Raw genomic sequence first — 72,089 nt, 5'->3', positions numbered from 1 at the left:
GACAGAAGAGTCATATGAAAGTATATATATGATATAAATAAATGTTTTGAATGTATAATGTGTAATATTTTCTACACATGCTCCAGAGCAGAATTAGGGTGCACTCACACTAGCAAAGCTGTCCAGTACCATGCTGATGCATGGTTGTCCCCCCCCCAGCAGGCCTGCACTCACACTGCTTCAGCACTAACCGGGGCCTGAGCACGGTTACCTCTTGTACAAAACGTCGTAATACAACACATGGCTTCATCTGATCATGAAGCATGCTTCATTTACAAGACAGGCAGACTTGAAATTTTTTTTTTAAATAAAATAAAAGACGCGCGGTCTAGTCCGTGTCCACACATCGGTGAACATCACAGAGAACATGACATATACTTTACTGACTTTGTGGCTTATTTTGAGTCCTTTTAGTCAGATACAGCCAGAACACTCTGGGATTTCTCTGTAGTGAAGGCTGTCCACGTTGTGTTTCCCGTGCATGAACTGTACTGTGCCAAAGCACACCTCTTCCAAGCGTGTCAGGGCCAAGGAAGTGTATCGTGCTTGAGCACGTATTGAAGCACTCACACTCGTCAAACGAGCTGGACTTTGGAGGTGAAGGGTGCTTAGGCATGGTACGGATTGCCTAGTGTGGGTGCGCCCTCATTCTCTGCTTCATTACCAAGTTTAACCGACACAATGATACCTTCCTACTTTTAGATTTATTCTGTTTGCTTTCTTTATGAAATATATCTGTGCTTAATGCAAAGTGATTAAGAATATAAGACTACCTACAGTGAATATAAGTGAGGGCAGAGGTGTCAGCAGGGTGGGATGGATCATTGACAGCAGGCTTGGCAGGTGACCCTCCCGAGAACCTACGAAGAATAATCTGAAAGGGAAGGAAAGCCATCAAATCACAAATCAGTTGAATGACATGCCATTTTTGATGTAATGCAATTGTTTTAAGATTTACAGTTTCTCACAAGTAGTTAGAAGGTCTACATATACTTTAATATGTCAATGTGTTTACATTTGTCATTTGGGATCTGTTTTTTTTTTTACCTTGATGATGTGAACAGAGAGCCATTAACTGATCCAAAACAGGACAGTCCTACAAACACAGGGATGATCCATGCCATTGGACCCAGGTGGTAGTTACCAAAATCCTGCAGAACAGTTACAGATGGAGTACAGGTGTGATCAGTCAAGATCAATGAAGCCCCTCTGCTGAACAACCAGTGCAAGAGTCTGAGGGACAAAGGGAGTACTCTGGAGCTAGTAAGAACACCTGAATAAGAACACCTGAATTGTGAAGCAATTGATCAAATAATGACCAGACAGGGGTCACACTGCCTTGCTATACTCGTTTCATCAACATAACAAAATGAGCCGAACTTTGAACAGGTCACAACAAGTTGAACTGTTTCTAGGTAAATTGGCGGTTTCAGTTTAAAACTTTTTAAGAATTTGATAAACAGTATGTAGCAGAAAAGTGTACGTGATGAGTTTAGAGATGTGGTTCAGTTCAAATCATGAGGACTACAATTTCTAAAACACTTTGTTGGGAAACCCCAACACTTGTTTATTTGTCATTTTAAATGTGCATCTTTTGTTGCGGTTACACCTAGCCTCCATACGACTTTCTTGTTTAAGGGTTTGGTGAAGTAGAAACAAAAAGTAGACTGTTGAAAACACAGACATTAACATTGGCTTGCCGGTTTGGTCTGATTAGTCAAGATTCTTCTTTCCTGTTTTTGCCAAACTCCTTCCATTTCTTCTTCTCAATAAAGATGTAACCTCTAGTCCCTACATTTTTAACCTTTTTCTTTTTAGTTTCATAACATATTAAAAGTTGTTCTTGTTTCTCACATACTTGCTCATCAGACCTTCAAAATGTACTCTGTGAGCTTTGAAGAGACAAATCCCCCGACAGCTCCACTATGAAAATATCTAAGAATACATTTCTCTTTTTCTTTGACGTCCTTAAGCCTGATTTATACTTCTGCGCTGGAGCCGCGTCGTAGCATACGCCACAGGTTTGTTTGGATTATCAAATTACATAAGAGACCTATAAAAGTCACGTAATACATTTACTTTTAAGTGGCACATTACATTTCCGTTTTAAGAAGTATTCTCTATTGTTTATTCTTGTTTTAGTTCATGTTCCAAGTTAATTAATCCTGGTTCACTTTCTTTTTCTTGGCTTCACTTTGAGCAGTGATTATATACCAGTGTTTGACTACCCGACCAGCCAATGCTGTTGCTTAGGGTGCTTGGGATGCACCCCTGGAATCAAAGGAGCACTACTGAATCCATCTCTAGCTGCTCAGACCACTTGGCCTTTATCCTATATCAATGTGGAAATTTGATTTTAAAGATTTTACTCCAAAAACATTCGTGTGCCCTCCTCTGTCTCATGTTGCCAGAAATATATTGCTTTTCTGCAGGGCAATGGGATAATGTAGAAAGCTTTAGTAGCTTCCTGCGCTATGAATCCTGTCTTTCAATATTCTTAAGGGCTGCTCTTCAAACATGGCCTGTGTTTTTCAGCAACATCAATGTATCTTTATTTCACCCAACTGACTGAAATCACAAGTAGATCCATTCCTCTGTAATATATTTACTGTTTCTGTAATGGTCTTGTTTAAAATACTGGACATTTGTATTATATTTCTATAGTATTATTTATGAATGGGATCAATGAATAAGTGATGATGAGTTAGTTTGTGTTGATCATGGAAAAGATGAGGAAATAGCACTTTTATGTATTAACTGTAACTGGAAGCCTTCATACAAAGTGTCAGCACTCACCACAGCCACAGCCTCAGAGCCAAGCATCTGCTCAGGTGAGAGGGTGGTGAAATATGCCAGATTGGTCAGGACGTAAACTGCTGTCACTATGGGCAGAGAAATGATGATGGCCCGGGGTAGATTTCTGAGGAAGACAAACACCCAGTCTCGTTTGTAACTAAGAAAACAACTAAATACTATCAATCTTTTTTTTTAAACAATTCAGATTGTTTAACATTAATCCATACATGTAACGTATTAATACTCACTTATATGGATCGATCATCTCCTCAGTGACAAAATTCAAGTAGTTCCTGTAAGTGGAAAGGAACAAATCAGTCATAAAGTTATAGTAACGTAGCATAATTATGTTATTGATGAATTCATTGTGTTGATTCATGGCCTCAGACATGTGATGTATAAATGTATATACTGCCTAAACATGAAAAATCTATAAATAAATTGATCACAAAAAAAGTAACTTAGCTAAATTTACTCTAAAAAGTATGAAAATAAACTTTTACTTTTCCAAACTGCATCAAAATATACGGTAGGAGCAATTGATTTATAAAAATAAATAGATCTGTAGCTTGGTTCACAACATGGTTTCTTTTAACACAGAGTAAAGAAACAATACTAGAAAGAAAGCTGGTTGATTATTCAATATTATTGTGAATGAAGATACAGTTAGGTCATATTTTAAAAAGGAAAAAAAATTGTTTCATTTATTTCAATATTTTGACCATGAGTGGTCACTAACTCATTTTACCTCAAGAGGGCAACAATTTCAATATTTCTGATCCTCACAGGTGTAGGTCAATGTTTTAACTCACCAGCCACCATACGCAAACAGGCCGCTATACAGTGCTAAGCCTAAGCTGCCAAACTCATATTTGGAACCTTTGAATGAATTCTCTGGAAGAAGACGGTCTGTGTCACCTGGAGATTACAAGTGAGAATGAATTGGGGTTAAGACAAAACAGACAAAAAAAAACAACAAATCTGACTGCCTGCACTATCCACTGCACTGAAGTTTACCAGGCAGTCTGGAAAACCTGTAATGCTGAGCAAAATGAAACAATGATCTGGCACACAATGACATGCACCAAAGAAGCCTTTGGAGGGGAGAAAGACAAACATTCATCTAAAATATGTCCAAGTGTGCAAGCCAGAAAGCTTGCAGAATAAGTGGAGTTAAGACAGGCTGAGACAGACAATAAGTGACCCAGACAGTGGCTCAGCTCCGTAGATTGACCTGAGGGATGGACGGATCAGGGAACTGATGAAAATAAGGAGCAACCAGATGAGGTTTTTTTAAGGGCATGGCAACAGTAGTTGTTGGGTGGAGAGTTTATTTTTTTCACTTCATTTGATCAGTCATTGTTAGGATTTATCACATGTTGGTCATATCCTCTCTCCTCTGATCCCCAGACTGCTGCTGGTTTGAGGGGATCTGTGCCACATTCCTGATGGAGCTGCTCCCCACAACATGCACACACATTCTCAGACATGGGGACGGTTACTAAACCAACAGCCTGGGGCAGTGTTGGTACTAGAAGGGTTAGACCTTTGTGCAGCATGGGAGCCTAATTACTGCACTGGGTGTGATTAACAGATCTATGCTCTGACTTTCAAAATATGTAGCACCCTAAGACCTCATTATCAAAACAGGAGTTGGGTCTCTTGGTCCCTTGATCTTGGCATGCACCATTTCATAGTTAAAGTCTGCCCATAGGTGCAATTCCTTATCCTTCAACCTGTTCATAGAGGCACCAAAAAGGTTCCTTCAAAGAAAGAAGAGGCAGCAATCCATTTACATTTTTCATTATTCTGCAGATTATTCCAGGCTGGGCTGAGCTAGATAAACATTATATATAACAATGAGGAACTTGATGTGTAAATCCACAAATTTTCTTTAAATTTCTCTTTGCCAAAAAAGCTTTAAAACTCAGCAATTTGCAGCTCTCCTCTCTATTCTATGACTTTGCTGTGTAAATGGTATAATGTATGAACTCACTAATCTATTGACATCACTAAAGACATATAAATACACTGATAGACGATAGGCAGATGGACATGAAGACAGACATATAGGTTTTAATGTTTTATATTAATATGGGTCAGTATGACATAGATTAAATACAATTGTTGACAGTGTGTGGACAGGATAGAAGTTAAGTGTTTCACAACCCAATAGTGTGGGCAGGTGTTCGAGTGAGCACCTAATCAGATTACACTGATCTCTAAATTTAGACACCAGCAGACTGTGTCATCATAGAGCTTGAAGGGTCAAGACGCTCACATAAACACAGAGATATACAGCAAGTGCAGCACTGACAAAGAGCACTCAAACTACACCAAACTCCCATCGCCATGGTTGCAGACACTGCTGCACTTACATTTTACTTTTCGTTATGGGAAAACTTTAACTATTGCAAAATTAAATTGTCATTATGGAATACAGCGGTGTATAGGTGTATATTTTCTAATTTTTCTAAAGTGGCTGATTAACCAACATGCGTCATAATCTCCGCCCCAATCGTAAAACAGAACCAGTTGAAATAGCAAAGAAGACCAGTCAGGTGAGATAGTTTAAACACTCAGCATCACACACAGTCTCTGCCTCAATCTGGATTACCTGAGGTGTCTCAGATACACAGAAGAGCAAAACAAGAAAATACTGTTGTGAAAGATTTAGAGATTAAACATAATGATGGAAGAGATCTCACTTTAGAAACAGCACTAATTAAAGGACTAAGATCAAAAGAGAGAAGCATTACTGTTCCTGCTGCAGCCATACCCCTAAACAGTTGTTACACTGGCAAGATTTTCATTTATTTTCTGTGGATTAAATTACTCAAAAAAAGAAAAGTAAGAAAGGCCAACACAGTTCCTGCCTCTACTGAAGTGGCAGGAACTTTCAAGGACTGGATTATTTCGAGCTCGTGCTTGTTATTATGTCTAGGAGAATAGCTACAGCTTGATCCACTGGGGTTTAGGGAGGATTGATGTTAGAACATTTTTTACAGATAAAGTTTGTAGCAATTTATCATTGGAAATTTTGTGATGTCAGGTTTTAAACATACAAGAAACTGTACTGTAACATCATCTAGATTTGGGGACAGAAATGAGTGTGTATTTAAGAAAACTCTTTTGAAAAATGAACACCAATCAACAAATTATAACAGCAGACAATTGTAGGCGCCTATAAACAATCTAAAATAAGGTTACAAGGAATCATGAATCATTTTGACAATCCCTAACAGGTAGCACATTATCCTTTAAAGTCCATTGTAAATAAATCAAATGCTAAGAAGCCTAAGCCTAAACCTTGTAATTTTTTTGTTTACTAAACTCAAAACAGACTTTGTCACTTCTTAAAAAATCCCTTCTTAAAACCAGCTTGTATAGACTTCCTCTATGTGATGGTGTCTTCTTAGTGTTATGTTATGTCTTATTATTATTTTAATAATAATAATAATAATAATAATAATAATAATAACTAATTTATTTTCTTGTTTTTCAAGCTCTTATTTCATTTTTTTGTTGTTGTTTTCTGTTTTCACATTTTCAATGCTTTTATCTCTTTTTAATTGCTCTTTATATTGTTTCTTTTTTTGGTTCATAAGCCCGGCGTACAGAGGTAGTAGACTCGTAGCGAGCAGCCCGAGTACAATCCGGCCTGTGGCTCCTTTTTCATGTCGTTCCCCACTCTCTCTCTCTCTCTCTCTCTCTCTCTCCCCCCGTTACTAACTCTATCCACTGCCCTGTCCCTCCAATAAAGCCATAAAACCCCAAAAACAACTATCTTTGAAAAAATGCCATCTTAGCCTGCAGGAGTTAAGCAAAATAAAAAAAACTATTTTTATGAATTAAAAGCTTGTTTTCTTTCTTGATTTCATTTAATCTCAAGTGAAGTCAATTTCATTTAAATTATGCCAAATCACAGAAAGTGTCTCTGCTGTGATACGACCCCTTGAGTTAAAAGAGAAAGACGGGGCGTGAGGAAGATGGAAATTCTACCAGAGATTGCACAGCATCAATGATAAAAACTACAACAAAAGAAAATACATTCTAATAATGATAGAAGTACTAACAGGATTATTTTATTTAAACATGTTGCCAGACAACTGTTTGTTTAGCCTGCAGGAGTTGTATCGTATTAAACTTGCCTGTGTGAAAAACAAAGTGATTTGTAAAGAGCATCAACCGTTAATGGTCTGCATCTGTGTCTTCAGATATCCTTACTTGACCCCATCATGTTTCATCAGGAGCTCATTATATTCAGAAATGAATGCAACATGAATCTGTTGTTGTATGGGAAGGGTCCATTAAATATGTACATACAACTAAAACACATGCATGAACATGGACTTAACGAATGTACTTTAAGTATTTGTGCTTGCTAAGGGTACCTTGGCCAATTTTGATGAAGCCGATGATGATGATGAGTCCAAGTGCCAGAAGCTTGGCTACTGCAAAGAAGTCCTGCACTCTGGTGGCTGCCTTCACACTGTAGCAGTTGATAAAGGTCAACAACACTGCAGAGAAGGAGAGGGAGAGAAAACGTCACCTCATTAGTATCAGTCTTAAATTAGTTGGTTTGATTCTGTGCAACAAAAGGATTTTACTGAAGAGTGTAGCTTTCTGCAGCTGATTGTTAGGTTGAAAGTGTGTGGCATGCTTCAAGCTTGCAAAAATCGCCAAAAAACACATTCTTGAGAAAATAAAAAATCCTTTTCAGCACATGCCTCTTTTTTTTTCAATTACACGTACAGTGACGTTAACCACCCCCTGCTGCACACAAACACACAAATACACACCCCTAGAGTTGTTGAAGAGGCCCCTCACCCTGGACGGCACTAAAAGTGATTAACTAAAGCAGCAGGTTCTCTTCAAAGCTCCTAAATCAGGTCAGGGCCACAACAGAAAGACGAGACAGAGCACAATGAGGCTCTGTGTTAAAAAGTCCAAGACAAAGAGAGAGAGCCTGAGTACAGTGGAGGGACTGGTCACACATTCACTTGTGCACGGACACACAGAGAGGCTCGTATCCAAACTTACCCAGGAATGGGTACACTCATTAAAAAATTAAACTTAAAATCTAGAATATTCGGATTTCAACAAAGAAAGGATCAAATGATGCAGAACTCAAACAAAATATACCCATGGAGTAATTGTGTTGTGTGTGTGTGTGTGTGTGTGTGTGTGTGTGTGTGTGTGTGTGTGTGTGTGTGTGTGCGTGTGCGTGTGCGTGTGTGTGTGTGTGCGCAAGTGGAGATTTGTTTCTCAGTCCCACAGTAACCCTGACGACCCCACCTTCTAAACTGCAGGCATGCACCCCACACACACACACTCTTAAGTGAGCAATCCGCGTTAAACACACACACACACACACACACACACATACATTCAAACACACACTAACAGCCCGGCCACTCGGTCCATGGCTCTGTCATGTGGTCCTAAGAATTTAGCCTTCAGTCCATTTAAAGATTAGATACTAGGGGTTGTTAGCTGCCTCCTCAAACATTCACAGGACACAAATGCAGACCCAAATACAATATCCAAGCATAATCATTAATGCAGACGGAAAAAGATTATGTGAGGTGAAAGGGAGATTTGCTCAATGTGGCCGTCAAAGTAATAATAATAATAATCCAGAGTTAATCTTGGTCAAACTCAATTCTTAGCGGCCAGAAAACAGACGGCGTGTCTGTGAAATGCACTCAAAGTTAGGACTAGGTGACGCTGAACTGCACATCAAAAAACACTTGATTATCATGAACATGGCATTAACGTTTGGATTAAGCCGAGTGCTGAGAGGAGGAGTAAATTATTAACGTGTGTTCCTCACTTTCAGTTCATTTCTCAATATTTTGGAACGACTGAATCTTTAAAGCAAATCCTAAATAATAAATGACCATCTAAATGATTACAAATTTGTCATATCTATCAATTGGCATCACAAATAGACCTAGTTATCATCAAAGTAAGAGCTATATTTTGCAAGGCGATATTATATCAATTCATGGCCCCAAAGTATCTATATTTTTATTATATTAGCATGAGCTAATATGCTTTTTTTAAATGTTTGACTGCCGAAGGGGTTGCACAATGCAATTTGTACAGTCGTCCATACATGTTTGTGTTGAGTTAAGTTGGATTTGACTGAAATACTTACAGTTCAGATTGTGAGGTACATGCAGCCCTTTATGGGTTTTACTTTCATCACAGTGATGGTCAGTCTGTGGCCTTGACTCCCATTGTGTAGAAATACAAAACTAAAGTGAGATGAATAGACTGAGAATATTTTCTTCTTCGTCAAAACACTTCTTGATTTAGTTTAATTATGTGGTCATAATACACAGTTCAAAAAGTTCAATCGAGAACGTCATTACTGTGACTCAAGTATTGAGGTGATATAGTATCTGGGGCATCTGGTGATTCCCACCCCTAGCATATAATAATGAAGTCTCATTGCATGATCTCATAGGCTGCTACATTTGATTCATTCACACAAGGAAATCAAAAGAGGGATTAATTCGAATTATTTTCAAATCCACAAAACGTGTCATATAATGTGCATCTATCTTCTCCAGCTTAGGTGCTTTTTTTTTTTTTTCTTTCCTCATTTTGAAAGTCAATCAGAGAAATTGTAAAGAAGCAATCATTAAAAGGCCGAAAGAATTATATAAATACATTTTAAACTAACAGTGTGTATTTTTTAAAACATAATAATTATTTAAAAAAAGTTAAGGCATGAGAGAGCAACATAAATTGATAATCAGAGAAAAAGGCATGGGCATCTCTCAACATCACCGGATCTGATGTAATAACGAGACATTTTACAGCAGCCTGGCATCACACGTGTTCTGCAAGATCCCGCTGAGGCTGAAAACTTGATGTTAGAGACATGAGTCTGTATTAATGTATCTGTCTGTTTCCGCCAGCCTTGATGGTTTTTTTTTTGTACTTTATCCGAAAGTAGAAATCCAAACACCTCAATTGTAACCGAAGTTAAGAATACTAGATAACAAGTTCAGCCCACATTAAAAAAAATAAAAGAAACATTAACATTTAATCGCGGGCAGCATGCCTCGGCTAAACACGGATACTCACGTATGCAGAGGCAGGCCACGACCTTAGCCCCGTTCTCCGGAACTGGGCAAACGGGGAAAATGGGTTTTAGGAGGTAGGTGGCGAAAACATAGGCGACTATGTATTGCGAGGACGGCCGAATGATGAGCAACTCGATCCAGAGTTTCAGGAAGGCTGGCAGGGAGCCGTACACCTCCAGGATGTAGGCATAGTCACCCCCGGACTTGGAGATGGTTGTCCCCAGCTCCGCGTAGCACAGAGCCCCCACGGTGGAGAAGACTCCGCACACTGCCCACACCACCAGGGACAGACCCACGGAGCCGGCCTCTTTCACCACGCCGGTCGGTGTGACGAAGATGCCGGAGCCTATTATTGTGCCCACGATGATGGCCACGCCGTTTAACAAGGTGATGGTCCTTTTTAGAGTGACCCCGTTCTCCCCTCCCTCTCCTCCGGCGGGGTTGTTGAGGCTTTTGTCGTCGCTTCCTGGTGCTCCATCACGGTTGGAGTCCCCCTTTCCCCCGCCGCTTGCCGGGGCCAGCATCCTCTCCGTGACCTGCTTGTCCTCCTCCCTATCGGCCGAGGAATTGGAGTTCCTCTTTTTCAACCCTGACATCGTTGGCTAAGTTTCCTCTCTTTACGTCCTTACTCGGCGGACACAAAGCTCACAGCTCTTGCCGACACACGCCCTCTGTTAACGGTCTGTTCCTCCTCTCTCTGCCGGTCTGCAATGTGGTCTGATGTCTGACACAGTCACGAGTAGTCCGCGTTTTCTGTTGGTGCGAGTCGGAGCAGCGTGGTTTGGATGAACATAGACGCTGGACTGGCATGATGGCCCTCCTCCGTCAAGGCCAGCCCCTGCTTGTAGTAGTGTCTTCTCCCCGATGCCTCAATCTGTTTGGTCCTTTTTCGCCCTCTAGCGGCAGAAGGCGAAACTACACCTCTGCGAATTTCAGATCAAGCACCTCCACCTGTTTGCAAGAGTGTATGACAGCAATCTGGATCCTCTCTTCTCGTGCCACAACACATTAAAATGTGTTCGTAACACACTCTGACACTCACTGACTGGTTACATTTGTTTTCGCTTTTTCTATTTTTGACCCTGTGTGCGTACCATTGTCAATGTCTGTGCAAGAGACGAAGGGGTGTAATGATACGAGAGGCCTCCAGGCTGCAGCCATGCAGGAACTAGTGATGGACTCCAGTCTCTGCATAATACAACAAGGGCGGACTAGCACTCATCCGTATGCTGTCTGACTGGTTTTTGGTTGTAGGCTAAATGCTGGCCAGAAATGTGGATTTCAAACACATGGTGTCATTAAAGGAAAGCACTTAACTGCATATTTGTAAAAGCAGTACACAAGTCAACTGCAAATACTTACAAGAAGAAGAACCCCACAGACAAAAATAGTTGATCCAAACCCAGGACATCGATTCTGTCAGGAGATTTTATCACCCACATTATAAGGACACTTACATACAAAATATATAATGCTGCAAATAAATAACACTTTAAACAGATTAAAGCAGTGCTTCCATTGTTGACCCTGAGTGTTTGGGCTTTTCCTTTCTATGTTTGTGTTCTATGTTAACACAAACATATTTCCTAAAACCAGAAAATTAAATAAAAATATATATTCTGTTGAAAACACTTTAAATACTAATACTAACTAATTAAAAGATGACATACATTTAGCTGTAAAGATTTTTTTTTTTTCTGGAATATTTTTTTTTTTTTTTTTTCAAATGCACTTTTTTTGCCACAGGAATTTTTCTCTAGCCTACATGATTAAAAAAAAAGAAGAGCTTTTTAAAGGTAATACTACCAGAGAAGCTTGTAATGGTGCAGTTAATATAAATGAAACTGATGCCAGGCCCCTTTGAAACCACAATAATAAACTCTGCTCAACTAACTGCAACCTTTTAATGCCCCAGAAATGTGATTAAGTAACAGAGGAGGGGGTTTGAAAGTGGCAGAATGAGTGCCTAAGATTTGAGTTTATGGTTATGGCGTCTTTTGAGTACCAAAAATGTAAGTGTTAGAAAGGAGCTTATTAATTAGATTGCTAGAAAAGTCACATATTGTGAGACTAAGCCAAATGTTTTGAGTCTGTGAACAAGCTCACCAACTGAATTAAAAAACTTATCAGCTTACCACCATGGCCCATACTGTGGTTATTGATTGATTGATTGATTGAAGACAAGATACAAACATTTGACACTGCAACATTCGAACACCAAACAAATATTCCATGCGCTTTGATCTAGGGTTCAAAAGAGTGCTTGAGTCTGACCTTGTTAACAAATGGTTAAACCAAACGTACTCATGGTGAGACACACATAATCAGCCTAGGGGAAAGGGATATTCTTTAGATGCAATGATGGACTATGAAAGCCCCCCTGTGTGATAAAAAAAAAAAAGTTTGGGCTGTGTGAATACTTCTGATCATACAAACACACACTGAGACGCGCACACACTTACACACACACACACACACACACACAAGCTTCAGACATCTAATTTCCTTTGCCCAAACTAGACCCAGACCAGGTGGACATTTTCTACAAATCCAGTTTAAAGATGCATTCTGATATTGTTTCTGTTGATCTGAACAAACCCTAAAGAATGTTAAGACCTTCTTCTCGGGGTCAAGAGCCACACCTGTGTGACATGTGATGCATGTTAGTCACACCTGAACTATTCATGTCTTTGTTAACCTGTAAATACATGTCGCTCAAAACTTGTTTCATACACCTTTGTTGTTTTGTACTTGTACTTTGTTGCTACCTTTTCTTTTACATGTTTTTATTTTTTATTTGATATGTTGTATTTTTACAACATAAATTGTAGAACTAAATAAACAGGTCATTGAGCGTGGTACAATACAGCACATGTCGTGTTATTCGTAGTTAACTTTCAGTTAATCTCAATAGTCCTGAGTATGAAGAGAGGCTTGGGATAAAAACCTAACACTCTATCAGATTACTTCAGGTACATGTCAGTCTCTCAGTCCATCTCTGCTTCATGGAGAACCTATCTATCTATCTATCTATCTATCTATCTATCTATCTATCTATCCATCCATCTATCTATTTACAGTCAAACTTGTGTAAATACCTTGAATAAGTCTCAGAAAACAAGACAAGAAGCAAAGCTGAAAGTGAGAAAAGGTAATTGTGCAATATGTATTTCCTTTCTGTATAATTTAATTATTCATACAGGGTCTTAAAGAAAATGTATATTTCTCCATATGATACATTTCTTCTAAAATTGCTATCCATCCCCCTCTTGTTGGTGGTTCCTGTCTACCACTTTTTGGTTATTGTTTTTTTGCTCGCTACAATTAGTATGTTTTAGAAGGTATTTGTCCTGGGCATTACATGCTGCTAGTATACGCCCAAGTATATAATGCTAAATCTACCCTAAACCTCAAACTTAGGTTGTTACACCGTCTCCAGCAGTGATCAGATTCTGGACTTCCATTTTCTAAATATTTTCTTTTGGGAATGATGAAAAACCTGATATTCTTCCATGCAAGTTATCTCCATTGACCAGAACTGGAAGTATAGTGGACTGTATTTGACAGATATTGAACCACTTTTCTTCTCCCATTTAGCTTTTACATCTACAGTAGAATGTTTCTTTGAGAGAATCAGCATGGGGTTCAGAACACAGAATATTGTAAAGAACAATACCCTTACATTTGTAGCTGTCCACGATTTCAATATCAGCAGCTTAAATAACAGTCAGTAGTTGGCATGGTGGGGACTTTTCAAAGTCAATGATCATGTCTTTTGTTTTTGACTCATTTAAATAGAGAGATGATTGGTCACCCCAACCCACAGTCATCCACAACTGACCCATGACCAAGCTCTTTCCCCTAAAGGAGGCTGACAACAACAGCATCATCAGCAGATTTCAGTGTCTGTTACTGTGGTTACTGTAAAAAATGTACAGAAAGAGTGACAGACAGCAACCCTGGGTCTTTTTTACCTAAACATTGGCATACTTCAATACACTGTATGCACCAGAGGCTGACTGTTCACTGTTAAACTTTTTATTGTACATTTACATTGAGTTACTGGCAGCAGCTTCCCCAGCAAAGTACTGTTTTTTTACAGGTTCTTACTGTATTCTATAATTACAGTAAATTACTTGAAATAAATATACAGTTCATTAATGTATTCTAAATTACTGTATTTTGTATTTCCAGTTGACTGTCTTTTAATCTACAGTGTGTCCTGTATTTGAAGAATGTTACTGTAATGCCACTGTAGTAATGTCATACATTGGATATAACATGAGGTTAAATTATTCATGTGGCACACTTGGGCCGTGTTCACACTTGACTTCTTTTTTCAGAAAAAAGCGCTGCTTTCAGCGTCTTTTGAGCCTTTTATGTTCTGTAACCTTAACAACAGGATCTAGTCTGCGGTGCAACCGCGCCGGAACTTACAGTCTAAGGCCGGAACACAACGCATCAATTCAGCACAGAAAAGAACAAGCGGGACGGGAAGTCAGACACCGATACAACATTAAAACATCCGGTTTATTTTCAGAATAAAACACTCCGTTTTGACGGTTCAGAAAAAACACCGTTTGTTTGTGTGTTTATGTGTTTATAAGGTTTTTATTGAGTTTTATACCACAGACATCATATTATCTCGTGCTGTCGCGAGTGAATCTGTTAAATTACCGCGGAAACTCCTGTGTCTTCATACTCCATCTGTCCGGCTGTGCTCTCCGTGCTGCGGACTGAGAACACAGCCGGTGGGTGTTGACGGATGAGGATGCACGGACCCGTAACAGACCGGAGCGGACGCGCAAAGCACACATATCTGGTGGAAGTTTGCCGTTTTTGGGGCACAGGTAACTAGGGACGTAGGTTACTACTCGTCCTGATTGGTCAGCTGCCAGAAAGGCGCTTGACGTCACCCAGCGCTTTCCCAGCTAGTAAAGTTGAAATAACTGAAAAAGGCGTCGGGCGCAACACTTTTTAAAAAGGTGTCATACTTTTTCATTTTCCACAGGATGGTATGTAAAAAAAGGCGCTGGCAGTTGAAAAAAGAAGTCAAGTGTGAACACGGCCTTACAGTTATATTGACTTAGTTTAGTGCTGGCCACACATTTCATTAAACATACTGTGAAGCATTAATAGGAGCGTTCTCTCAAAAAGTATGGAAAGCTGTTCCCAAGGGAAAATATTTGTGAACAAAGACATGACACTGTGATGTGGGTGTGGGAGAGATTGTGTTGTCCTAGCAGCTGTATAACCATGCGCTCTGTTTCCAGCCTCTTTTCCAGATAATCTGCATTTCGGCTGACCACCGTAGGCATGAAAAATATAAGCAATCTATCAAAGCTGCTTCATCCATTTTAATCAAGGTATGTAAAGACTTGTTACTGCTGATGTTTATGAGATGAACAGGTAGAAACAGATACATGTTATATACCCGTGTCAGTGTCTTCATTGCTTTAATGAAAAAGTCCTCTGTTGTCTATGTAGGGCATGATTTTGAGTAGTTGTGGGTAAAGCCGTCTTAATTATCATTTTATGAAGAGAATTATCACAAGCTCTACTGAAGGGTCTTTGGTTTAATTGTTCAACATTCAGCTTCTTCTGTTCATGATTGTTTCCTAAAATAGCTGGCAGCAACAATAAAAAACTCTCTCAACCCATTTTTTGTTTCCTGTCAACCAGGGAAATTTTTTTAGCAGATGGACAACATACAACTTGACAATCATTCATCAGGTAAACAGGAACTAAAAGAGAACAAATTCATGCTTATGAAATCTCAAAATCTAACTAACCTTATTAAAATGTGAGAAATTTGGGGGAAAACAGAGCATTAATGTTTTATTCTTGGAATAAGAACAACATACCTTTTTTTAGTTCACAAGTGGACTTCCTGCAAAGTATTTATAAGCATAAGAATTGTAAACATTTTTAGTTTTTAATCTTCATACTTTACTTCTAAAAGAAAAATGAACAAGGGGCTTGACTTGTAGGCTTGGGATTGTAGTGTCCACTAAGTGAGCATTACTCCATCAATAGTTCTAGGTATTTGTTATTTAAAAGTTGGTCCTTTAACATCTTTTGTGTCTGAAGAAAATATACAGGTTACCATATCAGTGAATTACATTAGATTGTACTTTTTTGTTTGGAAGTATAACTAAAAGCGCAGCATGTACAACACTCATTTTGTGTAATAGTATGCTGCCTGTGACCATGACTTTGTAAAATGAGGAAGACTGACAACTGAATTAAAATAACCCAGTTTAGACAGGGAGAGTCAGAGGTAAGATCCCATGAGGGGAAGTCCATTGTCCGAAACACTAAAGCACCAAACAAACACATCAGAGAAGCTGAAGTGCACGGGGATAAGTAAAACAGGAGAAAGATGAGGATAAAGAGATGCTGGCCCTGAGTTCAGAGGAAATGGGCCTCTCATTGTGTGGTCCTGTTTATCTGCCTGTGTGGAGAGCTGGAGAGGTTCATTGGTTGCTCTAAAACAATTCCCCCCAAAGAACAGCAGGACAGCAGGACAAACTAGTTCTCTGTTTAGAACATGCCTTCTTCAACTTCTTTTCATGTTTTCCTTCATTGAGCGCCAAAAAAAAAGGTTTCTCCGGGTCAGACTTAAAGAGTATGCTTGAAATCAGACAGAAATACATGAATTTTTAGGAAATATTTACATGACATTTTAACCATTTTTGTAGTCAGCCATCAAGGGCTAACTTTAAGGACACAAGGAGCCATGCACTCTTAAAAGTTTAAGCTCTCCCAAATAAAAAAAATATACATCAAGAAGTGCAAATAGAATAATAGAAGGATTTGATTCACCTTCGTGGACCAAATGTCAGGAAGCCTTTCAAAAGTAAGTTTTGAGGGATTGAAACCTGTCTTTGTTGTTGTCACCTTAGAAAAGACAGTGGACTATTGTCAAACACTGTTTTTTTTGACATTCCCAAAACAGCAACATGTGATGTGCCCTCTCAGGTATAATTTACATCACATATAAACATTGTAATTGCTTGTTTAAGTCTTACTGTAAGTCACTTTTAAAAAGATCCACAGGCATTGTAGAGTTCAAAGTTTTTATGTCTGCAGTCAGTCTGTTCCTATATACAATCAGGGGAAGACAGTAGAGACTGACAGGTGTGTCCCTCTTCACTCAGGCCTCTTTACCCTGCAGTGAAGCACAATAAACAACCCCAGAGTTCGTCTTCATTCTCCATCTCTTCTGTTTGAATCAGGCGGAGACCAAAATCACACCCAGCCATGCTAACAGACTTTAATAGAGTATAAACAACCCACCCTCAGGACCCCAGGCATTTGGGTGGGGCCCCCAAACATCCCCTCTCTCTCATGGGTCTTCAAAGGTACAAGTGGGGATAGGGTGTGTGTGTGTGTGTGTGTGTGTGTGGGGGGGGGGGGGGGGGGGGGGGGACTGAAAGGCAGTGGCCAGATGTTTATTTTTGAACTTTCAGCCCTGGTTAATGCTTAGAGAGGGAGCTATGTTTGGTGGGTCTGAAGTCTATAATTTTTAGTTTATGTCGCCTCTGTGGGGGCCATATTCCGAAATTCTATCTGATTTCTCCAAGTTGTTTATCAAATTTAGTCCTATGTAAAGATAAAACAATTATATGTGACTTTAATGTTCATGTGGACATGAAAATGTAATGATTGTCTTAGCATTGCTTTTGTGTCATGATTGGACACCTTTGGCTTCACCCAGAGTGTAAACAAGCTTACTCACTGTTTGAACCACAACCTCAACCTTGTTCTTGCATATTGCCTTGAAACCAAAATCTTAAGTCTCCCCCCAAAATTTTCAGATCATTTATTAGTAACATTCAACTTCCTTCTGCCAATATACTCCCCTTTACCAGAGGTGTCAAGTAACAAAGTACAAATACTTTGTTACCTTACCTAAGTAGAAATTTTGGGTATCTATACTTTACTGGAGTAATTATTTTTCAGCCGACTTTTTACTCCTACTCCTTACATTTTAAAAATAGCCTCGTTACTCCTCTTTCCTTTTGGCTTGTTTTCATTCTGGCTTGTCATCGTTCAAAAAAACACACACACAAAAAACAACCTATCCAGATTAATCGCGCCATCCGGATAGAGTGAATTTGATTGTGGTTGGATGAGAAGTATAAACATATACCATTCTGACACCCTATTGGTTTGTACACGATCCATCACATATGTAGCCTATACTGTGTGTGACTGTGACAGACTGCTAGGTTCTACTCTGTTGTGTGTGTGTGTGTGTGTGTGTGTGTGTGTGTGTGTGTGTCAGCTGTTGTACATACAGGATTGAGTCTAAAGTGTTTGTTACATCTTCTAGTTAAATTTGACATTGTTGCCATTAGCTATAGAATTGACCATAGTACATACCAGGAAGGTATCAATCAGGATGATGAGTTATTTTTGTATTAATCACTTGGATTAATCATTCATTTTGACAGCACTAATGTATACTGTATATAGACAACCATACAAGGGTAATTGTTACTAAGCCTGCCCTGGGGTACACCAATTTTCTTGTCCAGTTTTGTTATCTTACATCCGTTGCCCTCGCAGATTCTTGCAGCTAAGCTTGGATGCACATTTACATTCCAATAAAGTCTATTGATAACATGCCTCTGAAGTTTGACTTTTTGCAACATTACAATACTTTTAAGCAACTAGTCATCATATCTTCCGCTCCATGAAACACATGTTAATGCTCAGTAGTACATATATGGTTCTTTAATGTATTTGCATTGCACTAAAATGCGTTCATTTCCAATGGGCATAAATGCTGCTGAAACAGGTGCATCCTAAATTTTTCAACATTAACATTTTAATATAACATTATAGTCATAATGGCCTTTAGAAACAATTTTTTTTGGGGAGGTGGGGTAGTGCACTATATGCCCCTGTGGGGCGGCCTAAGCTTTTGTCCTTAATAGCATTTTTTTCCCCCTTACATTACTTTTACCTTTATATTTTAAGTAGTTTTGAAACCAGCCCTCTGCCCTTTACCAAAATGTGTGTTCACTAGAAGTTTGTCTGATAGTGCTTTATCTATAATTAAGGAAGCAATTCCTGCAGCTTTTATTCAATTCACTGTCCCAATACAAATGAAAGCTCTTAGCTTTTACACTTACATTAGTCCATCTCAGCTTGATCAGTTTGTCGATAGAGCTGCAGGTTCACTGAGAGTTACTCTTGCTTTGAATACCCTCCTTAAACAGAAGATTAAAGGACAGAGGCTAGCTCCATGGTATGTGAAACTCCACTGAAACGAACACCAAGAACATTTGAAAGAATGAAGAATGAATGAATGAAGCCTTTATTGCCCCTAGGGGAATTTGCCTTGCACACAGAGCAAACATTTACAGGGCAGCACATAAAAACATGTAAAAACACACTTAAGCATCACATGATTAAATGAGGGATTTCTGTGAGTTAAATAAAGTGCAGAGTGCCAAGTTCATCCTGTATAATAAAAGCTTATTAAGCAGCGGAATACTGCGCAGTACAAATTATGTAATGCCTCCTTTAGTCCTCATCCTGGGCATTCTGGGAGTTCATACTCTGACCAAAGGGGGTGCAAAGGGTCAGCTGTGACCTTGATGGCTTAATTCAATGCTGTACATTTGCTTCCCAGTTATCTTGCTGCCTAGTTTAACAACATTGTCCTTAGTTTGTTCTTATTTTGTAAGGACAGTGCTCCTCCCCAACATTGAATACAAAAGGTCAACACACTTTCAAAGTCTTGTAAAATAATTTCAGCATATGTGCTGTCAAATGTTGCCCTCCACCAAGAAAACAGTTGTTTTCTCTGGCAAGCACGGAATGAGCCTCCGGAGCCCCCTGCAGTAACAGATGGGTGACGACACTCAGGCTTACTCCATTAATATTCATGGTCTATGCTTTTCACCCATTCACCTTCCTGAACTAAATTCAAAAGTGTTTTCATCTAAACCTTCAACCTGTTTTGTAGACTCGATTCCAACTAAGCTGCTTAAGCTGTCTTACCCTTAGTTAGCACTTCTTTACTAAACATGATCAACATGTCTTCATCGACAGGCTTTGTGCCAGTCATTTAAAGTAGCTATACTAAAAGGCCTACTCTTGATTCAGGCACCTTAGACGACTTAAGGACTCTATCTAACCATCCAAAGATCCTTTACAAAGTAGTGGATAATCAGTTATGTGACTCTCAGGGGCGGCTGGGGCTCAGTGGTCTCTCAATCAGAAGGATGGGGCAGACACCCTCTCTACTTTTACTTTTTTGATAAAGCTTACAGTTAGGGCTGGCGCAGGCTTGGACCAGCCCCTAAGTGTGCTGCTATAGGCATAGACTGCTGGGAGACCTGGCACACATAGCTCCTGTATCCCTCTCTCTCTTTCTCCATATTGTTTGACAGGTTACTGACTGTAAATCTTCATGGCCAATGGACATTAATAACATTTTTTCTTCCTGGGAGTCCTGCTGTCTGGGACCTGCCTGACTCCAAATGCTACATCTATCAATATCAGTTGTACTTTTATTATCAGTGTAATAATTCTAATGTTAATCTTAGAGCTGCTATGACATTATCAGTAGTCCCCGTCAACAGCAAAATTGTAATGTATAATGTTAGACATATTTAACTGTTATGTATGTTTAGTCTATGTATGATGTACGTTAGGTCCTTTTTTATTACTTTACTGTTCGTGCTAAATGTCCACCTACTTTTACCATTACTATTGGCACTGTAGCCATCAGTCTGCTGACGGTGTTGCTGTTTGTCACCATCTTGTTTTTCAGCTTTTCCCTCTATTCCACTTTCAAAGCCCAACACAGTCGCAGCAAAAGCTTTTTTCAACATACTCTGGTTCTGCTTGAGGATTTTGCCAGTAAACAGGAAGTTTAACCTTGCCACTGTTACTTTATAACAAAGAGTAGCATCTGCTCTTTTATTGGTGCCATGCAAATACAATTTTATTATTGATTCAATGAAAGATTGAGGCTTAAGTTTTTATTCCTCTATTTAAGAATGACTTACCATTTTTAAATATTTGAGGCGCCGGCTGGTCTAGCGGTTAGTAAGCACGCGCCATGTGCAAACGCTGTTGTCCTCTAAGCGGGCTTAGACAATGAACACCTGTGGGTCCTTTCCTGCTTCCATTCCCCACTCTCTATCCTCGATTTCTGACTCTATCCACAGTCCTTTCTGAATAAAGGCATTAAAAGTCCAAACATAAATCTAAAATGAAAAATGTATTGAAAACCGTGAGAATTTGAATGTATTACAATGAACACTTCCAACTACAGATCTATTCCTGTCAAGAGGTCACCAGTTTGCACAGAAATAATCATCCTTTTCACATAACACATTATTTTATTGTAAAAAGAATCGTCAATAAAAATGTCATTGTCTTTAAAATCATCTTTACACTTCCATCATGGGATGCTTTTGGGTTCTTTTCAACATTCCCCCCCCAAGGAGCAGGCATCTCTGGGAGAAAAAATGCTTCCCAGCAACATATCTTTGCCTAAAAGGATCCAGGTGGAGCAGAGCATACTGAGAGGGGAGAGGGCCCACTGAAGTCCCGCAGGGCAGGAATGTCTACTACCCATTGGAAAAATAAATAGCTAAAATATAGACTGCATAGTTGAAAAACACCTGCTTAAACATCACACCAACTACAGAGTTCAAGATGTGCAGAGTGTAAAGCATTATGGAGAAATAACAGCCTGATGACAGCATTTTGTAACACATTCATTTGTACAAAGCCCGACAGTACAAGAAATGAGAAAATAAAAAAAGGGGCACTTTATACTCCTCAAAGACATAATAGCAATACAGAAAAAAATCACATATTTTTTTTATTTCTGATGCAATATGAAAGATATCAGCATTGAAGGCCAATCGTGGTGCATATAAAAAATACAGCTGTTATATGAAGACAGTAATGGGTCCCTTGTTCCCATGTTTATGTAATGAACATAATGCATAATGAATCACTTGTAAAGAAAGAAAAAAGGCAACCATGTAAAATTTCCTATAAGTGTTATCAATGCTCCTCATCAAATTCCATTTAGAGTAAACTTAATTAAAATAAATAAATGTTATCTGCCATCTAAATCCTTGGGCCCCGTAGGCATTTTTCCAGATTCACTTTCTTTGATGCTTTTTGTTTATTTATTAAACATTTAATTGTTCTTTCCTGCCCCAAAGTGAAAGATTTAAAATAAGACATGGCCTAAATACTCTGCAAATCATTACTTCTTGCATTGGTGAGACCCTTTAATGCCCCCTAAATATCCATTTTTTCTACCTCTTCCTCTATCTCCAATTCCTCTTATTAATAGTAGTGCATTGTTAGATTCAGCTAATGCACCACAATTGTTGGACATCCACAAAAACAGGCAGACTAAAAGACTTATTTTGATAATGTAAGGTTACATAAGCTTGCCCTTGCAAAATCCTTGTCTGGACTGTGTCTGCGGTGTTGTTGGACAGAGGAATGTGCAATTTATCTTAGTGATTAGCCATTCAAGCTCAGGATAAGGTACAGCATGTCATGTAGGATATGATGATTTGTCTTGAAAATGGAAGGTGAAGAGTTTAAGTGTGCTAGATTCACTTTTTTCAGAAGGACAAGAGAATGAAATTATGTACAAGAGATAATATTACACTGTGGAAGCTGATAGAGTAGAGGCTAGCCCGGAGGTGACGCGTGGCTTTAACATTAATTCTCTCTTGTGCCAATATAAACATATGCTCTATACACTGTTAGTGAAGAGGTGATACACAAGGCTTTTATATCAGCTGGTCCCACGATGTCACCTGTATATTTAGTACCCTAAGGAAATCTCCTCAACAGTGTTTTATGGGTCTACTAAAGTCATTTGAAAGTAGCATACTTTTATTTTGAAATAAAATAAAATTTTTGAGTTCAGTTCAGAATTCTCATTACAAAACAATGTAACTTTAAAATCCATTCAGTTTAATATCTCCAAAGCCTTCTGCTGTAATCTACTAACATGTGTCTAGCTGAGTGTCAGTTCACTGCCAGCCCTGTGTCTGTACCTTTAGTATGCCTTTGATAATGACTGTAACAAATGGATTTTTGATCTTGTTAGATCATTAGAGTTGAGTCTGGGTGAAGCAGCTCAAGAATACAGTGTGACTTCTCTAACCTGTTAGCATTCATCCTGAAATAAATATTTACACATTTCTGCAACTAACACCAGTTAGCTCAGGTTTGCTTTGTGATTTTGTCATTATTTGGGTAAACTCTGCTTTTTTACCAACTGTTATTGCAGTAGCAGTACAAATTAGGAACAATGAGCTAATAAAAGCTCAACACATAATTAATCATTCATGTTCATAAATCAGTAGAAATGCATACTTTTCCCACAGCAACCACACCATATTGGTTATTTGTTTTCACCATTAAAACCAAAAAACAAATAATTCAGTAACCCCAAAATGTACCGGTAAGTATATAACAACAAAAACATCGGTCAATAAGGATATGCCTCTATGTAAAAACAGTTAACTGTTATATATAATGTAACCACCCCCCACCCAAAAAATACAAATCTACCACCCAAAGATCCTCTGAGGAAATCCTTTAGGTTTTTTTGCTTTAAAGGTAGATGTCTATGTAATTGGCATAAGGCCACTTGATGAAAAACATGTTTGATTTGGCTAAACCGGGGGACAAAGCAGCAGGGTTTTCCCTCTTTGCTGACCTTGTCTCACACATGCACAAATGTAATTTCTGATGAAACAAAATCTCTTTCTGCTTAAACATCAAAGTAACACTGGTTGTGAATGTTTTCTGTGGAACAAAGGCACTTCTGGAAAAATCAAGAGCTATGAATTTGAATTGAATAAACATTTGAAGTTATACAGTTAAGCATAGGTGTGCTTGTGTTGACGTTTTTGCTACATTTATTTGTATGTACTGTATTGCTTTGTAATAGACTTTAACCAACCAAATCTAACCTTCAGCATTAGCTCAGCACCAGTTAGACTATCCTGAAAACCAGCCATACTTATCGACCTGATATTACTAACTTCAAACCCAAGACATTGATTTTAAAATAATAGAAATCCTCACATTTCTACTAACTTTAAATGTCATGTTTAAAAAAAGAGCACTGGCTTGTCAGGCTCCAGAGCTGCCATTAAGCATGTTTGCTCCTTTCCAAGTCTTTATCTTAAACATATAATCCCCTCCCCCTTAAAATCACAACACGTTTCTCTTTGCACTGTTTGGTATTTGGGTGACACATAAATTAGAATTCTGAGTTTATATTTGAATATTTGAGCACAGATTAAAAGGTAGTGTTGGTATGGTCACTGCAGGGTCATTGTGTGTTACTTTGTGAGAAGTTGTGTGTAATGGATCCAGCAGTTTTAGTGGCTGTGCTTGTCCCCCACAGCTGATGGCGCCTCTTGTAGGAAGGGGGAGAAGGAAGAGCGGACGGTGCGACCACAGAGAGGCTGTTGCACACGGAAGTTGTTTACCATACTCTTTTGTATTTCCTCCTCGGCTGAGGTAAAAAGAAGGCTCCGAAAGACCGCCAGCTAAAGAGGACAAAAAAGATAATTTCATCCTCTTAGTATGTTGTCATGCAATTTAAAATCAGTGCAACTCTCATCATCTATACTCTATACAAAAACAAACTAACAGAAAACAATGACGAGAAGGCTCTGTTTAAATCTAAAAGGCAACATGAGAGTTCTTTTATTAATCCATTAATTATCTACACCGTTCTTCCATTAAAATTCAACAAGAAACGTTCAAGAAATGTTCCTCAAGCGAAGGTCCAGAACATCACAAAGTCATAACTTTGAATGATTCAGTGCAATATATTTTCTGTCCAATAGTTCAATCAACATGTATGTATGTGGCAGTTTACAACAGACTGTCAAATCAAATCAAAAAGTGAAATTGGTCTTTCAACAATGTTTAGTATGAACTGGGTTCTCTGATTAAAAAAAATGATTACAACGACAAAGAAATACTAACAATACTAATAATAATCATTTCTTTTTCCACATTAAAGGGGTGATGTTAGCTTCATATAACCTATCACAATAATGAGGGAGTCTTCGTCATAGCAGCAGATCGTCATAGTGAATACACTTTGAGCAAACTAGCCTATTAACTATGAGGACATAGTTAATAGGACATAGTAATACAAAGATGACTATGGCCTAAAATCACACAGCTGTAGAGACAAATGCAATGAGGAAAACTCAGAAAAAAAAAAAAAAATCGCTGAGTGTGAATGTGCAAATTTAGACTTATATCACTTTTCCCATCGTTGGTTCGTTTTAGATCTGACTATAATAACTCCTTAAATAATTGATTTTGTTTGTGTCTAAAGCTGTATGAATACTTTAAATGTTATATTTCAGCTGCAGCCCTGACAGTAACAAACAGAGCAGCATGGGTGGCAATAGAATTCAAAGCAATAAGTGCGCATAACTTGAAGTCTTAACACACTACTCTTGTGCTTTGTGTAACCTGTTTGTAAAGTATTTGTGTCTCTCTCCCTCCTCCCCTCAAACGACAAGCTCACAGAGCTCCACGATAAAGACATATGACTGGTCAGTAGGCCCAGTTTCATATGGTTGGATCTCTTGTCCCAAACATAACCTGCTTCGGAGTAGGTTAGGGGTTAGGGGTGCAATATATTTATTTGTATAGTAATTTTTACCCATAGCTTTTCTTTTTTATATCTATTTATATCTACACCTTATTTTTCTATGTAAACACTTTCTGCTGTGTTTTTATCCTGCACTACAACGAGCCAAATGCAACGAAATGTCGTTCTTATCTGCACCGTAAAGTACAAGTTTGAATGACAATAAAGAAAATCTAAGTCTAAGTCTTACATAAGGATGGTGATCTTAGTGCTGCGTTCAGCCCAACAACTAAAGATACAATCCCGAAATGCACGCTACTGGTTTCTTTTGTCTGACTGACACAACACCTGCGTCAGAAGCAGCCTGTGTATAGACACGGACATACACACACATACACACACACACACACACATTCGCTCAGTGAACTGTGTGCATATGTAACATGTTTATCATTGTCAAAGCTTATAAAAGAAAAAAAAAAAACTTGTTTTTGTAGATTACAGCAAAACATTACTATTTGGTGTTTGTCATGACTTGCTTCCTTGACTGTGAGGTAACAAACACTGTTATTGAAATGATGAAGCTTTTTTTGGTTCCAAGTATTAAGATTGTTAAATAATATATTATAAATATCCTTTTTGGGGGAGGGCTGGTCTGAAAAACAATACAACCCGTGAAAAGAATATGTGATCCGATCTGAACCCCAAGTCATTAAACTGCTTTTCACTCTATTAATGGTATTCATAAAGATTGATTATAGCAGCTTTTAGTTAACTCAGACCAATCAAAAACACTTTAATTAATATTTAAACTATGTATGAAAATAAAATAAACATTTGACAATACCTATATAGTTAAACATACAAACATACCTGGTCATGGCTGACTTCTATGTGCTGCTTCATAACTATCCAGGTCACAGACTCTGTCAGAGGGGGTGTTGTCAGCGAGCCATGGTACGTCCAATAGTCATTAGTGTTGGTGGGTAACAGACAGGCAGGGTCAAATCTGGTGAACTCCACTACACTGTCCTGCAGAGGGAGACAGGTACAAATAAACACATGGATATTTGGGCTGCTCGTTGAATTATTATTGAAGTTACAGGAAACTGGTATGTACTGTATAAACACAAGGCAAAATTTAACAGAATTCACATTAAGTGTCTTATATGTAATATAATTGAAAATTGTATTCAAACCATAAAAAGCTAAAATATTAACTTATTATATAATTGACTTATTAGTTATAAAAGCCCCACCCGAAGCCACACAGCTCATACACATGTTGGTTACCTCTCGCAATCACTTACATTTTCTTTGTGGTCTAAACAAAATATTCCAGTTCATTTTTGGTCTTGGCCATAGTCATGTAAGGTTTTTGGACAGATGTGAACCTTTTGGACATTGAACAGTGGGGAGGAGCAAAACATTCACAAACATTCAATCATTGATAAATATTGTGTTTGCGCTGTGGTGTGGTATGCAGACGTGTGTGTAAAGAGAATAGTGGACTCAGTACACAATCTTGTGGAGCTCCAGTATTGAGCGTTAGGGCAGAGGAGTAAAGGGATCCCACGCTGACAGTCTGTGTTATTACCTGCACAATATTTGCATAGAAAAAGTTTCCAAAAGGCCCCAACTACACAAGCACAGCCAGATGGTTAAGTTCAAGCTGAGGTGATGTCTATAATGCAGCTATCTGCATCCACCTGATGCTCAAATGGATGAGTTTACTTCCTGGTAAGTTGTCATTAAACAAAAAAAATAGCCATAGAGACTAAAACCTATTTTTGAACCAGGCTTTTATTTTGTCTAATCCTTCTTTAAAGTTGAGATTTTTAATATTGGGCCTGCTTTTCATCTTTGAAATATACAGTAAATAAGACTCTTAGCTTTTGATATGTTGTATATTAAGGTCATTTACATCTGGCCATTCAGTGGGATCATCAAGGAGAAGTAGACATTGAGACAGATAGTCAACACTGAGTTTGTCAATGCATCTTTTCCTTCCCCATACACACCGGATGAAAAATAATATGTTGTCAGCCTAGAGCTTAAGTTTAAAAAAAAAGCTACAAGCATATTTTTAAAATCTTAGCCTCTGGTTGCATGTTAGTGCAGATTTTTCCGCTCTAGTGGGTGAGAACTCTGGATTATTTCTAAGGCTCATCATTCCTAAACTGGGTTCCTGTGAATTATTGTGAAAAGCATCACCAGAAACCAAATAAATATAGATAGGGCTTTCCACAAACAGATTGGGAAGTAAGTCAGTGGGGAAAAGTAGCTAAGTTGAGGGGGCCAGAGGCATGGCCCCTTACCTTAGAAAGCCCAAATATGGTAGCTTCTAACTTTCTAGCACAATTTAATGCTACTTTTCTGATGATATAAATACATTGATATTTATTACTAGATATTTCAGTAAGTTGGAAATATAAAAAAGTAGCCAGATGTGTGACTGGATGGCTGTTACACCGACAGCCTGCACCTATGGATAGCCCTGTAGATAAAAAAACAAAAAAACAACCAGCAGATAATCTAGTCCTGTAGTTCACCTACTGAACCACTTGAGGGTGTCAGGCTGCCCTCTTGTTATTGCTTTACTTATCAATGCCAGATTTAAATTGGACTTCATTAGGGTTAAAACATGTGTTCCATACACTGACAGAGGTCACCCCTTTCAGTTTAAAAAAGCAAAAATGTGGTGTGTGTACTTATAAATACTAACCTTGTGTCTGATAGCTGGGAGAGCGTCAACAAGTTTCTGAAGCCCTTCATGTCTCTTTCCAACCTACACAAGGAAAATACATGAGATTGCAATCCTAATCTTACTCCCTTGTAAATATACCAAGTAAGATATGCTGCATTATCTGCACGTGTATCATGTGAGTGAGTATGTGCTCATGTGTTTGTGGTATCCTACCTTAAGAAAAACTCCTATTACAGCCAGACCATTTTCCTCCATCACTGCCTCCTCAAACAAACTGTACTTGTCGGAGTTCCAGTGGACCAAGTGAAGCTGAGAACAAAGCATACACACATCATGAGTCTGTTGGTAACACAAAAAAATAAGTAGCATTACATGTTTTAACCATAAACAACAAAGTCAACTCTGCAAACAGGCCAGCACAATGCATGATGGGCTGACACTGTGGACTGCAGAGTGTTTACCTGATCAGACCAGTTAGATATTTATAAATAAAAATCTAAATGTTCTAAAATCGTTCTTCTTTCATCCGTATAAGATCGCTATCCTCAAATGATAAACTAATGGACAACCCAGACGCTCTAGTCTCTTTGCGTACCTGTTGCGAGCAGGGTTCCCGTACATGCTACGATTCTAAAAGTCATGTAGCAGATGTGTTACATATGAGAAAGAAAGAGAAAAATCAAATGCATGCTTGAATTACATATATTTAAGTGTGACATCTCATGGAGACAGATTCAAGGATTCTCTTATTCACTTGTTTTAAATGACTTTAAGCCCATCTGTTGGTGTGAACAGGACTATGCTGTTTTTGATATCTTTACTGAAATTGGATCACGAATGAAAACATTTGGAACGCGTGTTTAAGGGTTTTTAACAACTTCATAAACATATAGCTGATTGAGTAAGTCAACAGGGATGATTCATAACCGGAACAGAAAGAGAAGGACAAGCTGATGTATGCATGAAGAGAGCAGAGCAGAGTAGTAGGAGTAGGTGTGTGTGTGTGTGTGTGTGTGTGTGTGTGTGTGTGTGTGTGTGTGTGTGTGTGTGTGTGTGTGTGTGTGTGTGTGTGTGTGTGTGTGTGTGTGTGTGAGATTAAAATCATTTTTGTCTTGTGTTTATTATGTATACAATGTCCTGTCCGAAAAAGAATGAGGAATACAGATAGAAAAGAGAGTCACTGCAAAGTATGCAATTGTTGTAAATAAAGAAAACTTGCCCACAATAACCAAAAATACATAAAAAGGGAGGGAGAATTCAGTGCATGTGTAAAATAAGAAAAAAATACATTAAATATATAGCTGCTAAGCGTGAATAAGTGAAGTAATTTTTGAGGAAAAAGCCTGGCTAAACCATCTGCAGAGGACTTTCTGTAAATAATGTGAGCAAAGACTTGGGAGGAGAAAGGTTGAACTAGTTTCCATTTCTTAAAAAAAAACAGAGGGAAAGCCTTCATTAATCCTGCCAGCACAACACAACAGGGCCGACTTATCAGCATAAGCTGCAAAATACAAGGACGTACAACTGACATGTTCAAAATTGTCTTTTAACTTTAGACAGTTGCTTTAGCACCTTCCTTAGGACTGGTCACTCACCATGCCAGGTAAGGACTTTTGGCATAAGACTGCAGCTGTGGGCAAAGTTTGACTCGTTGTAATGCAGTGAAAGACAGATATAAAACAAGGAAGAGGAAGGGAGAAAGAAAACAGAAGAAAGAAAGAAAATCATAAATGGGAAGATTGTAAAATTCCACAGAGACAGTCACCTGAGCTTCTACTCCGCCAAATATATTGTTATGATCAAGTATAGGCAAAAAGAAATGGTATAGGAAATAAGAGAAATATCTAGGGTACGTTCCAAAAGAAACAAGGGCTTGGCAGTAAATAAACACAATAAACAGGGAAAACCGGTTGTTACACAGGTGTGCTGAAGTCAGAGGAACATCATAAGCATTAATCTTCTTTTATCCAATATGAGCCTGTAAAACATTAAATCCCACCCAGGAAAAATGCCTCTGTTTTAATAGGCTGTAATGATATAAAGAGAAATGGAGAAGCAGTGCTACGTCAAAGAATCTGGCAGCAAGACAGTGATACAAATAGTAGAATAAACACATTGCATGATAAAGACTGTATTCCACCAAAATTGATGTAAATGAGTGATAGTCTCTGTGTTTTTCCAGAAAATTCAACAATTCAATTATTCTTTCGATTATTTTTTTTAAGTGTTCCTCCTCTGGAATATAATTAATTGAAATCAAAATTTAAATGATAACTAAATCTGGTAAAACTACTCCTTAGTTTGTTTGGTCAGGCTTTAATTCACAAAGATTTTCGCACAGGGACATTTCAGCAGTCATCTTCACCTCTTTGCAACCAAAATGGCAGGTGATCACAATAAAGGTGAAATACTGAACAAGTCAGTTTTCGATCTTTGTCTCTCTGTCAAAATTGTGCCTGTGTCAAGTGCCTACAAGCTCAAGTCTAATTTAAAGGGAAGATAGAGCCAGTCCAAAGTTAAGGAAACACTTAACAAAAATTGATCACCAATATATTTGACACAACTAAATGTAGGAACACAGTGTCTAAGGGTAAACAATGTCCAATTGTCCAAGCAGTGCTAGCACCTCTAGCCTTCCTTTGAATTGACCCCTGGGGATAAATCAAGTTTTTATTTTTATTTTATTGAACTGAATTCAGTCCTCCTTAAAAGTTAACATCCACATGTCCGTGCTAAATGAGATTACTCAACTGTGGTCGAGTGGTTATATGTCTGTTTAACCAGACACAGCCTTCATACAAACTCCCATTTTCTAGAATACTGACAAACTGCACTTCTCCTACGATATGTTACCTGTTCCCAGTGCTTGTTTACATTTGGGGAGTAGCAGGGAGAGCATGCCCATTAAACTGAGCTACAGACCAGGTGGCTAGTTTGTGTGGCTGTCTGAGTGTGTGTGGATGGACCGACTGTTTCTTAACACACCATGTTTCTGGCACGCAGAAACGTAATGTGAAATCAGACTATGACACAGATATTCCGCTGTTGTGGAATAAATATGTATTTCAAATTTCAAATTTCAAATTCAAAAACGACGCAACGATGGAAATTTGGAGAGGTAACTCCGATATTGGTCTGGCCAATTTTTTGATCTAGTTTTGCAACAATGTATGCACAGCCACAGCAGGTCCTATCTGTGAGTTTATTTTTTACAATATGCAGAAAGATGTTTTGTTTGCCTTGTTGTTCAGCCTTAACTTCAATATATGGCACAACATAAAAAAATGTAATTACTTTTTGTTTCATTTGTATTGGTAAATCTTTACACTATATAGAGATTAAAAATGTTATAAATGCTTTATCTGTATCAATGAAAACCACTGCAACCCCACCCCCACACACACAAACAATTTGTGAAAGGGTGTATTATATTTTTACAATGGAAAATGGCTGAAAGACACCTCTTCCCTTTGTCCTTTTTATTCAGTTAGTTTTACAGCAAATATGATTTTCTGTTGTCGACTACATATTCAACATATCCTTCATCCGTGTCTCTGCAAGTTCAAGGTTCATGTTTTATATGTAATTGAGTTAGTGAATGCATGTCATGATGTTATGTCATAAAAAAATACCTCTGCAGGAAATAGCCTCCTGTCCAATGTGTGCTCTGACCCCCAGGCATTGCTTTCACCCCAGTGGAAGTGGAACTGGCACAGCCTGAATTTGTCTTGCAGGGGGCCCCCTTTCAGTGCTGCACCGGAGAGTACAAGGACATGTTATTGGCTCATAAAGATTACACAAGCTTTTTATAAGTAGGACATTTTTTTCTACAAAAGGAATAAGATCATCATTTTCCCTACCAATCATTTTCTGAAATTTTAATAATAATGTGCTGATCTATCTATTCGATCTGAACCAGTGGACAACAGCCGTCACTCTGTGTGTCACTGTGAAAGAAGATGAGTTACATAGAGCTACACCAGGCTTCACCATCAAATAACCAGTCTCTCTGAGACACAAAATACATCTTCCATTTCTGTTGAAATCTATGATCCAAAAACACATTTATGCTCTTCTGTTTCTGAGTTAGGTCAACAACTGTGCAGATGTTCAGTTTAGACTGACTACAAGTAAACATCTGATAAATGGAAGAATATTCACAAAGTTAAAGTTAATGACAGGTAATTCATTATTCTTTCAGGAGGCAGCAAATCACTTCCTCTCTCATTTCATTTGTTCACCAATATGTTTTAGCTACAAAAGAGATAAAAGACCATGATAATGTGAATCTCAGTCTTGAAGAATGTTTAAAAGAATTATTGAAAAAAATGGTGTTTACTTTACATAAACAAAAATGGTGTTTACTTTACATAAACAAAAATGGTGTTTACTTTACATAAACAAAAATGGTGTTTACTTTATATAAACAAAAATGGTGTTTACTTTATATAAACAAAAATGGTGTTTACTTTATATAAACAAAAATGGTGTTTACTTTATATAAACAAAAATAGTGTTTACTTGACATAAACAAAAATAGTGTTTACTTGACATAAAGAAAAATTGTGTTTACTTTGCATAAACAAAAATGGTGTTTACTTTGCATAAAGACAAATGGTGTTTACTTTACATAAACAAAAATGGTGTTTACTTTATATAAACAAAAATAGTGTTTACTTTACATAAAGACAAATGGTGTTTACTTTATATAAACAAAAATAGTGTTTACTTGACATAAAGAAAAATTGTGTTTACTTTGCATAAACAAAAATGGTGTTTACTTTACATAAAGAAAAATAGTGTTTACTTGACATAAAGAAAAATTGTGTTTACTTTGCATAAACAAAAATGGTGTTTACTTTGCATAAAGAAAAATGGTGTTTACTTTACATAAACAAAAATGGTGTTTACTTTACATAAAGACAAATGGTGCTTACTTTACATAAACAAAAATGGTGTTTACTTTACATAAACAAAAATGGTGTTTACTTTACATAAAGAAAAATGGTGTTTACTTTACATAAACAAAAATGGTGTTTACTTTACATAAAGACAAATGGTGCTTACTTTACATAAACAAAAATGGTGTTTACTTTACATAAACAAAAATGGTGTTTACTTTGCATAAAGACAAATGGTGTTTACTTTACATAAACAAAAATGGTGTTTACTTTATATAAACAAAAATAGTGTTTACTTTACATAAAGACAAATGGTGTTTACTTTATATAAACAAAAATAGTGTTTACTTGACATAAAGAAAAATTGTGTTTACTTTGCATAAACAAAAATGGTGTTTACTTTACATAAAGAAAAATAGTGTTTACTTGACATAAAGAAAAATTGTGTTTACTTTGCATAAACAAAAATGGTCTTTACTTTGCATAAAGAAAAATGGTGTTTACTTTACATAAACAAAAATGGTGTTTACTTTACATAAAGACAAATGGTGCTTACTTTACATAAACAAAAATGGTGTTTACTTTACATAAACAAAAATGGTGTTTACTTTACATAAACAAAAATGGTGTTTACTTTACATAAACAAAAATGGTGTTTACTTTACATAAAGACAAATGGTGCTTACTTTACATAAACAAAAATGGTGTTTACTTTACATAAACAAAAATGGTGTTTACTTTATATAAACAAAAATGGTGTTTACTTTACATAAAGAAAAATGGTGTTTACTTTACATAAACAAAAATGGTGTTTACTTTATATAAACAAAAATGGTGTTTACTTTGCATAAACAAAAATGGTGTTTACTTTATATAAACAAAAATGGTGTTTACTTTGCATAAACAAAAATGGTGTTTACTTTACATAAACAAAAATGGTGTTTACTTTACATAAACAAAAATGGTGTTTACTTTGCATAAACAAAATGGTGTTTACTTTGCATAAACAAAAATGGTGTTTACTTTACATAAACAAAAATGGTGTTTACTTTACATAAACAAAAATGGTGTTTACTTTGCATAAACAAAAATGGTGTTTACTTTACATAAACAAAAATGGTGTTTACTTTACATAAACAAAAATGGTGTTTACTTTACATAAACAAAAATGGTGTTTACTTTACATAAACAAAAATGGTGTTTACTTTACATAAAGACAAATGGTGTTTACTTTGCATAAACAAAAATGGTGTTTACTTTGCATAAACAAAAATGGTGTTTACTTTACATAAAGACAAATGGTGTTTACTTTGCATAAACAAAAATGGTGTTTACTTTGCACAAACAAAAATGGTGTTTACTTTACATGAAGACAAATGGTGTTTACTTTGCATAAACAAAAATGGTGTTTACTTTACATAAAGACAAATGGTGTTTACTTTGCATAAACAAAAATGGTGTTTACTTTGCATAAACAAAAATGGTGTTTACTTTACATAAAGACAAATGGTGTTTACTTTACATAAACAAAAATGGTGTTTACTTTGCATAAACAAAAATGGTGTTTACTTTACATGAAGACAAATGGTGTTTACTTTGCATAAACAAAAATGGTGTTTACTTTACATAAACAAAAATGGTGTTTACTTTATATAAACAAAAATGGTGTTTACTTTGCATAAACAAAAATGGTGTTTACTTTACATAAACAAAAATGGTGTTTACTTTGCATAAACAAAAATGGTGTTTACTTTACATAAACAAAAATGGTGTTTACTTTACATAAACAAAAATGGTGTTTACTTTGCATAAACAAAATGGTGTTTACTTTGCATAAACAAAAATGGTGTTTACTTTACATAAACAAAAATGGTGTTTACTTTACATAAACAAAAATGGTGTTTACTTTACATAAAGAGAAATGGTGTTTACTTCGCATAAACAAAAATGGTGTTTACTTTGCATAAACAAAAATGGTGTTTACTTTACATAAAGACAAATGGTGTTTACTTTACATAAACAAAAATGGTGTTTACTTTGCATAAACAAAAATGGTGTTTACTTTACATAAACAAAAATGGTGTTTACTTTGCATAAACAAAAATGGTGTTTACTTTACATAAAGACAAATGGTGTTTACTTTACATAAACAAAAATGGTGTTTACTTTACATAAACAAAAATGGTGTTTACTTTACATAAAGACAAATGGTGTTTACTTTACATAAACAAAAATGGTGTTTACTTTACATAAAGACAAATGGTGTTTACTTTACATAAACAAAAATGGTATTTACTTTACATAAACAAAAATGGTGTTTACTTTACATAAATGAAAATTGTGTTTACTTTACATAAACAAAAATGGTGTTTACTTTGCATAAACAAAAATGGTGTTTATTTTACATAAATGAAAATTGTGTTTACTTGACGTAAATAAAGGCACTTCCATCTCAATTGGGAGCCCCTCGCCCCCCCCATACTTTATGTCCCGAAAGCAGTATCAAGCGTTGGCACCAGAAATATCTATGTACTGTAATGGTCATATAATGTGTCTCTCAACATCTCACTGTTACACATCTAATTTTTCTATGTGTAGCTCATTATACAAAGAATAGGTACATGTATGACGCCTTTAAAGTCATTGGTTGTGCAGCTTAAAAAAATAAGTAATTTTATAAACATTTTGGAAAATCAAAATAGTTTTGGGAATAACTGGTTCTTATACCGAAATGACCAATATCTTAAAGACAGACTATATTGGAGTTGCAGATGTGTAGTACTGGTCAGACATGAAAGTCACATGACAGTCACCAGATACACGTAGTTGTTCCTGCTTTCATCAGCTGCTTTAAGCGCCACATTGATTAATGGATTTTCCTAAAGAGAGCTCTTTAAGAGAGGTGAGACGGAGGGGGGGTCTGAAGGAGATAATCCTCTTAGGTAGATGCAAAACATACAGATTTAAAGAAAAACAACTTCATTGTCCTGATCTTGACTTTATAATGAAAAGGGTCTACTTTTTAGCCTTTCTAGCTTTCAAAAGTGCAATTAATGCCAAGAACAGGTGGATTTTTATTTACAAAGTATTCACAAAACAGTACATACTGGATTTGTCCGTAGTGTCGTCATACTCGACCAGAAAGGAGTAACCGTTGTTCCAGATTTGTTGGCAGGTCTGCGGGTCGTAATTGGTTAACAGAGGCTTCAGTTCAGTATCCAAGACACTCTTTCGCACAACAATGTCAATGGGAGACTGGCGATCTCCTCCTGGTACCGCAAGGGGTCCCTGCCACATGGGATGCACTGTAGAAGAGAAGAAAGCAATAGGATAGGAAGAAGAGGAATGAAATCAAAGACTGTGTGAAACAGAAGACCTTACAATGGCTGAGCATAAAGGGGTCAAGCAAAATACTTTCAAAAACTGCTGACACCTACTTTTCATGTTGTTCTCTGCTGCTTCCTGCATTTTTAGACAGTTCATTTTTGTGAAGGGAAAAAAATTGTTTATTTCATTAAGTAAATCCAAAAAACTACAAGGTTTCAGTGCTACAAAGACAAACACAATCCTTCTTTGCTGAGCTGTTTGAAAATCTGAGTGGAAGAGGATCAATTGAGCAATACTACTTCCTTCTAGTGCTCTTGCGATTTCTTAAAAGGAAATTACAAGCTGAGAGAAGTGGGCTGGCTGTACAGAAAGTGACATGCGGAATGTCCTGGCACGCCCCTAGCTCCCCTCCACAGCAGGGGAAACGGGCCAGGACCTCTGGCTGGTCAAACTGCCTGCTCGTGCCAAAGTCTGTCAACAGACATGACTTCTTTAATAACCTGAAACTGCACTCACCTTCCCTAACTCCTTTCTTCCTTTATTTTCTTTTACCCTTGAAAGCCGAAGACAAAGCAAAAGACATTTTTTGAACTCGTAAAATCTAAATAGTGCTATAATAAAGATGTTTTTTATCCCTCTCCTTACAAAGACCTAAGGAAAAAACATATAAAGTATACTTCAGAAATGGAAGAGAAGCAGCTCAGTCTATACTTTTTCCTCTCCATTCATCCAGCACAGGGCAAAAAGCTTCCACTCTGAGCCAAGCTAAACAGGTCTAACCGGAAAATGACCTTTATCTTCATCAGATATCAGTGTTCCTCATGGGGGAGTAGGTCACCTGTCTCAGTCATGCACTGACACAATGGCCCTCACTTATCAATCTGGTGTAGAAACCAGTGCAGATCTCGGTTCATAAATCATCTTACGACAGGGTCCAGGTGGGGTCTATGAAATGTGTGTATCTGGCCGATCACAGCGTACAAATGACTGAGCGCTGATAGGTGTGGTGGCTGAAAACAATCGTCATTCAAATAAGAGCCTGATAGAAGAGCCAGCCGATAATATCTGCCGATATTAGCATATCCAGTGACTATCGGTATCGTCTACTTTTATCGCAGACATGCGCCGATATTACTAGATTTATTCACCAGTCAAAAAGCATTTCCTTTGAGTTTCGTTGTATTAAATGGCGTAAGAAAAAGAACTGCAAGAAGATCTCTGCTGCAGTCAACAGCATTGGTGAGGGCAATCAAATGAGTGATATTTAACTTGTATAGTGTAGATCACAATATAATCACAATTATTTAAATTCAGGTTTAAAAAAGTGGTTAGACCTTAATTCCAACAAAAAAGCGTCTTTTAGCTCTTAAAAGAGGCAGACGGTGGCTGTTCTGATCGGTTCAGCCTCAACATCAGGCATAAGTGGCTGGGGGGGCAAAGACGAACCTACACGTGTGGATAATGGTAAATATTTAATAGCCTAGACTCACTACTATTATTTTGTGGCTCTGTCCATATTTGATGTCAACAGATAACAATCTGTAGATTCATATGATATCACATATGCTCGCTGTAAAGCTAAGCGTGACACAACAAAACACAAGGATTTTAGAGTTGACTTATTATGCTCATCCCAATTTTAAAACTCACATAGTGTTACAATGCTGGATACCCAAGAATATACTATAGTAGAGACAAAATTCATGAATCTGAATCCGGTTCCTCAGATAGATGTTTAAAGTGTGACTCTCAAAGTGACCCCCTCGGTCGTGCTTTTGGTAATGTGCCAAAATTAGGAAAACTTTGGATAATATTGAAAAATGTATCTCAAAAACCTGTAATTATAAAGGTGAGTTCTCACCAGAGATGTGTCTCTTCCAAAACTGCAGCAAAATAAGATGTACAACTGGACGGGAAATTCTATTTTCATCATTAGTTCACAAGAAGCTTATATTGCAAAATTGGAAAAATAAGGAAGAACCTATATTTCAAAAATGGGAAGCACTGATGAAATATCATTTGAGTATTGAAAGGACAGTTTCGGAGGACAGCTAAAATGAAAAACAATTAAACAGTAATGGAACACAATTTATGAAGCTCTGTAGACTGAGTGGAGCAGCAAAATAACCCAGCATCCAAATACTCTAAGGCAGTGGTTCTTAACAGGTGGGTCGGGACCCAAAAGTGGGTCGCTGAGCCGTTTTCAGTTGGTTGCGAAGGTGTGCCTGGAAGAAATATTGTGTCCAAAGTTCTGTGAAGGTTTTTTTTAAATAAGATAGTTTAGTTCGGTTTCTTCGTTCGATCACGTTTTGTACCATCTGAGGTCCAAACTGCACAATTCTTTATCAAATACAACCTGATTGATTGAAAAATATCAGAAATTTGGGTCACGACTTTTCATAAAGGAGTTGGCGGTGGGTCTCGAGGCTCAACTAGTTGAGAACCACCGCTCTAAGGAACCCCTTAATCTGCCCTGTTGTCTATGTAAGTGTATGTGTTTGCGTCTGTGTGCTAGTGTTTGTGTGTTGGTTGTAATTGTTGTGCTTGTGTACTGGGATTAAGTATATTTTTGTTTGTGGGTGAGTGATGGAGTACAACCTATGAGATAGATTTTGATGTAGATGTATGGTAGCTGTGTCTATCAATGACATTTGTTTTTTTTCCTTTTTCTCATGAAACTATGATTACTAATCATGTTGTAACATTGAATGTACTGATGTACTCAGACCCTTACTCACTCCCTCAACAAAATAAAAATAGTATTTTAAAAAAGTGTATTCTTCATAGTTTTAACAGTCAAACATACTTCAATTTAAAATGTAATAGAGAGAATCTTAGGGTTACTTTTGTTCCTGATTTAGACAGAAGTTTAGCAGAGGCTCTGTTTATCTTATCAACTGAAATGATGTAGTGTATACGTCATTACACCTCCCTAAATATTTGGTATTTGTTTAGAAAACATACAGCAGGTGTTGCTTTCTCTCTTGTGATTATTTAACCCAACTTTTCAGAGTGTAAAACAAATAGTAATTACTTAGTTAAAGCTTTTATTGGGTAATTTGCATAGTGGAGATGTGGCTTTGGTACTTGTGCAGGGTTGGCTTGAGCTGTATTGGCGGGGCCCAATTTGATACCTTTGTTATAAATATACTGATCGATGCCCTGGGCCACAACAGTTAAAACTGTTTTATGTATTAATGTCTAACAAGATCCAAACAAAGACACTATAAGCAGGCTGTTGATCATTATAAGTCAAGCGAATAAAATGTAGTTGAGTTGGGATTTTCTCATCTCAAACCATGCAATTTATTTTTCAAAACTTCAACATCATGGTGCCATTATTTCAGCAAGATTAAAACATGTTAATAGAAAGTAAATCACAAGAATCTCTATTTATTTTTAGGGTCAAAATGGTGAAGTTAGCCAGAGTGAAGCCTGTGACTAATTTACTAACTCTAAGAATCAGATGAAAACAAATAGATGCATGCTCCTCATGGGATACGACACGCCTTGGGGAACCAAAAAAAGGCAGGCGCTGCAGAGACTGAGGGGCAGAAGTTTGCATTGCGATCGATACAAACACACGATCACTCCTCAAGGAGAACTGAAAACAAACGCAGTAAAAGGATGTCTTGACTTCAAGTCATTAAACGCTGTATGCGACAGAATCATGGAAATAAAATGTCACCAAATTTCAGCCTACAGGGACAAAGATTGTCTTGTGGGGGGAAAAACCCCTGACCAACCTAGAGCTGGATATTTTCTCACAATGGCTAAGAGCATAATTTGTTTGTGGAAAGCCCTATAAGGACAGCAAAGAACACGCAATTAGACTGTCACAAAAATAAATATTTATGTGGGAAAATGCTAAGCCAAATCCAAAACATTTTGAGAAAAACCTTGGGCAGAGAGTTCCCATTGACCAACGTTATAAGATCGTTAAGATTAAATAAGAACTATTTTATTATCATTGTTCAACACTAAAGTTCTCTATACTAAATCATTTCAAATACTTTCTGTGTGAGTCTTAAGTTTGCATGAGATGGTAAACAACATGGTTGTGGGCCATGTAGTTAACATCTGGACATCAGTGCTGTCCTACTGCAATTAAATCACCCCATGATAACCTCACCTTGATCTCACAGCTATAGGTTATTGTTATTTCAACCTCATATTCACATTGATTATATAACATTGAAAAGTGAAATAACATGATGTAACACATGGCTAAAAACCTATGAGGGTACTTACTACAGTCACTGACAGGATGCTGCGTAACAAATAGGTCGCGGTCACATACATCTAAAATTAGAATAAATTCATAATGACCCGTCACATTTACTCCATGACCACCAAGTAGGTAAAAGACGCCATGAAACCCACATGACAGATTTCAACAGGCCTCCGCACATTCCAGCCAAACTGCTGCGCTAAAACACGCATGCCCCCGCACACTCAAGGGCGTAGCAAGGCCAATGAAACATCATTGACGTCAGAAGAACATCCAAAATCGTGAACAAAAACTGTGCCAACAGGTTTAGTCTATTTGAAAAATCGCTTCAACGCTAAAGTCCAGTTCGTTTGACCAGTGTGACCGCTCCGTATCGTGCTCAGGCACGGTACACTTCCTTGACTTTGGCACACTTCAGAGAGGTGTGCTTCAGTACGGTACACTTCATGCACGAGCACAAGCACGCGGGTACACAACGCTGACAGCCTTCATCATGGAGAAATCCAGAGTTTCATGTCTGTATCTGACTAACATGACTCAATATAAGACATAAAGTAGCTGTCATGCTCTCTGTGTCATGCCGGTCAGCGTGGGAATGGCACAGCCTTGTACTGTTTGAAAAAACAAATTACAACCCAGGTGAGATTTGAGTAGAGCGTAGGAGCAAAGAGCTGCATCAGATAGAATGGTTATAAGCGACTGTAGCTTGCAAATCAGGCGTGGATCCTGTAACCGAGTTTGATTAAATTTGCTTTATTGCAATTGAGGCACAAAACCTTTCCTTGGCTGGGTCAGGGCTTCTAGCTGTTGGGTTGGTTGACCGTTTTTTCACAATATCCAGCTTCTCTTGAAACATCCTTCTCGAAAAAAAAAAAGGATTTGCCAGAAAATCCACAACTAAACCATTTCTTCTTCTTGTGTGTTAAAAAAAACTGAGCTAGCTAAAAAAAAATAAAACTACTAAAAGTCTAAACGTTACCAAAAAACTTCACAATAACTTCACTTGGACTTCTCTTACTTTCAATGATGTGCAGCTATAGCTAGTTTTACAAAAGTTAGCCTGCAGCTCACTGACCAATCAAGACGCACTAAATTCTGATGTGCTCAACAAGGCAAGCTAGAAGGCTCTGACATGTCAAATAATACCCAATATGTCAAACTCAAAATTGAATTGGCCACAGAATATAACAATCAATAATATTTTCCTCATTTACTTAAACTACAGGGATTAAATTGAAATTCTGAAGGCAGATGTTTACGTGGAGACAACACATGGACACAATCTGATTGGCTAGAAGCTGTAATTAAAACAAGCAGCACTGGAAGAAGCTCAACTGAGACACAGTAGCTATGAAACTAAGATAAACTAATGGGAACAATTCTGATAATCAACAATACAAACAAGCATATAGTATTAATACAAAAAAATGGATGAAATTTAAGTTTGTGATTCTGCCACTAGTGAAGTGCCTTGCTGGCCCGGACAGCCCAACTATGGAACAACTGAATCTAAGGTTTAAGGGTGTGGGGAGTACATTTTTGGGACTAGTCAGACCTGCTTGGTTACCTCAAGTATTCAAAAGTGCACATTAAAACTGAGGTAAAAGAATTGTAAGAGGTGTAGGATGGTAATAAAAACATACTCTTTTTGTAACAATTTCAACGGTTACAGTTTTCATCTTACTACCGAACGTTTTATATATTGAATTGTAACAACTTTTGCACTTTCTGTCAAATCATCTACCTAGTCAGATACATGTGGATATGAAAATACATTAAAGATATGGCCTAGGCTAGCCTATTCAATGAGGATGTGATGGGGACAGTAAAAGGCACAAAATGATCAAATGGATGGTAAAATGTTGTGATAACAAAATATGAATATGTAGTTTGGTGCTTCTGTGGGTGAAGGGGCTTCAAAAGCCCCCAGTTGCAGTATTGAACAGGAATCACTGTTATTAACTTGAAAACGTAGACTTGACTCAACAGTCAACTGTGTTGGATCCAAATCCAGTAAAGAGGAAATCCAGTCCTTAGTTTTCTACTGGTCTCGATGCACGTTTTTTATTCAGATGAAAACAAAAGTGAAGGGTCTCAAATGTTTGACATAAATATGACCCACAATGAAATGACTTCATAGCATAACCCCCTCCAAAGACACGGAGAGTCACCCTGCCTATGACGGCCGATGTATCTTACATTAATGCATTAATACCTTTGGAGGATTTCTGATCATGTTTCGCTTTTTCAACATGTAAGAAAACGATGAACATAGACAAGTGCCAAAATGCTTTTTCACCATTTACTTACTCTGAGAAAGCACATATTTACTGGAGCAGGCCGTGAGGTTACATCTCCTGTCAGGCGTAATCCGGAGACTCTTTGTTTTTCTGATCAGGTGTCGATGAAGCTGGGCAGCCAGCGGTCTTATTACGGATGACAAAGCCACCATATTGATCCAGATAACGTCACCAGCTTGTCCACAACAGGCGTAGATCCAAATCACTTTACCGTCGTTTGGTTTAATGTCTTCCGTCGTGTTTTGCCGTGTAGCCTGGTACAAAAGTAAGCCGTCAATACTGAATCTGTACAAACATAAACTGGCTGTCTTTCTGTGTCACTACCTTTCTATTGGTCGGGATGAGGCGGGGAAGAGGAAGTCTTGACTTCAGCCGGAGATCGGCTACATTCAGTATGTGAACACAAAACCCTCAAAAGGCGTTTCTCCTAAAATTGTTCAATCCGGTTTTACACTCTCCTAGTCGACCGAAACTCAGACAAATGAGCTTGTATGGTTGTCAGTAAACCACCATGCATTCATGTGGTGTCGGAGACAGCGGAAAAAAGAGTTTCCGAGTTGGAAAAAGCACAAAAATGCACAAAATTACCTGCTGAAGACGGAACAACAACTTTGAAACTCGGGAAGAGGTGCCCGACTTGACGTCATATTCGTCATCACAATCGGGGCAAAACATGTTTTGTTAACGATAAGATATTTTGTATTAATTCACGTATTGCACATCAACTTTTTGTTAAAATGTAACTTTGAACAGTGAACATGTTCGTGGTATCCACGCTGTTTCTGCTCTTGTTACAACATGACCACTTTGAGGACTGAAAACACATGGGCACACTGAAGTCTGAAGAACGACTTCCCAATTCGGGGACCACACAGCCCATCCGAGGAGCACCTGAACGCAGCATATCTTACAGGATGAGGAGGGGGTCCACAGTTAGGACCAATCGTTGATCTCCAATGAGGGGCGTTCATGATGACGGTACAGGAACGACCAGCCACTGCCTACTGGTAGTCTAAAAACACGGCTCATGCGAGTGATGCTCACGAAAGTCCTAATAATGAAATATGAGGGCAGTCTGGGTTGTAGGCAGCCATCAGGTTACAGATTTGGAGTTCTTTCAAACCATCACTCATGCCCACATTATAATGTTAAATATAAGCCCCTTTCGCATCTCCAATTAAATAAGTTGAATGTCATTGCCTCTAAGTAAGGACAGAAGACATTTAAACTTTTAAACTTTAGCCTGAGTTGCATATATCATATATCAAACTGTATTGTGGGCTCATGTTTTTTTGTATGGGTGGGATATGTATGTATATATGTGTTGTGTTGTGTGTTTGTATGTATGCTGGCTGCTGGAACACCTACATTTCCCTGCTGGGATGAATAAAGTATATCTTATCTTATCTTATCTTACCTCAGTCCTTAATGCACAAAAACATCTGACACATCTCTTGTATTCAATGTCTTGGACATGACTGCTAAGTACAGAATTGTATTCGTCAAGAGATTTGTGTGCCTTGAGTTTTTCTTTAGTAGACACTGGGTTTCTCCACAAGGCGTAACAAAGATGTCTATCCACTTTAACTATTAATATCAGCTTTACATCTAATATCTAATAATTAAGTGAATAGAGCTGCTCATTTTGAACCTCTATAATTAACATACTGAGTTGTTTCTACTTATACTACATATTTTGTACCATTATTACTAACACTGTAGATATAAATCTATTTCATTCAGTGTTGTTGTTGTTGCTGCTGCTCTGTTGTTTGTCCCTATCCTTCTTCCTGCATCTCCCTCTATCCCTCTTTACAAGCCCAGCACAGTTTAAGCAGATGGCACTTAATCATCAGCCTGGTTTTGGCCCAAGATTTCTGCCTTATAAAAGGAAGTTTATTCTTGCCACTGTAATTTGCGAAATGTTAGATGTTAGTGCTGTGATCATGATTAATTAATGTTGGGTCTTTGTTGATAATATAACAATGAATAAGGTCTTTTACCTGCTCTTTGTAATTGTCTTGAGATCATTCAGAACTCCCCAACTAGTGTGTTCATCGATGGCACAGATATTTTTGCTAAAAAGTTAACAAAACGAGTCATGCTTTTCATGAACTAGAATGTGAGTGTAGTTAACTCAGGAGACAGTGAACAAACAATTTAAAGGGACACAGAAGGAAGAGATATTGTTGTGTCCAGTTTAATACCAGCTGATGCTAATGCTTTTTTGTGTCTTTAATCTTGTATAAATCTTCTGCCAGTGATGGAGGTGGTAAGTTATTTTTTATTACAATGAATTTGGTTCTAAGAACAGACTAACTGGAGGTATGGAAGGCTCCGGTCAGTCCAAATACCCGAAATTCAGACCAGAATAGTAAATGAGATCAAGTTATTATTGTTGAAGATATGGTCCGGGGCCTGTATTCACAAACATTCTGAGAATCCTCTCAGAGAAATCCTTACTTAGCTTAAAAAATCCTAGCAAGGACTTTTTTGCCTAGGAGTGATTTAGGAACACGCTCAGATCAACTTTGAGCGAGGAAGAGACAGAAATCTTTATTTTAGTGAGGAGGCGTGGTTGTATGGAGCCCCTGAAGTCCTGAAAAGTTAAAAAAAAAAAATCTTGTGCGCACAATATAATTATGTTGTACCCACAAGATAGTACGTAGCCTACGTAGGCTATTGATACGAGTGTCAAGAAGTAAGGTTTGCCTAAGTGCTTCAGTCAAATACTTTTCAAAGAACATGTTTTCTACAAGTTTTAGAATTGTACTGTAACTTACTTTATTAACATGTACACATACAAACATGTGAACAGAGTTTTTTTTATTTTTCTAAGTACTTTAAATATGTATCCCTTGAGTAAAGGGTTAGGAATTCAGTATTTATATTTATGTCAGGAAATCTTTAAAAATAACAGTTAAAACGGTACATTTTGTTAACCTGCAGTGTGTTAAAGCAGAAACTTCTTTATTTTATAATATTCTAAGGTATATGTTGTAATAACATTTCAGTTATGTTGAGTCATCTACATGAGGCTGAACTGAACTATTTGATGAGGCAAATTAATTCCAAATTAAGATATAAATACAAGATACTTTTCAGGACTTCAGGGGCTCCGTATGATTGACCCCGTTGCCAGGTATGACACATTTTTTCAGAAGCTGTGATTGGTTAACCCCAAAAATTGAGAAAATAGGTAAATCATAGAATCTAGTCAGACATTGTGTAATTATAAACACTATGAAATTAGCATCTGTGTGATAATTTGTCAGACTTACTTTAAAAGTATATAGCCTACAAATGTTTGAAATCACATGTCCACTAATGTAGCAGCTTCTTCACATGCTGATTGTTTTAGGAGCATGTGAAGAGTCTTAATTGATTGGATGCACCTTCGGAGGTAACCACATGTAGAGAAACTCAACATGCATGTCTCACTTTGCACTGCAAAAAAAGTCGGATTGAAATGTCTGCACAAATATGATCCAAAAATATTCTTCATTTAGTGTTCTCCTGCACCCTGAGAAACTCTTCAGCCTGTTAAAAGTCCTCCTCACTACTCCTAACAGTTTTACATCGTAGGAGCTCTCACTCAAAGGACACTTTGTGAATAACTTTCATCTTGACAAGAATCTAGTCTTAACTTTGAGGGGAAATTTGTAGAAAATGTCATGATTGTAAGAACTTTCTTAGAATTTCGTCACTAGGAGCAATTTTTAGTACGTAAGAGGCTTCGTGAATACGGCCCCAGGTCTGTGATTCTCCTTTCTTTCCAAGTGACTAAATTGAGAGGTTAATTGTTTGGCTTCAAGTCTAACTACTGCCAGATATTGACTTGTCTTTGTGTTGCAGCATGGCCTTAATTCTCCTCTGGGGATCAACAAAGTATTATCTTATCTTAGATATAGGTGTATTTTGTCAATGTCAGAGTCAATGTAGTTGGATTTATTGATTTCCACCAATCTGTCAGATTTGTTGGATTGTTTGGCCTGTTTGCATTTTTCTTGTCCTCTTCTGTCCATTAGTGCTGTGTTGTCTGATTAATCCATTTGCTGATATACTGTAGTTTGCTTGCAAATAAAAATAAACGGTCCTGCGGTTTTTGTTTTTGGAAGTGATAGTAATTCTGATTTTAATCCTTTTTTCCAGTGATTGAAACCAGTTGAACTGGTTGGTTTATTTTTTGGTAGTACTATTATCTTAACTGCAGATCGGCAGGCTCATCATAAGGTTTGGTTCATCCTTTTCAGCAATGGGAGGACTTTTAATTTGAAATACTCTGATCACTTGGTGGAGACGTTCATACCTTAGTTTTTAAGTTACTTACAGACAAGAGAGGGGTTGATCTTTGGGGCGCAGCAGTCCAACTTCATCATTATATTATATACAAACAAACAAGAGGCACAAAAAGTCTTTCACTTTGTTGAATTTATTATTTACCAAATTGGTTCAAAGGGCACTCATAGGCTTCCAACAAGTCAGTTCAAAATGAAAATGAAATTATAGTTACTGACACAGGGGTTACGCTGGAGAGGGCAGCAGAAGCATAACTTCCATACGTTGTGCCAGTGGTTCTTGCATTACTTTCGTACAGATTCCTACTACCATTGAAAAAAAAGTCTAGTTTTCATTATAGCACGACTGTATCTCTGGTTCTGATCGAGATCTCTCTTTTCAAGACAAAAATGGTTGACCTCTTTGAACAAACCGAACCAAGTAACTCAGAAGCAACTGTACCATATTTACATTAAACTAAAACTAGCCTGGTTTTAATCTGCTTGTGCTTTGCCAGAGCCTTTAGGTTACAGTGCAGTTTCAAAAGGAAGCCACTGTGATGCTCCATAGTACTTCTAAGTGACCGGTTTTTAATGCCTCACAGTGGTGGTGTTGTGTAGGGCATGGCAACATATTTGCAACTAAAACATGTTAGTTCTAGAAAAGAGGTAGAAAACTAACATCCAGTTGCACAACATGGCCAAACACTCTGTGTGCTGTGCTTTAATAACCTGATAACTTCAACAATACATACAGGCAAGCACACCAGCTAGACTGTTACTGTCCCTTCACAACAAGCTCGATATAAAACCCAAGTATGTTTTTGGTATTTACATTTTTTTAACCTGACCACAAAGCACAAACACACCTTGACTTGTGTTGCATGAGATCGTTACATTTATAAAAATGACTACAAAAAGCAATTTACCATCAAGAGAAGCATTTATATAGGGACCAGAAATGAATAAGAATAACAAGTTTTGTGTATTTTTCAAAAGTAGAATCTATTTACAGTATCATGTCACAGAGCAGAAGAACTATGAAAACACAAACAGTTTAGAGAGGGAATCAAAGACTAACCAGGGTAACTGTTCTTCATACCAGAGGTGCTTTATTTACAGCAACCGTCAGTCATGAGCCAAAATGACGAGTGTTCAAAGAGTTTCAAGTCTTACAGAGGACTGGAGAAGATGGGTTAGTCCAAAGCAATAATGTCATTGTCGTCATTGTTGGAAGGGGATGTTGCTGCACTTGATTGGTTTATCCTAGGGCGCTTGGTGGAGGTCTCACCAATTTCTGCATCTGAGTGCTTCCTCTTTGTACTGCTAGGCGCTGCTGCAGCAGAGCCAGACGGTGCGCCTTCCTCATCAGAGTCAACGATCATTATGTCGTCATCCTCTGCTGGAGCTGAGGCCGTTGGACAAAGGAGGTGAAAGAGAGGCGATTAGTGATTTGTCTCCACAAATACAAGAGCAGAACAAAGAAAAGATTGAAAGTTGGGTTTTTATCAAGTTGAACAAATATTTACAAATCAATTTAAATTACATTTTCATTTCAAGGTCAGTCAACACAGGTGAAAGGAGGCCAAGTAGCCATTCTGAGATAGGACTCTCCCAGTCTATTTTTGACAATGCGCTTCCAGAACGTGTCAAGCTCAACATGTTATCGACCCAGACAGGAAGTCAGAAATAGAAACACATGCAGACAATTTTAAAATAAAACACCATGTACAAATTCCATAACGTATATCCCATCACTATTTTAATATCATATTAAAACAGGCCCAAATTGTACTGCAAATTAGCCTCAGAAAGGCAAAGTAACCTTTTATTTGTATGGTGTTCTCTGTATTCCTGCCTTATATTAAAGGCTTCATGTGATCTTGTGAAAATATAAATACAGCTGCTGAGGAGTGTGCTCTGCGCTTCAGTAATAATTCCTGTAGGACAGGGCGCACGCTGTCAGACTGGACACATCCATGATGCTGACGAAACGCAGCGCACACAGTTGCTGTGGGGTCTGGGTGTTAGGCTCAGCAAGTGATAATGATAGGCTTGGATAGGCACAATGATAGGCTTGTTTAAACCTGAAGCTTAGTCAGACCTGCAACCAGCTAAAGCTAAGAGGTTAAAGCCAAAGCATTTTGAAATTTGTATCACTTGCAGCCAGGAAATCCAATTTTCAAGTAGAGCCGGTCCAAATATAATTAAAAGTTTAAATCAAAAGGCAATATGAGTTTCTTGCAGTTATTAAGACATCTGTCCTCTTTTTGGAAAAAAAAGCTTTTGGGATGAGAGGGTTTTCACCTCTGTCAAATCAAACTTTGGATGTATCTGGGAATATTCATTGACATGAAGCCTAAATACAAAACTTCCCATTTTTCATGGCAAACCATATAGATGGAATTTTAATCAATGTTATGTTGCTTAAAATTACAATTTGTTAGCCTGAATTGCAGATTCTAGCTTTAAGCCACATTTTTCTCTTTTTAAACTCCCTTAATAATTCAACAAGACATACATTATGGCTCAGCATATTGGAACTGAGAAACAAAATTTAAAAAACTGATGTGAAAAAGAGTTTCTGCTGACCTTTAGAAGAGGTGGATGGCTGGGCAGAGTCCTTGTTGCCATTGGTAATACTGGTAACCTCTTCCTTGGTAGGCTGAGGGGGAGGAGCTTTGTCGGGTGCCTCACCAACTACCTCAAATTCCACATCCTTCTCTAGTTCCTCACTGCCAATGAGAACACATATTAAGCCATTGCAGTTATGTTCACTTGATTCCCCATCAAAACTAAATCTAAAAGCATTACCGCCTGTGTATTCCATTCATATGTAGAGATACAGATATACAGATACATACCTGTGAAGGACATTAACGAGGAGTGTGTAGTCTTGGAGAAAGTCATCAGCTTGGAGGCGGCTTCCATTACGGATTCCAAAATCTGAGAGAAGTTTGCCGTTGTTGGCTGTAAAGGACAGATGTATACATTCATTTCAATAGTTAATCCTGCTAAACCACATTTTTGAAATTCCATTCTTTTGCATTTAAAAACAGTTTTTGTTATGCGTTTTTAAAATTGTTGTACTGTCTTAAGACTGAGGGTACTTCACTTTCTATTTGAATCCAAACCTGTATTTAAAACTTCCGCTAGATCAAAGGTCATGACATTAACTTGACTACAAAAACGGCACTTGTTATGGATCGAAAAACTTCATGAAAAAAAGCTAAAAGAAACAGTAAAAAGTGAAATGTTTGATGTCAGAAGGTGGATATTTATTTTCATTTATCAACTGAGCCGCCTGGGAGTTGTGACTACAGGAAGACGTAACATAACGTTACCTACAGTACACCTAAAGAGAAAAAATAGCTCTCGTTAAAAAAATAAAAGGAAAGTTTACAGTTGCGTCAAGGTTCTAATGTCAAAATGACAATCACTGATCTTTATTTTCATTCTCACTGCAACTTGTCTACTTTTTTGTTCAATTACCATTCCTATCTTTTTTGTCATTCTTGGCCCCTTTCTCCACCCCTTGCCCGTTCTTGTTTCTTTTCTCAAAGTACTCCAACACTTAAAGGGATACTTCACCCGTTGAAACATGAATCTGTATTGACATTGGGTCATATATGTTGTAGAAATGTGAAATACATTTTGAAGTTGGTGCCTTCTGACCGAGAAAAGGCAGAAAGTGTCTTTTTGGCTCATGTGGATGAAAGACACCAAATCCCAGAACGCACAGCTCCGCAGGCCACTCCCACTAAGGTCCTCTATTTACAGACATTTACTACAATACATATGATTTTTGCGTTATCGGAGGCTCCTTTTCAGACTTAGAAATACAAAGATTTCCTGTCTCAGGGGAAAATGAGGGCGGGATGCATGACCATTCAAAAAAAACTACCAAGTTTCTAATGATACAAAGCTTAATGCAAATGGGTGAAGTATCCCTTTAAGTTTGAATGCTACCCCTTCCTCCTCACCTTCCGTCTCTCCTTCCTCTGAGGAGATAAGGATGGTCCCTTTTCCATCCTCTATCTGAACATCTGGAGCCACCATGCCAAACCTCTCCTTTAGGATCTGGTTAACAAAGAAAATAGAGAAGAAAAAAAAGAGTAAAATAAGAAACATCTCACCCCACATGACACCATTGAATACCACTACAACATTTGATATAAAAGGATGTGATCAGCAAAGGACAAAAAAGCTGAAAAATATAGAGTGCAGAGCACCGCAAATAACACTTTGACTGCACAAATAAAGAACCCAGTTTATATTTAAGTGTACCATCATCTGGTTTGTCAATGTAAGTGAATAGATGGTTTTATCAAGTCACAATCACTAAGCCACCCAGCACAGGGAACATATAATGAGTGGGTGTTTAGGGGTTCTACCCCAGGGATTTTGAACAGAAATACTTAATTTCCTTCTTCAAGGTGAATTCCTTTGCATACTTTTTTGGCTTTTCTGCATAATTATTGTACTTTCTCATTTGTACCCTTTGTGTCTTTCTTTCTTAGATATAATCGCTTTATTTGTTGTTCTGGCACCTTCTCACATTAAGGATAATTTAATTCATCCCAATTCAATTAAGGTAAATAAATCAAAATAACACAAATAAAGAATTAACTCTTATGTTTAGTGATCACCATTTTTTGCTAGGTCATAACTGGTAGCTCCATTTTTCAGTAAAACATACAAAAATATGGCACTTATGAAACTGTCCTCGTACTTTTACCCTTAAACACAGGTGTGTCATTAGCTGTCAGCTAATGGATGCTTGTTATGTTACTTTGGAGTATGTTCACATCACTGTGATGAAACCCAAAAAGCCAAGAGGGCTCACTCCGGTCCTCAGCAAATCAGCAATGTATAATTAAAGCCTTGTATGTCAACTTTTCAGGTTAAAAAAAATCCAGAACCCAAGAAAAATTCCATGTACTTTTGTTGTAGTGTATATATAATACATGCTACTCAGGCTAGGTACCCTACATGGAATTGCCAAATCACAAAGTCAAATGAAATGAACCAAGCAAGGGCCTAGAAGGTTCAGCCATGTGCTATTTTTGTAAATGAACGATGCAAACATCAATATCCCTGGCACTGGTTGGTGTATGTTTTAAAAACAAGTCTATTACATTACCCTGTCCTGCAGGGAAAGGACCGTGGTTTTGTGGACATCAAGTTTGACTGTGACTTCAGGTTTGCTGGCACAGACGTAGCAGTCATTACTGGGCGGGTCAAGTACACATGGGACCAGCAGCTTCTTTCGAAGATTGGGACACTTGTTAAGGAAGATCTAGAGTAGAAGAAAAAATGCAAGATGATATGAGGAATAAAACAAGGGGCAGAGAAACAGCACTGGCAGGAAGAATTAATTCGACCAAATGTAATATATACTGCCAATCCATTAGAAAAGAAAACATCAAGTAGCTTTTAATGTGAGAGTGAATGGGTTGACCAAATGTAATACTTTTAAATCACCTGGTTGATTGTATACAGTATATACACATGTATATTTTGAGTTTACATTGTTTTTCTTAAACTGTGTATAAATATTTATTTTATTTTCTGAATATAAAATTTGTTTTTGTTTTTTTAGTGTCAATTACGATATTGCATTATTTATTTAATGTATATGTATTTTTTCCTTTTGCTGAGGATGATGTTTTATTGGGAGGGATTTCATGGTTATGGATGTTTATGTCTGTTTGTTAAAATGAGCAAAACTTCAATAAATATACCTTATCTAAAAAAATATCTTTTAATGATTACTCAACTATGAACAAATGATCAAATACTATCCAATGCCTGGACTCATTTAAGCAGTCATAGCAACCATTGACAATGATGACCACGCTAGTTGAACTCACCGTGCGACAGGACTCCATTTCTCCAGAAAGGATCTTCAATCCCTCCAGCACGATGAGTCCTGCGATCACAGCATTGGTTGTAGCAATGGCTGGTATAATATTACCTGCCATGGCTGAAAAACAAAGAAATCAATGGCAATGAGGATCCTGTATTCAGATGAGAACAGAAAACCTCAAATTGTTTTGTCTCCAGTCTAAAAAATCTTATTTTAAAAAGACTTTAGACAACAAACTTACACTTAACATCAAAACGACTCTTCATGTTCATACTGAAGATGTGCATACGCAAGTTAGCTGCTGCAGTAACAAAGTCCATGGCTGGAGGGTCATCCTGGAAGAAGAGACAGCCAAGTGTATTTTCTTTAGTTAGGAGGTGACAAAGTATAAGCACTTCCTTATTGTAATAAAAGATCAGTATTCCAGTACCATTGCTATACTCGAGTATATATTTGTCTGAAAAGTCTGTTCACCCCCAACATTTTAACACTTAAATCTAATACCCACCATAAATACACAGTGAATGTTTCTTTAACCCTTGTATTGTGTTCAGGGCTGTGGGATGGGTTTTCGGGGTTTATAAAAAGAAAAAAGCTGCAATTTATTTCATATTTTTTTTTAAAACCTTAAACACATCAGACTTGGCTGGTTTTCTATGTAAGACCACACAAAATGAAACGTAACACCAGCAGAGTTTAATAACAGAGTAAAGTCTGATGTAAAAAATAAACAGTAGACGGACACAACAGACTTTTAAACAGATTATAAAAACCCTTTGTTTCTAAAGAGGTATGTGATGAGCGGGGATAAAAAAAAAAATATATATATATATATATAAAAAAAAAGGTGTTTGACATGAGGATTAACAACAACAAGTTCCATAAATCTATATGAGGGTAGGCCTATTACTACAGAGTTTTAGCCTATATTTGATTTGTTTTCTGATTCACCCTCAAACAGAAACTTTGTTCAGTTCAGGTCTTAAAATCGAAAGTAGGCCTTCAATATCATAACAAAACAACCTATTCTTTTCAAGCTAAGTTAAATTATTGGCCCTTTTAACCTTTATGATGAAAAGAATCAAAGACTGAGGGTGGAATTCTGTCTGTCGGTGACAAACGCATCTTACATTCATGTCTGTGTTGACAGTAACAGTGCTGTAAAAAATAATTTTCCCAAGGGGACAATAAAAACTAAAGTCTAAATTCATTGGTATGTAAATAACGATTCTATGTAATTCTATACTGTAGCAACCACATTCATTCACATTAGTTTTGATTCTTCGAACCCTTTTAATTTAAAGAGTTCACATATTCCCTCTGTTTGCGTTTGTATTTTACCTTGTCCCACACTAGCTCAGCTCCTTCTCCCTTCTCCGTGAGCTGTGAGCGGAGGGTCTCCACGCTATGCTGAAACAGCTGGCAGTGACCCCAAACCCCCAGAACCTGCTGGTCCTTCAAACCAGAAACTGGAGACTCCTTTTGAGGACACGCTGAGACAGAACAGACAAATATGAACATTGAGAAAACAAAGACTCCTGACAGCAAAAAGGCAGCAATACAGGCCAACACTGACTATGACTGTACACACCCAATACTATGGGAATATTTGCCAGTTGCAGGTAGTAATGCAGGCTGCAAAGAAATTTAACACATCTGATGTCATCTTATTACAATAGTGATGGCACTGTTTTTTACCGGACATTTCCTAATTTCTATAACATCATAGTGATTCCCTGTAGAGCACAAACTACTAGATTCCGGTAGCTGGGTAAGAGCAAAAAAGGTTTCAAGGGGTCTCAAAACTGATCCAATAGCCAAATAGTGCCAGACGTACTTTATTTAAATGACTTATTCAATTCAAATAACTTTATTTATCCGTTAGGAACTTCATTTGTGTAAAGAGCATCAGTGCTGCAAGTGGCTCTATTAAAAGCATGATAAATAGGTCATAAATAATTGTTATCAGCGGTTAAAAGAGTGGTGTTAAAAATAAATAAGAAATAGATCATTTGTTCATGAGCCTGATGGATGTGGGAGCAAAGCTTGACATGGCTCGATTAGTCCGGAAAGTGAGAAAAATAATAATGAAGTTCCATTAAGTTTGTCCAACACATTGATTTCTATGGTTCCCAACCCAAGTCCCTACAGACTGAGCTACTGCTGATCAGTTTATACCAAAAACAGGAACAGTGAAACTGAACTTTAAACCACAGGGACTTAGGTAGAAGCTACAGGATTTCTGAGATGAACATAGATACTTTTAGAGACAAACCGTTCTTTCTGGTTTGGGACAGACACACATAAGTACACTGCAGAGCATCCTATTATCAGATCACAGACACACCTTCTAGGGATATTTAAAATAAACATACCAGAGTTCTCTAGCTGCTTCCAGTCCAGAGGAGTTGGGGCTTTCCTCTTTTTCCAAAGTTTGTCCATGGTCAGCAAGTACATGATGTCATCTTTGAATAACTGGGAATACATCAGAGGGTGTTGGGAGAATTAGAACAGTGTGTGTTTGGGCTGTAATCATAATGCTGTAAATGAGTATTTATTTTACATGTTTCATTCTGCATAGGCAAGTCCCAGTGAAGCGTCAATGTAACCAATGTTTACAGTTAAACTGAGACTCATTCATAACAGGCACTCCAACGTATAGAGGGGCAAGTTTTGCTTTGATTTTGAGCAGAACACCTAGTCGCTCTTCAAGTTGATAATTGGACTGTAAACATTGCAGTGCACGGAAAAGTAGTATCGGAAGTGATTTGACCCTTAACGCTGGCTACACTAGAATCACAGAATCACAGAGAAGTCGCTATTCCTTCTAAAAGGCATTTAGCATCTTCAGACGACGATAGAGCATTCCCAATGTGTTCAGGGTGTGTCCTATAAAAAATAACAGTGGTTGAATTTTTTTTAATGGAATTGTTTTTTCATTCATTTTTTGACGACCTTACTACACACAGTAACAAATGCCTGTTAGGAGTTTTATCTATAAAAACTAAGCTAATTAAACCTGTATAATATCCTGGTGGTTATTTCTACTTCTGTCACTACCATGGATGAGAGCATAACAAAATACACAAGACATTTACTGACAAGTGATTAATCGGTAGTCCAATTTTGTTTTGTGCCTTCACAATTTGTGTATTGTCAATGTTTTTGTAATCATGATAACTGATTTGCATTTTAAACTAGATGCTTCAGCCTGTCTTAGGTAAGGAAAGAAGCCAGGCCTAATAAAAAATACAATAAATAAAATGAAAAAAAAAAGGTCTGGGTCATATCCAATCAAAGATTAAGTCTAAATCGGTGGGTTTGAAGCAAATTCAACTTTGTTCAAACCATACCAAATTTAGATGATCTCTCTGTACAACACAATTCTCAACATGTGGAGAACTCTCCCTATTTAAACAAACATTTGACATTCTTGACATGAACCAGCCAGCTTTGATCCTCAACCTTCCTATTTTGCAGCAACAGTGAACAAAGCCAAGAGACTTTCATCAGCAGGCGATTGAAAGTCAGCAGGGACCCTTTACTTTGATCCTTCAAAGATCATTTATCAGCCATACTTGCATTACGTTAAGGGGCCTGCATGTGCATTTCTCAAACCGCCTCAAAAGCCTGATTTGAAATACTTGTACCTTATTAAAGAGTTTTTCTGCGTCATATCCTGTGGAGCGAGCCCATTCCTTGGTGGAGACTCGCTTGATGTCCCCGTCCTTTTCGGAGGCTGTGGCGCGAGCAGCTGTATCTTCAGGTTTCCCTGTTTACAGGATACACCATTTTTTTTTTTACAGTTGCTATTGCAGTTCTATCTGTAAAACTTTCCATTTATTCCATTATTGTTATCCACAAAAGGCTGGCAAGACATATTGTTTTTTTAATTGTCTTCATGTATGTGCAACTATCAAACTGAAAGAGGTTGTGTTATCATTTGAAAGTTTGCGTTGACACATGCAAACCTCCCAGATAATTGTTGGTTAAAGGTCACATTATACCAAATATACGTTACCATGTTCTTCTTATACTAATGTATCCCTAGCCTGTCCACAAATCCTCAATTATGAGAAAAGCCCATCCTCTCCGTCTTTTGCCTGCTCCACTTTTCAGAAAATATGTGATAAAACAGGCTGTTTGGAGATTCTCCCTTCATGACATCACAAAGTGATTTAACCCCTTCCCTGAGTGTGTGGCTGCCTTCTCACTGTAAACAATTGTGCATGGAGCGAATAAGCCCAAGCCACAAAAACCATTCTAGAGGGGCATGGTCAGACGCAGCTCATTTGCATTTAAATCTATAGACACAGAAACAGCTGAAATACAGGATCTGAGTGGAATTTTTAGAAAGGAACATCAAAGACACGTTTTGGGGACCTCTGAGACTTATTAAAACTGGTTGAAAAGGAGTATGATATGTGACCTTTAACTTCAGTAGTGCACTACATGTGTGAAAGGGGCTCTACATTAACAAACTTCACTAATGCAGGAGAAACTTGCCTTAAACTCTGAAATATAAGTCACACTAGTATATGGACGCAGTCTGATATTAGAGGTCCCCCAGAGAGAAAAGTTTCAAACGGTCTGTGACGATTCTATTTTTTTCCAGCAGAGCACAATGTGCAGTTTCTGTACAGCTCTGTCGCTCGTTAAGTTCTGTTCGTTTTCGCTTTGTAGAGTTTGCCCTCCTTCTAGCTACACTACAGTATTTAAAGGTCTCAATTTTTATGGAAATGTATAGCTTGCTTTATTTATTATGTTGTTTTTTTTTTTGGAATGGACTAATTTGCAAATTCAGGTACTGAAATATTTAGAGTTTCTTTCCAATATCATGAAGCTCCAGGGAACCACTAAACTTGTAGTTTAACGATACTAACTCAAATGGAAAGCGAAATACGAATTAACAAATGCCAAAAATATGCTCAAACTTACAAGCTGCCTCGGGGTCTGCTGTATCAGGGGATACCTCTTGATCCGCATCCTCTTCTCCAAATAGCTGACTATAGTAGGCAGAAAATAACAATGTAAGATGGCCATTAGAAAACAGCAGATACAGCCACTTTTCCCAAAATATTAAATTTGTGTCTTCAAATATTTTTGCATCATTGAAAATAATCCACATGATCTGCTGATTGTTTTCAAAAATGTGCATGGCAAGTCTAATGAAAGAGTACTGTGTCAAATCTGATTGGATTGATGTCTAGTTGAATAATGCCAAAGCAGAGATGAGATTTAGTCTTACTTGAAGAGATACTTGGCCCAGACAATGCAATGAATGGGCTCTGAAGGTGTGTTTCTGATGGTGCATCCTGGGAAGGTCTTCTGGGTTGGCTTAGGTTGGCACTCGTAACATTCAGTAATTCCCTGGAGAACAAGGAGACAGCCATAATAAAACAGACAAAGAAACAAAGAGAGGTGGGATTGTAGATACCATACATTTTTTACTGGACTAAAAATTACGGCAACTGTTATTTAAAGAGTGAAATAAAACAAAAACAATTCCAACCTTCTTGATAACTGTCACTTGTCCCAAGTAACCAGCAGTGCCACTCTCTATCAGAGGGATGTCTGCTGCCAAACACATCCTGTTCACATGGTTACGTGCCGCTACAGAGAAATAAATTGAGTAATATTTCTTCATTAGTCATTCATTAAACAGGACGGGCATTCAAAACTTACATTTAACAGATCAATGGGCTTCAAAAATAAAACTGTAGTATAGATAAACTCTGACTGTATATGCTCTTCTGTAGGTATTGGGTAAGTTAGGATATTTTAAGAGTTTCACTCCTAAATCAATAATAGAGATCCCACTCTATGAATCTGTTGCATGGAGATTTATGTGCCTCCCTTTCACAAGAACACAAAGTGCTCAATGGAGGACAGATCTTGATTGTGTGGTCTTTGCTACACGCTATGTATAGTATTTTATGTATGCTAGCACCCTTGTATCACTCAGAGATTTCTAGATATTAGGGATTCAACAGGTTTATGACTAAGTATTTAAGCTGGCTTATTGTTTAGGTGTCTTTATAAACAGCCCTTCAGAAAACATAATTTAGAGACAACTAAGAGTTGAAAAAATAATCTGAAGTGAATTAAAGTTCAACTACCTCTGTTATCCAGAGCGTTCATCACCAGCACAAATTTTCTGAAGAACTCCACGTTGTAGTCAGGACTGTTGGAGGAAACATAACAATGAGTCCATATCAAAAGGACAACCAACAAGACTCCTTCTGAAATGAATCAAACTCTTTAATTTATTAAATAAACAAAACCTAAAAACACAGACAGAAACTTACTTCATGATGCTGTCATGGTATGCAATGATATTTGCAGAGGGACAAAACCGTAAGGCACTCTCCTTGGCCACCTTCAAAATAACAGGAACAAAGTCAATGACTGAATACAATTCTTCAGAAAGCACACAAGAGAGGGTTTAGTTCAGTCAGCTTTTTCCCATGAACAGCCCTAAAGTCAGCATTCACAGGGATTAAATCCACATTGTTTACTAACCTGTGCTTTAGATTTGCCGACATGCTTCTTCTGGAAGAGGAACTGACGGTTCAGGTTGCTGACATCAATTGTGTCCAAGTCAATCTGCAAAATCAATTGGGTTGTTATGTTAGTCACAAATATGCAGTGATACATAGCACAGCTAATTTAAAGCAATCTAGCAAGTAAGAAGATTTACATTATCTGATCAATTATCATTTCATAATAATGAAAAGTCATTAGATACATTTTGATATGGGACAGCAGTTACAATCAAATAACATTTCTAGTGGAGACAAATCTGAAAAATGTAAGTGCCAAAGGGCTGGGCATGGACACTGATAGAATCATAAAGTATGACATTTGAATATGTGTCAGTGATAAACTCTTTTAATCTTTGAGGGGACCATACACCACCAAAACATTATGACCAGCTGCCAATGTTATGTGATTTGACCACACAACTGGATATTGTGAATTATTCTGACACCGTACTTTGAGAACCAACATTAACCTTTTCAGCAATTAGAGCATAAGAACATCATTTTATAGGATCGACCATGACCAGACGCTGTCTTCTGTCTGCAGCGCTGCTCAGTGCTCACACACTGTCTGTGTCCGTCACTGACCATCATGGTGTTGATGACCAGAAAATAAATTAAAACGTTTTTGCACTGACTTGTTCAGATTTGTTGCTGTCAGCCTCTTTATTTGAAGTATTTTTTTGTGTTAACATGGTGTGCTCATTGATTTGTAAAAGTACTTAATGTTGATCGATTAAAAATAACAAATCATTTAATTGGCTATATATCCACGTGTTGAGTCATACTGAAGTTGACAAAAATAGTGTGGCCACAGGAGGTCTTCTGTGAATAAATCTGGCCTATGGATGATGCTGTGAATAAAAATGTCATTGTTAATTATTCCTGAAGGCTCCGCGACACACATTTTTCTATTCTCACTCGCAGAAAGGGAACCAGAACACCCTGTGTGAAATAAAGACGATGCAGCCCCCATTCGCAAAACCTATAAGAAAAAAAAGTTTCAGCCGAAAGGTCGAACACATCCAACTTGATACAGCATCTGAGAGATTAGATCACCACCCAGCACAACACTTTAAGCTCGAGTAATGATCCTGCCTAACAACTGAGTGATATGACAGAGGTGGCAAGTTGCTCAATAAAACATCGAGTTCGGTCAGGAATTGTCACTTACAACAAATGACGTAGCAGTGACAGTTCGGCCTCAGTAATGTAAACAATATGTCATCTATCAGGGACTGTATAATGTTGCTTACTCTGTCTGTGTGGAGGAAACAGTTAGCATTGTAAGTTATTATACCAGGTAGAAAAACGATGACGCCTTATGCTGCATGTTTCAGTTTAAACGGGAAATGCATAGCTGAGATGTAACTTACAATAAATACAGAAAAGACACAGACTGGGTATTTTAATTTTCATTATGATTTATTATCACTGTTAAATTATTTTTTGTGCTTTAAAGGCAGCAACAATTATTTTACACTGGATTATTTGACTACTTTTTAATTTATGTTTTAAAAAACACATTTACTTTCTTAAGGCTGTTCATTAGTAATGTTGTGAAACTAATGCCAAATAACAGGGAGAAACGTCAAATCTGGACTATTTCTCAGACTACCCCGACCAAACATTTGAGTTTCACACCTCTGCAATAAATACATGATAGACACAAGTATCACTTTCAACTCTCCACGTAAAATATCCCACTAACACAAAATGTGTCTTGAAGTCCCTCAATCTTCTTTACAGGTGAATCACAGATAATATCAAATAATCATTTTCATCAGCATCCTTCAAGGACCAGATGAGATCAACGTGCCTTTCTGTGGTATCCTGGGCCAATCACAAACGCTCTAAGCATCTACGAGACCCCCCCACACACACAAGACCCAAACCCCCTCAAACACAAGACCCCCTCCAAACCACCTCAAACACAAGACCCCCCCAAACCCTCTCACACACAAGACCCCCCCAAACCCCCTCAAACACAAGACCCCCTAAACCCTCTCAAACACAAGACCCCCCCCCCCCCCCCCAACACAAGACCCCCCAAACCCTCTCAAACACAAGACCCCTCTAAACCCCCTCAAACACATACATCAACACCTAATGCTGTGTGTGTGTCTCTCTGTGTGTGTGTGTGTGTGTGTGTGTGTGTGTGTGTGTGTGTGTGTGTGTGTGTGTGTGTGTGTGTGTGTGTGTGTGTGTGTGTGTGTGTGTGTGATAATAGTGGTCGTACAGTGATAATGGCGCCAAATGTTACCGCAGTGTTCATATTCTCTACACTTCTGACTCTGTATGTCCACAAACACTGTGGGGAACATAACAAAGCACACTAACGCTGTAACGCTGTAACACTGTAACACTGTAACACTGTAACACTACACTTCTTTAAAGCCTCTTGTCAGGACTCTCTGTCCGCTCATCTCCATGAGCAGCGCTACACAAAGACATGGCATGATAGCTTAGCTAGCTAGCACACAAACAAACATTACGGACCACGTCGATGTTTTTGAAGCCGGTGAGGACGAGGTTCTTCAGCAGCTCGCAGCCGATTCCTCCCGCTCCCACCACCAGCACCTTGCAGGTGGCAAGGGAGTCAGCCAGCTCTTTCCGAAGGGAACCCACCAGTTGTACCATGATGATCGGCTATGCAGCGGCACAGGGAGGATGGCGGCAGCTAGCTTCTTGTTCTGAAGACAGGTAGTCCCGCCTACTTCCGGGTTATTTAACTTTTTTTTGGTTTTCTTTATTGTACAAATGTTCGTTTACAAAGTAACATTGTTAACAACAAAAGCAGGAAAACATGATCGTGGAAAAAGAAAAATAGCTTAATCAAATGGAAGATCTTTATTGAGCCTACATGTTACACTACAAGAGTAGTTTGAAATACTTATAATAACTAAGTTACTAAAAAGTCGAAAAAGCTTTTAATGTTAATATTTGAGATGACGTTCCTTTATTGTTTCACTTCATAAATTCATTGCGTTTAAGAAAGTTGGATTTCCTGTCCACTTTTTTTAAGGATGCATGTTTTTAAAAGGTAATAAATATAAAAATAATAGACCTATTCGGTCCTTTCTTGACATTATATAGTATTACCTAAATGTATTAATTTCCTTTTTTATTGTAAGTATTTTTTTTTAAAGCTGCCTTCATCAATTCACCTGTCCAATTATAAACTTGTCAAAAACAATGTTAATATTCTGGCCAACATAAGGCCATTGGTTTAAAAGAGAGCATGCTGGGAGACTTTATGTTTAATTATAAACATAATTTTACAAAGTAAAAGCCACAGAATTATTCAACTAATTCAGTTCTTTAGTAAAGACAGTAAACAGCAGTTTATGGCAGTGTTTCCTTAATTCAAAGTTAACGGGGGTATTGACCTTGTGCCCTACTTACAGTGCCCAAACATATTGTTGTAACCTCACAGAGGAAAGTTTATACGGTTGACTAAACACTGCTGCACACATGACATGACCCTTTTGGAATCACTGGACAACTTGCTCATCGTATGAGGAGAAAAGTCAGAATGATTATAAAGGCCCTAAATATTAAAGATAGATTCGTTTATATTATTAGTTTACATTTGTTATAATTCCAGTATTAAAGTATAATTCATAAATTAATCAACATAATACAATCTCTTCTGTGAATACTGTATGTTTTATAAATATTACCTTGCAGAAAAGACAGTCAACTTTAGGGCATCATTCCCTGACATTTTGCATCTTTAATCTAGTTTACAGATTCATTACAATCTGAAGTCATCTTGACATCAAGGGTTTCACTTTAAAACTTAGCCTGCTATTGTTATTTTATTTAACCATGGTTATAGCAATTGTACAGGGGTTTTTTTTGGCCTTTGCTGTTGGGGCCAAATATGAAAGCCTATCTATTTTTCTAACTGGTGAGCTATGGGACACTCCTGAATTTCCCCATGCGATGAAGATTCAAGATTCAAGATTCAGGATTTTTATTTGTCACATGCTCATACAGATGTGCAGTAAAATGTAAAGACTGTTCCGCAAGGCCATGCAATAAACACTCAAATTACTAATACACATATATACAGTAAAAATAGAAAATAATAATAAATAAATAATAAATAATTATTTGAATATACAAAATATAGAATATAGAATAATGTAAACAGTGTAAAGTGTCAGTGTGTAAAGTGTCCAGGGTGTCAAAGTGTAATGTGCAGATTGGAATGTGTGGTGTGTGTGCATCATCATCAGTCCGGACAGCCTGAGGAAAGAAGCTCTTCCTGAGTCTTTTTGTGTTCGCCTTGATGTGTCGAAGGCGCCTGTCAGAGGTTAGGGTTATAGGGTTATAGGGTTATAGGGTTAGGGGTTGGGTTAGCCTAACCTTAACCCTAACCCTTAACCCCGTAGCCATGTAAACAGTCCGTTACCTGGGTGGTGGGGATCACTCACGATCCTGTTTGCCCTGGCTGTGCTCCTCCTTGTGAAGATGTCCTGGAGGGTGGGGAGTGTTGTACCCATGGTACGCTCTGCTGACTTCAGCACCCTCTGCAGGGCTCTTCGGTCACGTACAGTGTTGTTCCCGTACCACTGGGTGATGTTTCCAGTCAGCACACTCTCCACCGCTCCGGAATAAAAAGTCTTCAGGACCTTCACAGAGACTTTGAATTTCCTCAGCTGTCTGAGGTGATAGAGGCGCTGCCTCGCCCTCTTCACCTGACTGTCTATGTGGGTTGTCCATGTTAAATCCTCAGAGATGTGCACCCCCTGGTACTTGAAGCTGCACACCCTATCCACCAGCGTCCATGAATAAAGTATGTATATATCTCTATCTATCTAGAAGCCTATTTAAGACTATAATTTGCACATAATCTAAGTTTAAAGCATCGGCTCTGATATGAAATGTCTTTGTTATTTTATCAAAGTCTGATGTGATTTTGTTCTCTCAAAAACTTGTGTTCTCAAGTCACTGTTCTTGTTAATCATTTATATTGTGTAAATAGGCTAAATAGCCAACGTGTGATGTGTAAGAATCAATAGGGCAATGAGTAACCTGTAAGCCTTTAAAAAAAATCTTTGTACGCCTGCCTTACATCCCCATATTTGAGTGCTTCTACTTTGTTTGCCAGAGTGAATTCTTCACCAGTAGCCCAGGAAGGTCTATTAGGCGTAGGCCATAACATTTCCCGGGTCTATCATAACGGCCCGCCTATAGGCTACCTCTGCAGCATACCAAGCACAGTCGTACTTCACGGCTGCTTGAAAGGAGCATGGGACCCTCGGGACACATCTCCTCGGTACTGCTGGTTGTCTTTCTGCTGGGGCTTCATCACTCCTCAGGTTTCTGGATCCTGAATGTTGTATTCCCTCCAAACGCTAAGCCCGAGATACAAACCAACAGCACTCCACCACTCATTATTGGTAAGTGTAGACATTGTGGTTCTGTCAGGTTTTAATGTAGATCTGTGAAAGAGTTTTTGTACAATCTAATTTACAGGTCAAACAGATGCTTGTTTATCAACATAGAAACGCAAGTAAAAGAGGAATGAGCACTTATTGTGTCCTCTGGTTTGTTTTCTTTAATGGATCACAATATTTGGAATAGTATCATCAGTATCATTTTATTAAAGTAGACTAATAGGGGAAAGGAAATTAAACTGGATGGCTATATCATTTTGACACAGGGCTCAATATGAAGAGAAAAGCCCACCATTGTACCTTTTTCCCTTTTGTTTGATATTGCACTTCAATGGCACACAAAGCATTGCACTTTACTGGTTTTCAAAGCAATTCTAAGTGATAGGCTACTCTATTAAAGAAAAACTGTATTATAAGGGAATTAGAGAAAAACAAACAAAATCTTGGAAGGATTTATTGATAAGTGACGTTTTGAGTAAACATGCTCTTGAAAGTGTATTTTGTGAGTCACCATCTGAAATATACATAGACAAGCATGTGACTCAATACAGCGGAAATTCATCATTTTCCAATCAGGTACTAAAAAAATACACTATTCAAGTAGCATACTATCATAATATCATAAAGTTGATTCAATATAGAAATATCCTCTGTAGAACTGATATCCATAATATGCACAGTTTAAGTGCCTATACAGAGAACAATGAATATTAATAATTATAATAGCCTACATATAAAGGCTATACATGACACAATTGTGATAAATACCAGTAAAAAAACATACCACGATATTTAGGAATATTATTGCAAAAGATATACAACTATTTACATGAAGGGTTGATTCTAGCCCAACAACTTATTTTTGTGTATCTATGTGACTAACTGTTTGTATTGATGTCCAGGCTATGATTAAGGTTGTACATTGTACTCTGTACATTTGACCCTGTATTTCCCTGTTTGTGTCCTGTTTATCTAGGCCATGCAGGCACAAAAGGCCAAATATGCAATACAAATTTTGGGTCAAAAGACGTATATTCCTCTTCCCTTTTCCCCTCCTGCCCGTCAACCCATGAGTCTTTTTTTTTTGTATTTTTACAACAATACTTTTTCCTCATGTGATCGCTATTAAGAGCCAAAACAGGGAGTATAGTCTGAGTATACAGTATTGTGCTCACTATATTTACAGGATATTGGTTACATTACATCACCTTGCGAGGTGAGTGCCCATGCTGTTCGCGCCTTTCCCAGGTTGAGAGGCAGCGGCAGGCAGACGCCTTTGCTGCTGCAGAGGAGGGTTTGTGGCAGGTTCAGGAATATTCTGTCAGGCAGGCACTGGGCACGCTGGAGTCTGACGGTGCCCTCCATCCATGGGTCACCACACAGGTCTCCCATGATGAAATGGCAGATCTGTTCTCCCGCTCCAGCCAGTCAGGCAGGATCCTGTTTGGCTATGGTTCACTGGCCCCATCCCTTACCAAGAAAGGACGGCTGCAGACCTCAAGACCTTGAAGGCTCCAGAGTTCACCTATGCTTCCATCACAAGGATGGAGGCTCTCACACACCCTGCTCCTGACTGCCCGTCTTGCAGACCGGTCCGAACAGTGTGCAGCCAACAACCTGTCCCTGCTTCCCTGTCAAAACTGGTTGTTGAAAAAAAGAATGATTCCAGTACTTGAATTTGTAAACAATAAAGGCTCCTGGGTCTGGTGGCCTCTTCCTCACACATGTGCTCACCTTAAACAGACTGGGTCCTGCAAGTGGCAAGTCCCGTCCTGAGGCTCTTGGGGCTGCTGTTTTTACCCCATCATATCATCAAATCAACAGTAGTGGACCTTTGACCCCAAAACCCCAGCTGCAGTCCATTACCCCACAACTTAAACATTACACCAACTCATTACCTTTCACACCAAAATATTTATACACACATCAACATATTAAACACATACCATACACCCTTCTCAGACCCAGTCTGTTCTGGGGCTTCATCCAGCGGAGAGACAGCAGCAATGGCGGACAGCAGAGGGGTGTTGTATTAAAGGCTGCGCTCCAGGTGGTGGCACTTACTGTCACATCTGTCCAGTTTGGGCTTCACTCTAATTTACATCCTGCTTGCTCTAGAAATTAGCAGTATGGTAGCTGGTCAGTGAACAGAAACATAAAATGGTTGCAAAATAACCGGGAGATTTCCAAAACCCTCTGAATAGGTAAAGGGCACTGAAGGTCAGTCCAATAGCTTTGCAGTCTTATTGGAGTAAATAGAAATATACAGTATACAATATAGTAATATTATGAATATCACTTATTGAAAGTTACATTTAGGCTGCAGCAACTAAATATTATAATTTTAACTAAAAACACAATGTCATGTTGGAACACTTTCAATCAATTTAATCCTCAGGTAACTATCACAACCCCCACCCCCAGCTTTATAAAAGTTTGTGGCATATTATACCGTATAAGGAAACTAAATGAACCAGAGGCCTGAGGGGGACAACTGTCCAGTGATGACAGCCAAGAGAAAAGTTGTAAAATAAAACAATATTTCATAATAACTTCTTCTACTCTATCAAATGTCTTATGACTCCTCAGATTTATATATTGACCTGTAAGATACTTTACAACTCCCAAGTTGGGAATAATTCACCTACAGTTGACTCAGCCTGTCAGTGCCTACCTTGCACTAATGTGTATGTTTTTATCTCTAGTGCCAGGAAACTTGGGGAACCGCCTGGAAGCTAAGATAGACAAGCCAACATTGGTCCACTGGATGTGCTACAAGAAAACGGATCACTGGTTCCCCCTGTGGATCGACCTCAACATGTTCATGCCTATAGGTGTAGACTGCTGGATTGATAATATTAGGTATCATTCATTGACTTACATTGTCTTTATTACATCTGTGTTGCCTTCTATCCTTAAAAGACCTTATAATAACATTTATACTTTATCACCTTTTTCTTATTGTAGTGGTATTCTCAGGCCATACCTTTAATGTACTATCCTGATATCTTTTCATTTTGATGGTCACTTTCATACCTCAGTATTGTTTTATGTGTGCATCGAGGGGTGTTGGATTTTATTCTTATTCTGTTAGATTTATGTTGGATAACATTTCTTGTCTGGTCAAAGTAGTCATATCAGACAGAACAGCTATAATGGGGTAATAGAAATATTTTTGTTCTTTTGCAAATATTTGATGAATCACACGAACAGATTGTTGAAAAGTTTGCCCAACTAGATTGACATTTATGCATGTGGGCTCCAGACTTGTATACAACAGGACGACTAGGAGGTCATCAAACTCACCAGGGGTACAGGTTCGGGTGCCAGGATTTGGGCAGACATATCCCATCGAGTTTCTTGACTCTAACAGACTGGCTGGTAAGAAAGAAACACGTCTGTGTTTGTTGATTTTGGGCTTGTTTTCTATTTACCGATTCAGAATCAGAATCAGATTTATTGGCCAGGTATGCGTACTCACACAAGGAATTTAACTTCGGTGAACTGTGCTCTCATATGTACAGGTACAACATTAAATATGAACAATAAACATAAGATAAGATAAGATAAGATAATCCTTTATTTATCCCACAACAGGGAAATTTAATAATAAGAAAAGATTAATATTTACATGACTAAATATGAAACAGTGCAGTGGTGAATAGTGCAAAGGATGCTGAAGTAACATGATAAATAAAATGCAGTTATGTGACAGATGAGTCAATTAAGATGTCAATTACAGTATTTACATAAATAAGTGTGCGCATATTGATCATTTAAATTAAATTATGTATATATATATATACATATATGTATATTCACAGTGAATGTTGGTTTAGAGTCATTTCACCGCGACAGGTCTGACACATTCTGACAATTCTATATTAAATTATACAAAAGGTTTAAAGAAGGAATAATCCTTAAGAATATGCCATATTTACTGTATCAGCAATTATCTTAATGTATTTTGACACAGGAGATTGGTACAAAGTTGTGTTTAAAATTTGCACTGAAGTCTGCTTTTGTTTTGTTTTTTTAGGTTATTTTCACACTATGGTGCAACATTTGGTGCAGGTGGGCTACACCCAAAATGAAACAGTCCGAGGAGCACCGTATGATTGGAGGTTAGCTCCCAGTAAGTCACAAAGCTACACTTGCACCAGCACAAACATATGCACATTGTACCTGCTGGTCTGTTTTAAGAGCTTTATTAGATCGGTTTCTATACCACCAATGTAGGTACAGGTTCTCAATGTAGTTTTTAATACAGAGTACAGATTTGATGCTAGTTTGACAAAAGTTAAACAGTACTTAAAACACGAATAATAGTTAGACTAATTCCAATAATACTTATAATAACAATATTAATACTAATACGACTTATTTTACTAGTAGCACTTGCACACTGTTGTTGAACCAGGGTATTTTGGTGTAGAATACTTTGAGCAGCTTTTTTAGAGGTCACATTGTCAATACAGAAGTTAAAGGGTAACTAAACCCCATATTTTCAGCTGTACTGCTCTACCATGGAATTAAAAAAAATGCATTTAGAAGGTCAGTGTATTAACTTTGAGAGGGAGGGGGGCATGGGGGTAAACTCGCCCACTCACTCCTCCGCACCGTTATCAGCCGCAACATGATACAATGTTTGCCCCACACACACAAATACACACACACACTTGACTCCCCACAGTTCGCCGAGTCGGGTGATGAGGCTTTTATAGATTTGGTGACGTAGGCATTCACTCCTACGTAGTACTGTACTCCACACAGCCGTTAGAGTTTTTCAGACGGAAGGGCAGACACTATGCACATTTCTAACACAATATTTTTAATTTCAATACTTTGTACTCAAATGTCGAGATTTGGACTTGGATTGATCCATAAAACTTAATACTCAAATACAGAGGTTTATAGTTGAAGTGGTTTTATTGTTTAGTTACTCTTTAATGTATGACAGTACTGATAAGATGTAATGGTACACCACTTGTTATTGTACACACACACACACACACACACACACACACACACACACACACCTCCCCCTCTTGCCTTACTGGAGTCCAATGTGTGGTCTGCCCAATAGATGTTGTGGCCTGCTAGTTCCAATGCTAATACCAGGATGTTTTCATGCAGCCTGCATTCAATTATGATCAGTACACAACTATCCAAGCGACTATCCAGCTGTCCTTCTGTCAGGCTGGAAACACCTGTGGCGCTGAGACTCTCCCAGGTGGACGGGGTGATGAGGAATTACCCGGTGATAGGCAGAAGTCTGTGGCTTTGACCACTGAACAGGAGTGCTCAGGGAGGCTAGGTCTCTCTCAGGAACTACTGACAGTCGGCTGTTCATTGTAACGTGTCTTACGGGCTTTCAGTTAGGAAGCATGTGTGCTGTGCTCAGGTAGGGCGCAGAGCAGGAGGGGAGTAACCCTTGGCCTTTCTATAGACGAGCAGCAAAGAAAAAAGGCTGTGGATTCATGCAATTCTCAGGGCATGACAGGGTTGGGGGGGCTGCTTAAGAGCAGGACCCACATTTCTGCTGCTTTGCTAAACAAACCTGGTCCCAAACTGCCCAAACTGCTGAAAAGGAGTCAGGAGCTTTCTTGCCAGGCTTAAGGCTTAAGATGCTGCTATTTTGTCCTGTCACGAGGTTTTAGTGACAGATCAGTGTTAAGTCATCCTCTGATGAGACGTTTCCTCAAAGGCATGAGGAGAAACAGCCTGTTGTCGGGTCCCTCAATGGTAATTAGCACTGATTACAGCTCTGTTTCAACATCTGGATCAAGTTAGAATCAAATTTATGTCACTCAAAACTGCCTTGCTTTTGGCTATGACATCTGCTAAGAGAGTGATTGAGTTATCTGCTCTCTCTGCGGCTCCTTCCTGCGCTTCAAGCACTACTATAGAATCTGTTCGTAACTAACAGTGCACATGCTGCAGTATTTTGGACCAGCTGAGGAGTCTTTAGAAACATAATAGTGCAGCCTTATTATAGGGAATTGTAGTAAATATAAGTCTATTTTTAATTGCACAGTTTAAGTTTGTTTCATCTAGGGGTATTCTTTGAATCTTTCTTCAGGTTAATATATATGTATGGGGGGGGGGCGTTGGTTTTGCGGTTTAATTTGTTACAAATGTTTCATGTCATGTACGTCTTGTAACCTGCTACTGGATGCTTTGAATTTCCCTCTGGATCAATAAAGTATCTATCTATCTATCTATCTATCTATCTAGATTATTAATATTTATGATAACAGTCTTACATGAAACACAGAAAAACACAAGGATTTAAGAGGAGCTTGAGCTGAAAAGTGGGTGATATTTGTTTGTGGGATGATCACTAAAAGTGAACCTTTCACATTACAAAAATACATAAAGACATTGATTTGTGCCTAAAGAAAATAAAAAGACAACAAATAATTCAAAAGTGGTCTGTTGTTGCGACAAAGCCAGTAAGAATTATTTTGATGGAGACCAAACCTGAGCTAAAAGGGAGTAAATGATATACTCACATGCTGTTTGCCAGAAACACAAGTCTACAAATAGTATGTTGCACATAATGCATATGTTCACACCTCTGTAAGGTAGTATATCAGGACTGGGTGATTATTTCCTTCTTATTGGATCTTTGCTTACTTGCTTGGTTTCATATGTGTTCCAAGAAAATAAATACAGCTTTAAAGAACACCACAACATGCCAACGTCTGTGAAACTTTGTGTACTGTTTATGATTATTATGAGAAAGATAAAGATTGTACACCATGAACACTTCTGCATTATCAAAGTTTAAGCCATCAGCCTACAAAACCTCTGTTATCCCTTCCCTGACAGATGAGAATGCAGATTATTTTACAAAGCTGCAGGAGCTGGTTGAAGATATGTTCAACCAACATGGGAAGCGTGTTTACCTGCTTGCACACAGCATGGGCTGCCACTATGTCCTTTACTTCCTCAACCACCAGCCCTCAACCTGGAAAGACAAATACATCAG

The 72,089-nt window shown here is 37.9% G+C and overlaps 4 protein-coding genes across 5 annotated transcripts in view; 1 reads left to right on the top strand and 3 right to left on the bottom strand.

Annotated features, from left to right (window-relative positions):
* Window positions 1-10,748, bottom strand: part of slc7a5 (solute carrier family 7 member 5) — a 15,434-nt gene extending 4,686 nt beyond the window's left edge. The window contains exons 1-7 of the mRNA XM_061036259.1: window positions 9,898-10,748; window positions 7,191-7,316; window positions 3,609-3,714; window positions 3,045-3,089; window positions 2,797-2,920; window positions 1,048-1,151; window positions 778-874 (exon numbers count right to left, since the gene is read on the bottom strand). Of these exons, the coding sequence (XP_060892242.1) occupies window positions 778-874; window positions 1,048-1,151; window positions 2,797-2,920; window positions 3,045-3,089; window positions 3,609-3,714; window positions 7,191-7,316; window positions 9,898-10,492 (1,197 nt within the window). The 5' untranslated portion in view covers window positions 10,493-10,748. The remainder of the gene's footprint in view (window positions 1-777; window positions 875-1,047; window positions 1,152-2,796; window positions 2,921-3,044; window positions 3,090-3,608; window positions 3,715-7,190; window positions 7,317-9,897) is intronic.
* Window positions 10,749-21,239: 10,491 nt separating this feature from the next.
* On the bottom strand, window positions 21,240-43,619 carry ca5a (carbonic anhydrase Va). Of its 2 annotated transcripts, none has more exons than XM_061036257.1 (7): window positions 43,010-43,619; window positions 36,249-36,446; window positions 31,873-31,991; window positions 28,454-28,549; window positions 28,259-28,321; window positions 26,407-26,565; window positions 21,240-24,466 (listed from the first exon to the last, which is right to left on the bottom strand). In XM_061036257.1, exons 1-7 carry the CDS (start codon window positions 43,149-43,151, stop codon window positions 24,296-24,298), a joined length of 948 nt encoding a protein of 315 aa, XP_060892240.1. In that variant the 5' UTR covers window positions 43,152-43,619; the 3' UTR covers window positions 21,240-24,295. The 2 variants fall into 2 exon arrangements, with proteins under 2 accessions (XP_060892240.1, XP_060892241.1); XM_061036258.1 differs by lacking the exon at window positions 43,010-43,619 and adding an exon at window positions 36,579-36,768.
* Window positions 43,620-47,412: 3,793 nt separating this feature from the next.
* uba2 (ubiquitin-like modifier activating enzyme 2) lies at window positions 47,413-62,395 on the bottom strand. The gene is made up of 17 exons (XM_061036256.1): window positions 62,187-62,395; window positions 59,668-59,751; window positions 59,454-59,524; window positions 59,265-59,329; window positions 58,658-58,758; window positions 58,394-58,515; window positions 58,084-58,151; window positions 56,796-56,917; window positions 55,521-55,620; window positions 54,487-54,638; window positions 53,387-53,480; window positions 53,150-53,262; window positions 52,420-52,575; window positions 51,260-51,356; window positions 50,141-50,246; window positions 49,869-50,011; window positions 47,413-48,684 (listed from the first exon to the last, which is right to left on the bottom strand). The coding sequence occupies exons 1-17, from the start codon at window positions 62,325-62,327 to the stop codon at window positions 48,473-48,475; spliced, it is 1,947 nt and encodes a 648-aa protein (XP_060892239.1). The 5' UTR covers window positions 62,328-62,395; the 3' UTR covers window positions 47,413-48,472.
* Window positions 62,396-64,760: 2,365 nt separating this feature from the next.
* Window positions 64,761-72,089, top strand: part of lcat (lecithin-cholesterol acyltransferase) — a 9,528-nt gene continuing 2,199 nt past the window's right edge. Inside the window, exons 1-5 of the mRNA XM_061036279.1 lie at window positions 64,761-65,098; window positions 67,801-67,957; window positions 68,361-68,476; window positions 69,135-69,230; window positions 71,930-72,089. The exon at window positions 71,930-72,089 is cut by the window's right edge and continues 65 nt beyond it. Of these exons, the coding sequence (XP_060892262.1) occupies window positions 64,948-65,098; window positions 67,801-67,957; window positions 68,361-68,476; window positions 69,135-69,230; window positions 71,930-72,089 (680 nt within the window). The 5' untranslated portion in view covers window positions 64,761-64,947. The remainder of the gene's footprint in view (window positions 65,099-67,800; window positions 67,958-68,360; window positions 68,477-69,134; window positions 69,231-71,929) is intronic.

Source organism: Labrus mixtus, chromosome 4 (genome assembly GCF_963584025.1).
Source record: "Labrus mixtus chromosome 4, fLabMix1.1, whole genome shotgun sequence".
NCBI lineage: Eukaryota > Metazoa > Chordata > Actinopteri > Labriformes > Labridae > Labrus > Labrus mixtus.
This window is presented reverse-complemented; position numbering and strand designations above follow the sequence as displayed.

Coding starts and splice junctions, on each gene's coding strand:
- ca5a (XM_061036257.1), bottom strand. CDS start 43,151: ATGGTGGCTTTGTCATCCGTAATAAGACCGCTGGCTGCCCAGCTTCAT. Junction 26,566..28,258: donor TCCCAGCTATCAGACACAAG/GTTAGTATTTAT, acceptor CTCCCTCTGCAG/GACAGTGTAGTGGAGTTCAC. Junction 24,467..26,406: donor TAGAAGTCAGCCATGACCAG/GTATGTTTGTAT, acceptor TGTCCTCTTTAG/CTGGCGGTCTTTCGGAGCCT.
- uba2 (XM_061036256.1), bottom strand. CDS start 62,327: ATGGTACAACTGGTGGGTTCCCTTCGGAAAGAGCTGGCTGACTCCCTT. Junction 59,330..59,453: donor TACCATGACAGCATCATGAA/GTAAGTTTCTGT, acceptor TTCCTCCAACAG/TCCTGACTACAACGTGGAGT. Junction 50,247..51,259: donor AGAGGAAGGAGAGACGGAAG/GTGAGGAGGAAG, acceptor TGTCCTTTACAG/CCAACAACGGCAAACTTCTC.